Here is a 72,089-nt window from a genome sequence, read left to right as displayed (position 1 = left end):
AGATTACAGTGAAAGAGGGAATCTCGTATCTAATATTCCACAATACAGATTGACACCAGAGATAATTGAAGGAATAACACCTATAATTGACAAAATGATTCAGCAAGGTGTCTTGAGAGAGTTACTGAGTAGCCCATGTAATTCACCAATAATGGGACTGAAGAAACCTAATGGGAAGTTCAGAATAGTACAGGATTTGAGAAAGGTTAACAAAATTGTGGTATCATGCTGTCCCATTGTGCCAAATCCATCAGTGATTTTGTATCAGATTCCTCATGATGCTGAATGGTACACAGTAATTGATTTGTGCCATGCTTTCTTTTCAATCCCATTGCATCATGACAGCCAGCCGATTTTTGCATTTCGGTTTGGACAGCGTATTTTGGCATGGTGCCGAATCCCACAGGGGTATACAGAGAGCCCTTCAATATTCAATCAGTTGCTGCAGAAATCATTGGAAAGTCTGATAATGCCTGAAAGCTCAGTACTAGTACAATATATTGATGACCTACTTGTGGCATCGAAGACACGTGAAGCATGTGAAGTAGATACCATAGCTTTACTGAATCATCTGGCTGATGGAGGATTAAATGTATCTCCAGCCAAATTGCAATTTTGCAAGAAAGAGGTACATTATCTTGGACACAATATTGAAAAAGGTCTAAGAAAAGTGACCATTGACAGGATCAAAATTATCAGAGGAATGAGAGCCCCAATGACCCAGGGAGAAGTGAGAATGTTTCTGGGAATGGTGGGTTATTGTCGTCAGTGGATAAGTAACTTTTCCCTGATAGCAAAGCCACTGATTAAATTGACCAAAAGTGAAGTAAAAGACCCATTGGAATTGAATGCAGAACAAATGGCAGCATTCGAAGAATTAAAGAGCAAATTGTGTGAAGCTCCTGCTCTGGGAATGCCAGACTATGAGAAGGAGTTTGAGCTGTACTCTAGTGAGAGGAATGGATGTGCACTTTCAGTGTTAATCCAGAAACATGGACGTCTGAGGAGGCCAATTGCGTACTTCTCATCAACACTTGACCCAGTAGCTGTGGGTTTACCAGGTTGCCTGAAAGCAGTAGCTGCTACATGCAGAAGCTTGGAACAGAGTGAGGGTATAATAATGGGATATCCTGTACGGGTGTTCGTACCTCATGATGTGGCAATTCTTTTGACAAGAAGCAGAACTCAATACATGTCACATAGTCGGCTGACTAAATATGAGAAAATCATTCTGGGAGCATCAAATGTGACTCTTTAGAGATGTGTAAATGTGAATCCAGCAACACTGTTGCCAGATGCTGAAAACGTGAGTGTGAGAGATGATGTTGATCATGATTGTTTGGATGTGCTTGATTACTGTACAACACCGAGACCAGACATAAGAGATCTGCCACTGCCTGCGAGTGATCATGTGTTGTTTGTGGATGGATCATGTCTGAGAACAGAAGAAGGTGTGCTGAGTGCTGCATACGCGGTGTGTAAAGTTTCAGAAGTTATGGAAGCTTCACCTTTGAAAGGAGTTAAATCTGCTCAAGTAGCGGAATTGGTGGCACTGACAAAAGCTTGCAAGATTGGAAGAAATGTGAGAGTGACTGTAATGACTGATAGTCAGTATGGATTCGGAGTTGTTCATAACTTTGGCCAACTTTGGCTACAGAGAGGTTTCCTGACCTCGAGTGGAACTCCTATAAAGAATGCTGAAGTGATTGGGAAATTGCTTGAGGCGATACAGCTGCCTAAAGAGTTAGCAGTTGTAAAATGTGCTGCTTATGGACAGGGTGATGATTTTATTACTCTTGGAAATAGGTTTGCAAATGACATAGCACAGTATTGTGCAAAGAACAATCATTCCATTAACAGGGGAAAAGAGAAAGAAATGTCTTTTTGTTCTGTGATGTTTACTAATGTGATGGAAACATGGGAAGAGGTGAGGCAGTTGCAGGATGAAGCAGGGGATGAGGAAATGAGAGATTGGATCAAGGCAGGTTGTGCACCAAGAGAAAAGGATCATGTACGGATCTATAGGGATGGAAGACCAGTCATGCCAAATGCTATGTTGTCAACAATGGCAAGAATGTATCATGGCCAGGGACACCTGGGGAGGGATGCTATGATTAGATCCTTTAAACGGACCTGGTACAATGCAAAGTTCAGGCTGATAGCAGAGAGCATCTGTCAAAGATGTTTGATTTGTCAGCAATTCAATACTGGAAAGAAAACAGTGGTGAGCCTAGGAACAATAGGCAGAGAAGGAGGTCCTTTTACCAGAATGCAAATAGATTTCATTGAAATGCCCCAAGTCAATAGATTGAGGTATGTTCTAGTGGTAGTCTGTTTGTTCTCGAGGTGGGTGGAAGCATATCCGACTAGGAGAAATGATGGAATAACAGTGGCCAAGTTGCTGTTAAGAGAGTTGATTCCTAGGTACGGGTTCCCAGTGACAATTGAGTCAGACAGAGGAGGACACTTCTATAATGAACTCATGAGTTTGATTTGTGAAGCATTGAGTATACAGCAGAAGCTACATTGTGCATACAGGCCAGAGGCTTCTGGCGTTGTTGAGCAAATGAACGGCACAATCAAAAACAGAATTGGCAAGATGTGCTTAGCCACTGGAATGAAATGGCCTGATGTCTTGCCTCTAGTGCTGATGACTATTAGATCTACTCCAGACAGAACTACGGGGTTGAGTCCACATGAAATAATAATGGGACGAGCAATGAGACATGCATTTGTGCCTGTTAACAAGCTGATGACTATTACTGATGACATGATTTTGGATTACTGTAAAGGCCTGGCTGACGCAGTTCATTCTGTGTTTCACCAGGTTGGAGAAGACGCCACCACACTTGAAAAGAAGGCAGCCCATGATCTGAGCCCAGGGGACTGGGTGAGAATAAAAGTGCACAGAAGAAGAAATTGCTTGGTTCCAAGGTGGGGAAGGCCAAGACAAGTCATTCTGACTACGACGACTGCTGTGAAGTGTGCTGGAGTGAAGAACTGGATTCATGCAAGCCATACTCTGAGAGTTCCAAATCCAAAGGATGGGACTGGGAAAGAGTACTTTGAAGAGTCAGATTCCAGTGATGATGCAGACACTGAAACAGTGAGAAGAAAAAAGAATCCTGAAAGGGGGGAAATAGAGTCAGAAAGAGAGTCAGGTGATTCTTTTTTCTTACCAGAAGAAGTTTCAAGAGTTTCAAGAGGAACATTGCGGACCTCAGAAGAGAGTTCGGATTCTGGAAAAGTGCCTGAAGTTCTGACAAGCAGTGGAGAAAATAAAGAGAAAGAAAGAAAAGAGCGATTCCACAGAGACTACACCTGAGTCAAATGAAGAGATTGAGAGGAATCCATCTGAGATAACTTCTGAAGAAGTAGGGTCAGAAGAAGATAGAGAGGGACAGATTGCGGTGGTGATTGAGGAGGTGTAGGGAACATTCATAATAAGCTAGGTGAAGGGATAAGTAGACAGCAAGAAGATTGCATGTCGGAGACCCGAGGAGGGACAGTAGCAGGGAAATCTCAATTGGTGGAGAAGAAGACTGTGGAAAAAGAGAGAATTGTTGATGAACAAGAGGCAAATGAGACAGAATCGGATGAGAGTGAGAATGAGATACCAGAGGGTCGAATTCTGAGAAAGAGAACTTGGATTGGAGAAAGAAACAATAGAGAAGTGAAACAGAAGAGAAGTGTAAAAGGAGATATTTGGCCTAACAAGATAAAGAGGCTGAGATATCGATTGACACGAGTGAATTCATCGAAAGCTGAACAGGTGAACGAGGTGTCAAGCCAAAATCAAGCGAAAGAAGAAGAACCAAAAGAACCAAAGGAACCAGAGGCGATCAAAAGAATCAGAAAGCCCAACCAGAAGTATAGGTCACCAGAATGGACGTATGTGGCACTGTCTGAAGAAGAAGAAGAGGCAGAAAGTCAAGGAAATCCAGAGGGGACCTTACTGAAAGTGGTTGAGGAGCAAGAGACTGTTGGAATCCTGAAAGTTTTCTTGTCTGACATTGGAGAAGAGACAGATGTTCAGGATCTGATACAATTCGATGTTGATGAAGAAGGAGTGAAAAGTGATGAAAACCCAAATTGAGTGATCTAAAGGAGTCACTTGGAGAAGAGTGAAGAAAAAGAAATCTAAAAGAAAAATTAACAGATTGTAACGATCGATCTGTCCTAGAGATTCAGTAGTGGAGTAGTAGAGGCTAAGTCAAAAGACACAGTCAAAGTAATAAGATGGCTAACACAGAAAATAATCAAAGTAGATGTACCTTCTTGGAAAGATGGTGCAAAATGTGCTGCTGCTGTACGGGACTATTAATGCTACTATGGAGTGTGCTTGCTTTATTAGTTACTTTTAGAGTTACAGTAGATACTTTGGGAATACATACCGAGAATATGACTAACATAGAGAAGAGTTCACAGAAAGTAGTACCAACTAGAATTAGCAATATATACATACACAAGGATAGATCAATTAATGATTTTTCTAGCAATGTATTTTCAAAATTGTTGTATGAATACGTAAAGACAATGGAGGTAAGGGATTGCTACGTCTGTATGCAGTTACCTGCATCCGTTTCAGAGGGAGTTACTTATCATCATCTCCCAGCTACGTATGGAATTTCGTGTAGTGTATTGATTAGTATTTTTTATCTATTAGGGAAAATAGATTATGATATGTCTAATAAGGATAACATTTTTGGGCAATTACTTATGAATAAAAAACTGAATCCTGCTAAAGAAGCTAACATTTTTGGTGAGATTTTTATTGAAACAGAAGAATTAACATTAGATTACATTTTTAGTAACAATTTAACTTGTAGTTTGAAGGAAGAAGAAAAAGCTTTCCTAGACATGGTAGAGAAAAGGAGAATGAACATGCATGAAAAGGCAGGAGGATATAAAATGAGTGAGACAATGTGGGACATTGAGATGGGAAAGGAGTTGAAGAATGGGGCCAGTCCAACTTTGGCTTTAGATGCACCACAGAAGGGTAAACTATGCATTACCAGGAGGAAATCCCAATATGATAATTATTTTGTTGGGACTAGTGAGTGCCATGATACATACTTTATTGCAACGGGATGAGGATTCAAAGGAGGAGAAGATCCAGTTTTCCCGGGAGTGTATTATATTTGTGGGAATAAGGCTTATTACAGGTTGCCTGACCATTGGTATGGCACATGTTATGTTGGCCTGGTTTTTCCAAAGATTTTCCATATGGATAGAATAGAAGATGCAGAACAAATTAATTTACTAACACGCTTTAAAAGAGAAACTTGGACAGAAATTGTAGGAGATATTTTTGGAGCTTTATTACCAGCAGTGGGAATTTCATTAAATGCATATGGAATTCGGAAGCTGTTAACAGTGGTGGATCGCTTATCGACAAGCACCGCTGGAGGTTTCTTATTAGTAAATAGAGAGATGGTTGCTTTACGCGCCATGTCTATGCAAAATCGACTTGCCCTTGATATTCTATTGGCCAAAGAGGGTGGAGTTTGTGGAATGCTGAAAGTTCAACATTGTTGCACTTACATTCCTGATGAAAGCAAAGATCTAAAAGTCTATATCAAAAATATTACTGATTTGCATGAAGAATTAGTACCACTGGAAGCTGAAAGTATCTGGACTAAAATGGCTAATAAGATGACTGCTGTTAAGAATTTTATTGCTAAGATAGGTAGTACCATTTTTGGTAAGATATTATTTCCATTGACATGTGTGATTGTTGCTTTATTGATTCTTAGATTAGGGTGTTTATGCTGTAGATATAGGAGGAATAAAAAGAAAATAATAAAAGAAAATGTTGAAAAGAGACAAAAGAGGTCAAAAAGAGACCCACAAGAAATAGAATTGGAAGAATTTAGGGAGAGCATGTACTTAGAAACAAAAAGAGATGATGAAAGAAAAACTGGAGTTTAATGTAAGAACAAAAAGACATTTGGATTTTTCCTAAAAAGGGGAACTACATTTTTTGGGTTGGATTTTTGTGGTGATGATATATCACCAAAGGGGGGATTGCTGGAGCAGGGTTTTCTATTTAAACCCAAACATCAGCTTATATTTTTGTATGTCATAATTAAAATTACTAATGATTAATTACTAAGTATTAAGTTTTGTCGAGTTTTTTATTAACCAACCTTACTAATGAAAGAACTATACGTGGGAATGCAATTGCATGGCTAAATTAATAAGTGAACTAAGTTGGTGAGCAAATTAAGTAAATAAGTGTGGCTTATGTGATATTTGTTATGTGATTGCGCTTTAAAATAATATGCTTTAATGCTTCTTTATGTCGCAAATGGCTAGATAAATACATACACATAAGGGTATTAGTGGGAATTAACACTGTTTAATCAATACAATGTAGTAACGTTGTTTTATGTTTCTTTTTAATTAAGTTGTCCATTTTGGCCTGCTAAGAAAATGGCCGACATCTACAGCCTGCATTTGAGTAGATGAAATATGAAGAGAGGCCTCGCTGATTGTGACCTCTGCCTGAACTAAAAGTTATGAAAAAAGACGACAACTCTGGGATGATCACCAGTTATCCTTGGTAGAGAACATTTGTCACAAATGAACATTTTTGATAAACTTGTGGTGGCTTCACTGCGAATGATACAATTCCGGAGAAGAGCATCCATGGATGTTGCAAACTAGTTTTGGACTTCCTATTTCCTAGTTTTGAATTTTGAGATATCCGAGAGCGGAGATTTTTCTAATGTTGCAAGCTAACATCCTTTCCTGCTCGCTCTGCTCAACGGACGTTTTAGAGCTTGTTTGTAACTTTTAGTATGTAAATTTGAGTATAAATATTGTTAGACTAGAGAGGGTCTAAGGCCACTTCTTCCTGAACTTATGCTCAGAAGACCGATGCTGACTGAGAGGACGGTGACTCGAGAGACTTTGATTTATTGAGAGACCTGTCCTGATTTAGGGTACGACATTTAGCCAGAATAGGTAAATATGAGAATAATAATTTTGCAATTGAATGGCTTTCTTATGAACTAATTTAGATAAAATAATTTCTGTTTGAATTACAGTGTCGGGTGGTTATTTCTTTGTCATGTTATTGAGATCTCAAATGTGTTAAATTGTTTGAAATCATGACTCAAGGCAAATCAATTTGGTTGCATTGACCTCTAATTAGGTGCAGATTGATTTAGGGATTCTTTCTTATATTCAGTGTGGATAGAGTAATAGAATGAATGTTGGTGTAATGGGCCCCACCAGCGTATGATGAATGTATGTGCGCATGACTGTGAAATTACTCTGTCCGTGGAAGTAGGGAGAATTTATATGCTCTGATCTGCAGCAAGAGCACTGCCTTTGGGTGTCAAGGAACACTTCAGTGGTACCGGCATCGCCATAGACAAAAGGGGTGTAGCTTCCATAAGTGAAAGAGGTGCAGTAGCACCGGGGCACAGAGGGGCCCACTGAACCCTGGTTATTGATGTGTTTTGCTGTTCAAACAGCAGCCATGGAGCCAGTTCCCTTCCTTGAACTAAAACCAATGACACACTGGCTAGCCGCAGGTCTTCTGAGTGTCTAGATTTTAACAGTTTTGTAAAAAAAAGCCCTTCCTGCTTTATGAATTGCACTCACTTGTACTTCCGGAGCAGTCACCCATATGTAAGAAATGACTTTCAAAGCAATTGCATTGTTGTCCAGAGGTCTCAGTGATGATTCATGATTTCTGCCTCAGTGTCAGAAGAGCATGCCGTGCATGCCATTGCAAGAATGTCCTCCACAATCTTGAGGATTTACAACCACTTATCTGAAAGTCAGTGGCTTTCATGGTGCTGGACTTATAAACAGTACAGTTTTTAGGTCTCGCCTGGCTATCGCGTAATCGATCGCTCACCGAGACTTCTGTAGGGGCTTTAGAAAATGCTCCCAAAGGCTTCCCAGGCGGATCGGGTGGCGGTTACGTGCACAACCACGCGCATTCCATTTGCCACCAGCTACTTCCTGCGCGTGCGCCGCCTCACGCATTCAGAGAGATTTAGTAAGGGGCACAAGACCTTAGGAATGCGGTTTATGGCCAGTGCATGTGAGGCATTCAAGCGAGAAGCTGGCATCTGGCATCGGACTTGAAAGCAGCAGACTGCTTTCGCCAGCGCGTGCTCGGCCTCACTTCCTGCATCCCCTCTTACAACAATTAACTTTCGTTATAACTCACACCCCATATGCTCGTTCCCTCCCACCCTTCCTTTGATGTCCGCTTTTCTTGTTGTTTACAAACCATGCCACACACTGCTGCACGCCACACACTGCTGCACGCCACACACTGCTGCACGCCGCACACTGCTGCACGCCGCACACTGCTGCACGCTGCACACGCCACACACTGCTGCGCACACTGCTGCATTACACACTGCTGCATTACACACTGCTGCATGCCGCACACTGCTGCACGCCTCACACTGCTACACGAAACACTGCTGCACGCCTCACACTGCTGCATGCCTCACACTGCTGCACGCCACACACTGCTGCACGCCTCACACTGCTGCACGCCTCACACTGCTGCATGCCGCACACTGCTGCACGCCTCACACTGCTGCACGCCTCACACTGCTGCACGCCGCACACTGCTGCACGCCGCACACTGCTGCATGCCACACACTGCTGTATGCCGCTGCACGCCACACACGGCTGCACGCCACACACTGCTGCACGCCGCACACTGCTGCACGCCGCACACTGCTACACGAAACACTGCTGTACGCCACACACTGCTGCACGCCACACACTGCTGCATGCCACACACTGCTGCAGTCCACACACTGCTGCACGCCGCACAATGCTACACGAAACACTGCTGCACGCCACACACTGCTGCACGCCACACACTGCTGCACGCCGCACACTGCTGCATGCCACACACTGCTGCACACTGCTGCATTACTCACTGCTGCATGCTGCTGCACGCCACACACTGCTGCACCCCACACACTGCTGCACGCCACACACTGCTGCACGCCGCACACTGCTGCACGCCGCACACTGCTGCACGCCGCACACTGCTACACGAAACACTGCTGCACGCCACACACTGCTACACGCCACACACTGCTGCATGCCGCACACTGCTGCATGCCGCACACTGCTACACGCCACACACTGCTGCACGCCACACACTGCTGCACACCACACACTGCTGCATGCCGCTGCACGCCACACACTGCTGCACGCCACACACTGCTGCACACCGCACACTGCTGCACGCCGCACACTGCTACACGAAACACTGCTGCACGCCACACACTGCTGCACGCCACACACTGCTGCACGCCACACACTGCTGCACGCCACACACTGCTGCACTCCACACACTGCTGCACGCCGCACAATGCTACACGAAACACTGCTGCACGCCACACACTGCTGCACGCCACACACTACTGCATGCCGCACACTGCTGCATGCCACACACTGCTGCACACTGCTGCATTACTCACTGCTGCATGCTGCATGACACTGCTGCATGCAGCACATTGCTGCACACCGCACACTGCTGCACGCTGCTGCACGCCACACAGTGCTGCATGCCTCACACTGCTACACGAAACACTGCTGCACGCCACACACTGCTGCACGCCGCACACTGCTGCACGCCACACACTGCTGCATGCCACACACTGCTGCAAGCTGCACACTGCTGCACGCCTCACACTGCTGCACGCCTCACACTGCTGCACACCACACACTGCTGCACGCCACACACTGCTGCACGCCGCACACTGCTGCACGCCGCTCACTGCTGCACTCCACACACTGCTTTTATGCGAGTTTATGCTACTGACATTGTAAATGACAATGCCTTTTATTTGTTTTAAAACCAAATCATAAATAAAAGGCATTGTAATTTTACAATGCCAATAGCTCAAACTCTTATAAATGCGAGACCTATTGCATTGCAAATGCTTGTTTGTGTAGGCTTTCAGTCGTATGACTGAAGCATAAACTGATTCCTGAACGCTGATGCATGGCGTCTAAACATGTACCTCTCATGATAGACCTTCTACTGTGGCTGGAAGCAAGCCATCATGCTATTTTTGAGAACCGCATAAGTGTCAGCGCCTGAAGAAGGCAGTTTGAATGCTTGTGAGGCAAGGCCAACACACTGCAGTAGAAGACCACTCCTGTTCATTGTTGCAGCGAGATGGGATTTGCATCGTGCTGATTCTTGGTGAAAACTCAAGCACAAGCTCCATTCAACATTTCAATGGCTGTGAAGCACTTTAAGCCCTAAAAGGATGACGGTAGTAGATTTGCAAACCATGAAGGTTTATTAGCAGATTAGTAAAGTTACAAACTCAAATGTTCAAATTAGTCATAAATCAATTAACATCATTTTAGTACATTGTTCAGTATAATTCAAAGCAATCCAAAACAGCAAATACAATTGGTTGATTGATTGAAAAGCTGTATTTCGATCTCTAGGATCCTAAAAGCAACATACATTTTTACCAAAACAGAATAAATACACTCACTTCCATATACATAGGCGGCACAATACATTTTTCTCCAAATACAACCCTATAGTGTATCCAGACATATCTTCGATCCTTGTGCCAGTTACTAGATTCTGAACAATTGTTAAAATTGCACAATGACATACTACCATGAAGTATGAATACATAGAATAAAACACATACAAAAGATACATATTACAGTCTTTTAAAAAGGGTACAAAGTTTCAACAGGTCATTGGTGCGAAGTGTAGGGTGCTGACCTTATCTTTGTCGTTTGTGGCATTGCAAACAACCACACACTTCTACATAAATATGACAAAACTTAGTATAGTAAAACTATTAAAAAGTATTTAAAGATTTTAAAACAAAATGTAAAAGTTATAATTTCATGGTAAAATCTCACCAGGCAACACAAGTTTGAATTATGACTTGGGGATAGAATGAGGAAGAATATCATACCTCTTAGATATAAAAGGAACACTTAGTGATTTACTTGAAGGCACTTGGTGCACCAAATCCATGCCACTTGATGCCTGAGGCTTGAGCCGGGCAGATGCTTTTACTTGATTCTTAAATATTCTTGTGTGATATTACTCCCTCTGTGTCCTACCCCCCCCTGCACAGCGCGCGGATTTATCGCAGCGCGTGTCTCCACCAATTGAGGGTGGAGGCATAGATTTGTTTAATATTTTAAAAATTACCTCCTGCACCCCCCCGAATTCCGCGCTGCACGGACAGCACCTCAGCCTCCCCCCAGAGCAACCGGCCAGTTCAGGGCGGTCTTGCCGGGACACGGAAGGAATACGGCGGCGGCCATTTTGGGTAGGGCTAGATAGTATATAAATAGACGGCTATGACTCCGCGCAGCGGACGCGCTCAGCGGGCACGCCGCATTCACGCCGGAGTCAAGCCAGAGTCCAGCCCGTCTGCGCCCGTCCGCGCACAGGCCGGGCACAGGGCCAGGGACCCTGTGAAAAATGTCATACCCAGGTGCTATGATAGACAAGATCTGCTTGCCTTACAAACAAAGCCCTGCTGTGGCTCAAATAAACTCGATCCCTCATACTGGGCAGGCCCAGTGAGCTGCCAGGCCTGTCGCCACACTTTTTTGTGGTCCCAAGTTTCGGCCTTCTCAACACCCCAGGATAGCTTTAAAGCAGCCCTAATAAATGCCAGATCTGTACCGAAGCATGCCCAGCATATCCAGGACTTATTGATAGATGACAATTTAGATTGTCTCTTCATTACGGAGACATGGCTTAAACCCTGGTGCACCCCTGATGTGGTTCACACCCTGCCTCCTGGATATGAAATACAAAGAGTAGATAGAGAGAATGAACAATGCGGGGGAGGAGTGGCCATTATATATAGGGACTCCCTCAGCTGCTCGACGATACCACTGCAAGAGCTAACAGATGCAGAAGGGATGGGTTTCATAATTAAAATTAATGATAACTTCTCCTTCTCGGGGGCTTTGATCTATCGCCCACCAGGACCCTGTGCTGGCTTCCTGGGTAACATCGGAGAGGTGCTCAGCCCATTGATACTTAGATATTCTAATTTCACTCTGATGGGTGACATAAACATCCACCTAGAGTCCACAACCGATGCACCTGCTGCCTCCTATCGGGAAACCATGGAGGTTTTGGGCCTCACTATTCGAGACACCCTAGCCACCCATGAGGCAGGGCATACAATAGACTGCATTGCCACTAACCTAGACACTTTGACAACTAACCCCCTTAGACCCCAAATTTGGACTGACCATATGCTGATTCCTTTTATGCTTCCCCTTATGTCCTACCGAGAAAACGATCATAAAAAGGAACACAGCAAGGTCACAAGGGATGAATGGAAAACGATACTGTCCCACCCAGAACTTATAACTATAGCCAGGAACTGTAGACCCCAGCTGGTAGTACCTGTAAATCCCATCAGTTTCAGAACATGGATGAATGATCTGAAAGGTACAGTTGGGCAGGGAAAAAACAGAACGAGGCAGGGTAGAAAGAAAACATCTGCACCCTGGTTCGATCGAGATCTCAAAGATAAACAAGGGGAGCTTAGAAGAGCTGAACGAAGCTGGCGGAAATACTACTCTAGCCTAGAACGTAGCAAATACAAAAGGATAAAAAATGCCTATCATGCGCTAATTAAACAGGCTAAAAAAAGGTACTTCTCGTTGGCAATAGAAACAGCCAGCAGCAAACAAAAGGAAATATTTAAAATTGTAAACGGCTTTAATAAGCCTAAATGTTTAGCGCAGGATATCCCGCCCTCGCAGGCACTCTGTGACAAGATCGCAGATTTCTTTGAGGGAAAAGTACAGGGGCTGACGAAGGACTTCGATGTCCCTATATTAGAGCCAAGAACAGAGGATGATATAGTGAGGCAAGGAGCCACGCAGTTGACAACTTTCCTTCCAGTTAGCCTGGAGAATACCAAAAGAGGAATTCTGGCAACAAAATCCGGATCCCCCTTCGATCCATGCCCAGTTAGACTTTTACACCTCATTGTGGACATTGCCAATCCAATAATAAATGCCATTGTCAACACCTCACTGTCCACAGCCAAAGTCCCCCCAGAGTGGAAACTGGCAGCGGTGAAACCACTGCAAAAAAAAACAACTCCCTGACCCCACCACATTGTCGAACCTACGACCCATCTCACTACTTCCGGCTCTGTGCAAAGTCACAGAGTCAATTGTAAATAAACAACTTACTCGTTTCTTGGAAGATAGTGATGTATGGCACCCCAACCAGGCAGGTTTCAGGGCCCAACATTCCACCGAATCGGCCCTCCTGTTCACTACAGAAACTATCCGCTCAGCCCTAGACCAAGGCAAGAAGGCCGTCCTGATTTTATTAGACCTATCGGCGGCCTTCGACACGGTCTCACATGCCATCCTATTAGACCGGTTAATAACATCTGGTGTCACAGGGACAGTGCTTGAGTGGATAAGAAACTTTTTAAGTGACAGGAGGCAAGTGGTGACCCTGGGGGAATTCTGCTCCAGTGAAAAAGCGCTGTTGACGGGAGTTCCGCAGGGTTCGAGCCTGAGCCCGACCCTGTTTAATGTTTATACTGCACCCCTGATAAAACTGATATCGTCATTTGGCATAGACGCTATAGCCTATGCCGATGACACACAACTTATCCTGGTAATGGATAAGGATAACCAAGCCTGGGAGGATAAGCTCAAAGGTTGCCTAACGGCCACCTTTGAATGGATGCGCCTAAATCACCTGAAATGCAACACAGGTAAAACAGAGATCATGCCTATAGGCCCAAAAAATGAGTTCACCCCACGATTATGGTGGCCAGAAAAAGCTGAAATACCACCTCATACAACCAACTCGGCCCGTAATCTGGGGGTGCATTTTGACTCTGACCTGTCTTTTAGACAACAAGCAGCTAGAGTGGCAGGCATGTGCTTTGGGGTAATAAAGGGACTGAGAAAGTTCTTTGATATTTTGCCCCTTGAAGCAAGGAAAACAGTTACGGTTGCACTTGTAACATCGCGCATCGATTACTGCAACAGCCTCTATGCTGGTACAAATAAAGTTGTCACACACAAACTTCAGATGGTGCAACATGCAGCAGCGAGGCTGGTTCTAAAATGGCCGAAAAGATCATCTGCAACCAAAGCCCTCAAGGCATTACATTGGCTGCCCATTACAAAAAGGGTTTTGTTTAAAGTACTGTTAATTACTTTTAGAGCTGTTCACAACCTAGGCCCGTCCTATCTGAGGAAAAAATTCAGCAGATACTGTCCAACCAGAGCACTGCGTTCTTCAACGGCCAACCTGCTTACCGTCCCGAGTTTCAGACTCAAAACTCGAGGGGGCAAATCCCTGGCGGTACTGGGAGCAAAAGCATGGAATACTCTTCCCCCCCAGTTGAGATTACTGGATAAAGAAATAGACTTCCGTAAACATCTAAAAACCTGGATCTTTAATCTCCAAGATATAACTGCCAGAAGCCTAGTGTAATTCGGGTTCTCGGTCAAGTAAGCATAGGGACTACCTAACATCTGGTGGTCCTTTCTGGGCGCCTAGATGCTCCTTGGAGCGATTGCCGCGCGATACAAATTGGCACTTACATTACATTACATTACAAATCCAAATAAAGGATACAAATTTGGCAATAGCAAACAGTATAACTTGCTAAGTATTCTGAGGGCCCCCAAGTACCTACTAGTTTCAAGGGACCTACAAATGGGCAATATCCATTTATTTCATTGGGTTGCATAAGCTGGACAACAGAATAATATGTGGGTTGACGTCTCCGGAGCTCCCATACATGCTTGACATAGATTATCTTTTACTGCTACATCTGTCCACTTGCTGGAAAAAGCCTTTGTTGGTAACAGCTTATATCTAAACTGCATAAACAGTTCACATGCCCTCATCGGCACTATTTTATCTAAAGTAAGTTCATAATATGGGAGAGAGAGGTTTATGATTCAAAAAGTCCCCCTTTAGGCTACCTGTGTTTCCTGTGACCATTTGAACTGCCATAAATTCCAGTAGATGCTCTTCTAGACTAGTTTTAGAGACTAATGACAAATTATCAGGGTTCATCCACAATCTCTCCAAACCCAGTCTACGCAAGAGGTTCTTCTCAAATTTGAACCATGGAATTTTCACATCCTTCGCTGACAGCAATAGCTCTATTAAACCCACCCAGTAGGATTCAAAGGCTGGGGAAGACCAAAACCTATGCCAATATGTCAAGATTTTGCACTCAACCTCTTCTCTTAATTTCTTTTCTGCCAGATCAAGATAAACAGGGACCAGTGGGGCACTCATTGGGAGGGCCAATAAAGATCGGCTGTTTCCAATAGTTTAATATTCTCACAGAAACAGTTCTGAACCATATAAACCAGCACATAGTACCTTCACAAGGCCAGGGCACTCTCTTCGTGAAGGTCTTTTTTTTGTAACTTCACAATAGTAGCAGCTTGATAGGATAACAATACGCATGCTTTTTGAATTTGTTAGTCCCAATTTAGATTTGGCGATAATCTTATACCTAGATAATCGAAACTAGACACTTGCTAAATTTGACTAGTTTCAACATGCATCTGTAGTCTTCCCTGTTACTTTTGGTGTGTTGGCCTAAAAACCAAAAACTTCATTTTTGTACTGTTTAGCTCAAGCCCTCACTACCCACAAAATGCAGTAAAGTCATTTAACAACTGCTGCTATCCCAACAGAGATTTCAATAGTAGAAGCGTATCGTCTGTGAAAAGTAGGGTGGGTACCCAATGGCCTCCCACTTTTGGCGAGCCACACTCATCTCTGGCCAAATGGTCAACTCCTCCATTTATAAACAAGGTTGGTACAAGGAATCAGCCTTGTCTGACACCTTGATTTATCCTAAAAGAATCAGTCAATTGGCCCTGTTCCCCCCCATCTTACTCTGGCACAATTATCCGAGTGAAGCCGAATAAGAATATCCAAAAGGCTCTCTGGTAAGCTCATACAGCAAATACAAAGACAGGCTATCATAAGCAAATCAAGTAAGTTTCAGTTTCCCTTGAAGGGAAATTCCTTACCATGCTTAGAAGCTAAAAGAATGATGGGAAATGGATCAGTAGGTATTCGCAAATAAAGCCTCTGTAAGGCAGGATCAGTGAGATAAAAAGACAAATTATTTGCTCAGGAGTCTAACTCTTTGAGAAGGAGCAAAGATGAGTACCTAGTCTCCAGAGAGTGGAAAGTGGCATCTAAATCTAACTAGCGCAGCAATGCACAATTAAAACATACAATTCTTGATAGTTTGCAACACTCCCCACGATTCTCAGGGAGAGGTAACCAATCAGGTTTGGGTATTTCCTGATAACATGACTTCACCCTTCTTCTGAGACATCTTACAATGGAGTTTTCTGCTGCGTGGCCTTCATGACATATCTCATAACAGGATGATACATCACAGTGAGCTTGTCCAAGGCACAGGTATGGAAATCCACTACTTAGTCTCTATGAAACACACACTGATAATTCATGCTCACAGAAACGAAAACATTTGCAACATTTATTTAGGCCCAACTACTGCAGCTTGGTCCCTGAAATAAGAAAAATGAGACATAGCACAACAGCCAAAAGTACATTTTCAATTTTGCATACATTGTTTATACTGAAGCCATACGACTATGGCTAACTTAACGTATACACTCTTTACTTTTGTAAGGAAACCTTTTTTTTTGCAGGTTTCCCTTCCACCTGCCCACCCCCCCCCCCTTTGGACTACTAGTTGCTGGTTTTTCAACTTTGAGAGTGTACTGAGGCCTGCTAACCAGTCCTCAGTACCAGTGTTCTCACCCATTACCAAGTATATATCGAATTGGCTATCCCCAAACAGCAAATACTTACTTACTTATAAGTCACTCGTATATAGTACCCAGGGTACCAAGGGCATCTAAGGCAGAGTGTCCACTGAAGGCTGCAGCCTTTTTGTGCCACCCTGTCAACACAGACATGGGTGGACTTTGTAGATACCTCTGTGAAGTCACTGGGAGGCTGGATCACCGGTAGCAAGGTAGATACCCATCAGTGGTTCTACAATTTTATGGTAAACGAGCACATACTCACAAATTGTACCTCAAAGAACTTACAGCACCATCTGGTAGATTCAAAGCTCACTAGCCCTAGAGAGTTGGGCAAGAGAACCAACGATTGGGTGAGTACAAGAGTACGCAAAAAGACCAAGGGGAATGGTCCCAAGAAGGGGGGTAAGGCCCACAGAAGGGAAAGAAGGGAGGTAGTAGACCTGCCAAAGAAGTTCACTAAGAACCCCAAATCCTTAAAGATGAGAACAAAACCCAACCTACCTCTAGTAAGCAGAGTAGTGGGGACCCAGGTCTAAAGAAACTCAGGTTGTGCTTTGACTGTCTGCAGCCACGGCACTACAGAGGGGGGGCAGCCTGTCCCAAGAGAAAGGCTACCATTGGGCTGCCAGTGTAGCCTTAGAAGAGGATACCTCAGATGAGGAAGTCTTCCTAATAGCTTTTAACTGGGAAAAGGGCCCATATGGTAAGCTGGTGATTCCTGAGGGAGGTAGCAAGCACTTCCACTCCCTCAAAGAGAATGGGATCCCAACCACTAGCCTGGGAGACACAGGTAAACACAAGGAGATGATGGACGAAGCGCTGAAACTTTTCAGGCGCTCACCCCCAGTCACAGATCTGAGTTAAATCCATCATCGTTCTTAAGCTCACTTATCCACCCCAGTTAAGACCCAGCCATATGCAAATCAGTCTTGACCCTGTTTCTCATGGGAACAGTCCAGCTGGAACTGCCAAGCCAGGTTTTCCCTGGACCGGAAACAAGCATCCTGGGACCAGTTTCGGGTTACTACCCCTCATTAGCCAGGCTCTCTTGAATCCAGTGGCAAAGTGAGCAAGGGACCCACATCTGGGCATACCCTGCCAACTTAGGGTAAACAAAGAAAACACAAGGAAATGATGGACAGAGTGCTGAAACTTTTCAGGCACTCACCCCCAGTCACAGATCTGAGTTGAATCCATCATCGTTCTTTAGCTCACTTTGCCACCCCAGTTCAGACCCAGCCATATGCAAATCAATCTTGACCCTGTTCCTCACGGGAACATTCCAGCCCGAACTGCCAAGCCAAGTCTTCCCTGGACCGGAAACAAGCATCCTGGGACTGATTTCAGGGTAATACCCCATATCAGTCAGCTTAGCTTGAATCCAGTGGCAAAGTGTTTGCTGAGAGACACAGATGCAAGTCAAATGATAGTGGTGGACAGGTTGGTGTCCCAGACCAGTACTTGCCAGGAGAGGTAAAGAGAGTAAGGGTAGCCCCAGGGAGGTTGCTAACAGAACTGTGGCATTTTTACACCCTAAAAGTAGGGGGTACCCTTAGCTAGTCTACGGTGGTAGTCAGTCTGTACATCTCCCTAGATTGCATCCTAGGCAATGACCTCCCAGAGGTTGGTCCGAACCCAGAAGGAGCAGCTGCCTAGGGCACTGCTCAGCCCAATGATCCTGGGGGTCCTGTCCCTAAGGTTAGGAGACTTAGGCTTCAGAAGAAAAGTAAAAGATAGGAAAGGAAGGCTACTCTTAGCAAGGCACCCCGTGAGTCAAGGGCATTCTACCCCAGTAAGGGAGAACCCCAAGGTTGGCACTGGCAAGGCCTCTCCTGATCCACAAGAAGTCCTGGCGAATCAGGCAACTGTTCAGAAACAGGGTGTCACCCCCTGAACTGGCAGAAGAAGTTTATTTTGTACTTATTTATAAAGTTTTATATAGCGCGAACTAGAACCTGTGAGGGTATCAGAGCGTTTCACAATTGTTACACCACAAGAAATAAAGTGGTGGAAGAAGGATGTTTGCTACATGAGGTGGTAGCTCCCCTCTCTAAAAAGTTAGAGAGGCCAAAACAATCCACAGTAGCACCTGAAATAGCACATTCACCTGTCAGTGGAAAGCTCAGGATGTGGTTAAGGACACTAACAGCTGTCAGTAGCCTCTGTTGGGCGCTTGCTTTTATGGCAGTACTGTCTTTGGCATGGGAGGCAGACCATGTGACAAGAAGTAAAGTAGGCCCCCTGACCCTGTTGGGCATGGTGGGGTTACTCAAGTGTTGGGTGACTTCTTTGGCTCAGCTAGGTTTTGCCCTAGCTAAGGTAGGGTTAGAGGAGGTAGGCAACCCCAAATCAAGGTAAAGGATAGGGATTGTAAAAACACAGTTTCAGCTGAGGTCCAGTTTAGGTTGGGTCCTGTCATAGCTGAGGTGGGTCAGCTTCACAGAGGGAATGGCCTTGACAGAAGGATGTGAGGCAGAGTAGACCCTGCAATAGGTCAGCCAGTTTCCCTACACCCTTCCTCGCTGGACAGTCAAGAAAACTCACCCACAGTGAGGGTGACTTCCCTGGATGTGTTAGCTGGGTGGGGAGTTGTGTAAGGAAACAGGCTTTTGCTGGGTTTCCCCCACCCCACTTTTGCCCCCATTTAGACTCCCCGTACCAGTGTTCTTACTCCGTTACAAGTATATGTTGAATTGGCTATCCACAATTGGCAAGTACTGACTTGCTTATAAGCCCCTAGTATGTGTTACCCAGGGTACCAAGGGCATGTAGGGCAGAGTGTGTACCCAAGGCTGCAGCACTGTTTGTGCCACACTGTGTGTGACAAAGTACAAATAGGCTCCCAGCCTGCCACTGCAGACTGGAAGGGCAGTTATCACACTGCCAGTTCTACATTGCCATTACCATGAATGACAAAGCCACCACTTCCCTTGATAATATTTTTTATCTTTTCCAAAGGAAAGCCTAAAGAGCCCTAAGGCAGGGAGCTGTGTATTATTAAGTAGGACGTAGTTTACATGTGTCTTAGCAGCAAACCCCCTAAAGTTGTTGTTTTGCTGGGGAAATGTTAGTAGCCCCATTGCCTAACACAGGGCTACAGGCTTTCACCCCAGCCTGGCTAACTTTTGAACGGGAATACCTAACTGGGTATCAAATGAATTGTGCCATTAAAGCAGACTTGATGCCCAGGTCGAGTTTAAAGTCATTATTAAAGTAAAGCAACTTTTGGAAAGTTGCCACTCCATGTCCCAGCTGGTCCATTGGCCTCATACGGGCACTGGCTCAAAGACAGCTTTCTGTCTGCCTGGTAAGTCGTGTGAACATGTCAGAGGCTTTAAAATAATAGAAGCTTGCTTTGAGAGAGGTGTCACCTCCCCCTTGCAGTAAGCCGCTCGGGGTGTTAGCCCAAAAGGTGAGCTTCAGAGGGGAAGCCGCCTTTGATTGGCAAATGGTGATGACACTCCTGAGGGGCTGCCTTTTGTTCTTTTAGACTACCTGGAGACAGGGCAGAGAGGGAAAACCAGTGCCCAATCTATTTTTATGTGGGCGTGTAGCCCTCAGACAGCCACACCTCTACGGTGGGCTACCAAGCTCCTCACAGTTGAGGAAAGGTTCAGACATCTTGAGAGTGTCTGAAATAGAGCACTCTGGGATCAGCAGATACCACACATTGCCGGATATTTGTCACCAAGTAGAAGGGGACCTGGTAGCCCCTTGGCTAGTGACCATGTTGTCCACTTGGGGTATTTTCCCTGGATAAATATGGCACCCCTGGCACCCTGAACCTTAGAACATGTCAGAATTGGAACAAAGAAGTAAGAAGGACTGCCCTGCAGCTGCTCCTTGGACTGCACAAAAAGAGGTTGCACCATCTGCTGGACTCCACGAGCTGCAGTTTTGGACTAGTGAAGTTAGAACTGTTCCTGTGGATCCTGGCTCAGGGAAAAGTAATTTCCCAGATCAAAGCAGTGCCTCCAAGAGTCCGTTGGCCTTCTGGAACAGAATCAGGGACATTAAACCTGAAGAAGTCCAAAGTGGCAAAATGCTAGCCACCAGAGAAGATTTGCTGCTGGCTGCCGGTGGGCTCCCCACAAGACCGATCCATGATGGCCAAAAGTTGCACAGAAATCAGCAGGACCCAGGAGTGCCATCAGAGTCCAGATTGGTTGCCCAAGAGGGACACCAGCCTCCACTAAAGGATTTTGCTCCAACCGCTGTACTCGGAGACCAGTAGCCCAGTCGCAGCTGGCTTTCTACTGTCCTGAAGAGTTCTTCATTGGACCCCAAACTCTGTGGCCAAAGTTGTCCCACATCACCTGTGGACTGAGGGATCACCACAGAGGCACCCACATCCACCGCACAGCAACCGGAGCATCATTGAGCATCAGGACCACTCTATTGGCGCCTATGACGGTTATCCTCTAAAAGCTGGAACTTGACTGCAAACCCCTCTAATGGCCAGGTAACTGTCCAAATCTACCCCACTGGCCCCCTAGACCTTATTCCTGTTGGATTTGGTCACCCAAGTAGTCGGAGTTGCCGAACTGGTTCAAACCTTTAAAACGTTTGCAAAGCTTTTGATGACCACTGCTTGTTTGCGGCTGGATTAAATAGTGATAAAACCTTATTAAATCTGTTTCTCCGAAACCCTCTGGTAGATGTTGCTCCTCAAAGTCTCTAAACATTCATAACATATACTTCATTTTTATAAATTGGTGTTGTGTTTCTTTCATGTTGATTGGCTTCCTTATTTTATTGTTTGGTACTATTAAATGCTTTCTGCTAAGTTTCTTTGTCTAAGCCTTGCTGCTCAAAGCCACAGCTACCCATGGTTGAACTTAAGGTTTTACAAATGAGCCTGACTGAACCCAATAAAGGTTTTGCGAGTGTATTTCACAATAAGGCTACCTAGCCATACCATATAATACACTCCGATTCTCACAACTATGGTCAACTTAAACGTGAAGCTCACACTTTGAGTATATGTATTTGATGTGAACATTAGTATACCTTAAACAGCGTGGAAACAGTTACATAGCATCACCCGTTCCCCCCTCTGATAACTCAGAGAGTCACCACACAATACATTCATATCTCCCTTTGTGGCTGCTTTTCAAATGCCAGATGTTGACTTCTGTTCTTTATATCTTGACTCCTCTAGATCCCTTAATTCAATGAAAAAATGTCACTGATTCTCCTCCTATACTCTTTAATCAACTCCTTCCAGTCAACCCTCTAATCCCCTTAATACACAGTAATGAGCAGATAGCTATGATAGCAATGATTAATATGGGGGTCAAAATAGTCCATAATAGTCCATTCTCAAAGCCAGTTACCAACTGCAGAAAACCCTTTCCCAGTTTCCTCCCAGGTACCTTTTGCTTCCAGCTCCTTCAAATATTTAGAAACATCTGAAATATTAGTAATAAACTTGTTCATTTCACTACTCTTGTTAGGCACATAAGTGCAGCACTTTGGATGCAGGGCCGGACTTGTAACGCAAACCGGCCCTGGCAATTTAGTCGGACTGGCCGCGGAGGGGAGGCGGATACACTGTTGCTGCTTTTGGTACAGGGGGCTGGTATTGCAGCACTGCTGCAAAACCAGTCCCCTGTACCAAAAATGTCCCCCACCAATCCAAAACCGGTCCCCACCCTTCCGGCCCACCGGGAAAATGCCCGGTGTCTGCTACAGCCAGTCCGGCCCTGTTTGGATGCGTAATATCGGACAGACTCCACCCTCTTTTGCGAGCAAGCTATCTAAAGCAAGCCTGTTCTGTAAAACTGTGGCTCTAGTAGTCACAAATTCTGTTAATAGCAGATGCGTGCCTGCAGTATTGCCTGCAAGACTGCCAACTAATGTAGACAGTGTTCTTCTGGTCATTCAAACGAAGAAATCATAAAACGAAAGATGACATCTACTACTTGCAAAGCATTATGCTGGTGTTCCATGAAGCACTACTCCCTTATCAGCTATAAAATCTACATGACACCCATTAGAAAACAGTAAAGCCAGGTGACAACTGCCTATCCAATGTGCAAGAAGGTGAAAGTAAGTATTCTTCCCACAGACATAATAAACTAACAGGAATAACAAGTTCCTTTCAACTGAACACTTGCTCTCACAAATCTTCAAATCTGGGCATTTACTCCAGCTCATCATCTGAAGGTTTCTAATCTTGTTCTTTCTCCTCATAAACAAATCTATCCTTGCTGTTGCCACTGTAACCTGAATTTTAGGTGCATCTCTGCACTCTTCAGTTGTTCTTCTTACTTTTCTCACTCACCCTTAGTTCCTTTCATTGCCATTTAACTCAATCTCTTACCTTCTGTCCTCCAAATCTTCAATAAACTCCTTCTCAGATTTTGTCAACTTACCTGTCATCTTTTCTTTCTAAGCTTGGGGTACACCATTCTTGGTTGTAGATCTGAAGAAATGCCATACCATATATCTAGTATTATAATTGGGAATCAAATTTGTGTAAATCAGCACATGCTTAAAGACTTAGGCCCTTATTTTGAGAGCGGGCAGTCAAACCAACACCCGCTATCACAGCGGTCAGAAAACCGCTCGACAAGCAGGCAGTGGTCCGACCGCCCAATTACGATAGGACCACCATGCTGGCGGTCGGAAAGTGCACTTTAACACTGCGGCTTGTTCTGCTGCACAGGAAAAGGGCCGCAGAACAAGCCGCAGTTTTAAAGTGCACTTTCTGCACATCCATGCACCATGTGCCAGGCACCATGTGTTGCCCACGGTGCATGGATGTGTGTGGGGGAACTACATGTGCCCCCAGGGCCACTTTGCAGTGACTCTCAGGCGCCTTGTTTGGGGTCCCCAAAGTCCATTTCCAACAGCCTTTTCATGGCAGTTGGACGCCATGAAAAGGCTGTCGGAAAGGGACATCATAATCCCGATGATGGTGCCTGCCTCGGCACCGCCTCCATTCGGGATCACGATTCCAACCGCTGCCCCATCGGGACCAGTAGGTTCTGTAGGAGGCAGCAGTCTTAACCGTGTCCGACAATGGTCCGACCGTCTGTATCGTAATACGGCGGTCGGACCGAAAGGCTGTATGTTGGTGGGACCGCCACCGACATCCTGTCAGTGGTGGTCCCACCAACATCGTAATCAGCCCCTAAGTCAAAGTTTGATAAATAATATTCAAACCAACTTTAATGATAATGAAGACTGAGGATTACACTACATGACAATGAGTAAGGGAGAGGTTTAGTGATGGTAGATCACTCCCTCTGCAGTGCATGCAGGTATGTACAGATATAGTACTTCTGAGTATTCTTAACCCGAGATTACTCATGCAACAGGCTAAAAAAGACATTATTTGAAATTTTCCGTCAGAACCATCCCTGTGTACAATCTTCATATTAAATCTCTGCTGCTTTTTCTAAGTGAGTAGAATTAGGTTTAGCTACAGTGGAAGCATGTTCAACAGGAGAATTCAAGCCCACGAATAGGCAGATCATGAAAAAGACTATGATAATTGCCAATACAGTTAATATCACTCTACATTTCTTTGGTGAATTGGACACAGTGGTTTCTTCCAAAACAAGTGTTGATGAGCAAAGTAGCATGAAAGAGGAGTTATAGGGTGGCAGAGGGAACATTTGAATTGGTGCACAGAGGGCACCTCAACACACACCTCACCCACAGGCTGACCTGTTGTCAGGAGAGACAGGAGAAAGCCCGCTGAGTGAGAAAGGATGGCTGCATTGGCTGATAGCAACAGCAAAACCAAAGCAACTCTGCAATTTGTTTAACCATTAGGTGATAACCATGCAATGGGAGCATAAACACTGAAGCATTGCACCAGTAGTGCTATTTGAAGTGCCCCAGAGCTCATTTAAGAACGAGGCACTTCCCCTCCATTTCATGGGAATGCAGCCTCAAAAGATGTGTACAATGGCCTGGGCAATGTTCTCCAAGTCTTTTTATCTAAAGGTCAGCCCCAAAAACCTACGCTGTAGAAGTCTATTAGGGAGATGAATGGAGGGCCAAAACCAGGACAAGGGAGTGCAGGATCTGAACCCAAAGCATGTTTAAGGTCATAGAAGTCCATATCTTCCTGTTGATCCTATGAAATCCGAACAGGTATTGATTTCTGCAGTAGGGCATTAGACTAATAATATTAAGGGCCAGATTTGTAGTTTGGTGGAGAGGGTACTCCATCATAACAGCAATGGCGTACCCTTTCCACCAAACTGAAAGTCTGCCCACCTCATCTAGAAATGGACAGACCTTCTCTATGTCGACGGAGGAAACTATGGATCTCCACCGCCAACTTACACCTCCAAAAGCCCAACACAGTTAGGGCTGCCGGAGTTTTGGCCATTTGTCCACCGACCCTATTTAGAGTGGTGGAGAAAAGGCCAGTTTTCACTGTCTGTCACCTTCAGGTAAAACCTGGTGGTAAGAGACAGTGAAAACTGTCCACTGACCCCCATCCCATGGGAGAAAACTTCAATGGTGAGGGGATCATTGTGTTTTTTATTTTCAAAAAGAAAATCCTGCTTTGGGATTTTATTTTTGAAAATAATTTTAAAAACATTGAAAGTTTGCTGCATGGCTCCATCATGTTGACAGAGCTATTCGTCAAACTTTCAAAACATTTATAGGAAGTGCCATGATGGTCGTTTCTGTAAATGCAAGAGATGTCCATTGGGCTGGCAGACATCCCTATATTTGGTGGGCGAGTACTCCCTGAGGGTGACTGAGTACTTTATTCCACTTAACAATCATTTCCAATAACAAAGGAAACTTGCACCGCTTTTCCCCTGGGTTAGCATTATTTTAAACCTTGCTTGATGTCTCAATCCCATTATGCCCAGCCGTTTTTGCCAGGCACATTTATACCTAAATCCATTGAAATCAAATACATACGCATAAAATATCCTTACATCTCTGTCTTGCACCCTTCATATGAGCTCTTTGTTATAGCAGGTGATAACATTTCTTTTTTACTGCACCCGCCCTTCTTCAAGTATTTAGTTATAATAGTAAAAGGGTTTACCCTCAATACCTATGTCATTCACTTTTTCAATTGTATCTCTAACAACTAACACAAAATTCTCCATGGATCTTCCCATACCCATCACCTCTTCCTTTTTCTTCTTCTCATGTACATAGCTAACAGCAACCCTCTTCCCTTCTCTACCCATCTCTCCACACGTTTTATGTCCCTCAATCACCATTTTTTAGCCATACACAGTGGTACTAGGAGCATACTTGAAACATGTAACCTTATAATTTTCTGCATTTTTCTCTTTCCCGCTTTTAATTTTTTCACATTTCTTAGGATCATTCTTGGTAGTCACAATGTTGACTAATCCAGCAGTCGTATTCAATTTTCTTGCCCCTTATTTTATTATTTCCGTGCTCTTTTCCACATGAATCGCTTTATCAAGTGGCAGATTCCCACACCATAGAAGCTGTTCTTACACTGTCTTTAAATTTCCTCTGGTAACCAACTGGTCTCTAAGCTATTGCCCTCTGAGCCCCTCCTATTCTCAGTCTGCTGCAAAAAGTTTGAATGCTGAAATAAAGTGTCAACAGATTTGTTAGATCCTTGTATTCTTGTAATGAGCTGGTGACTGACTGTACATATCTGCTCTTGTGTCCCTCAAATGAACTGTTTAGTTGTTTACAAGTTATTTGAAACTCATTTAAATCCCAGCCCTTTTCTAGTGCATGTTCTAGTAGATTTTTTTAACCATTTGGACCTTCAAATCCAAAGAAGAAAAACAGGAGTTTTTTGTTTCTTTCACGCCAAAATCCTAAAACTTCAGTTGGTCCCAGGTACTCTTTGGATGTTTAGCCAAGATCTCCACCTCATAAGTGGAATCCCTGGCAAATATAGAAGTGGTGCTGTAATATTCCGCACACTGGCCCATAGTTAAAGTGAAATATAATCTAATACAGGAATCTGTATAATGAAATGGTTGATCTATAGCTTGCTTGCTTGCTACTTTTGTTACTGGGGGACGATATTGCAGCACTGCAGCAAAACCAGCCCCAGTAACAAAACTGGCCGCCACCGCTGCAAAACTACCGCTCACCTTTCAAGTCTCCTGGGGAAACACCCGATGACCGGTACAGCCAGTTCAGACCTGTCTCCAACCGACTCCTCGGCCAGCGATCCAGAACCAAAATCAAGGACAAGCCAGCAGGCAAAGGTGCAGGAAGCACAACATTTGATGGAAAATATTCCATTGCCAACAATGGTGGTGCGATACAGCACACCCATATGTCACTGTTACCATGCACAATCCAGCGTGTATGTTTTTTACCCAGGTGAGCGCACCACTGATCTCTTAACATGAATGTTGTGTCTCCATTTTACTGCTTAGCTCACTGTGCCTCTGTCATCATACATTTATGGGTTCCGGAGTAGCGTGCGACTCACTGAAAATAATGCTTCAACACCCCATCAGGGGTAGCAAGCGCTATATAAATGCAAACCTTTTTCCCACTTCTATCCCTCCGCTATCCTTCTCAATCCAAATAACTGACTAACATATCCACCACTCAAATTACTTTCATATTTCACTATACTGATTCACCACTAATCCTTTATGGGTTCCGGAGTACCGTACTACTCGCCGCCAAAGTGCTTTGACGCCTCGTCTGGTGTAGTAAGTGCTATATAAATGCAGTTACAATACAATACAATACAGTGTTGCAGACTAAAGATGGCTGCCATGAATGTGATATAATGACCTTCATGCCAACACCAACCTAGCCGAATCGGTACCGCTGTATCACAGTGTTGCGTTCAACAATTGTTGGATCCTCATGTCACCAGCAACGGCTTCTTCAGTAAACTTATATGTGTGCCAGCTGGTCATCCTCTAGATGTCTAGAGTCTTTTTTTTATTTTTTATTTTTTTTATTTTATTCCATCAGGTACATCATAAGGAACAAAGAAAAGGTATTTACATTTCTGAATTCATACGTTATATTACAATATTTTCTTTAGGTTCGCGAAAGACTTTAAAGAAAAACATCAAATTAAGTTGTTTTTTTCACTTTTCTTACAGGTACAAACACCAATTAACCAATTCCTGTTCTGCTTTGCAGCTCCCCGTGACTTCTTTTAAGCCAGTGTTGTCATGGGTGCCCAGATCTTATCCCCTTTCACTCTGGCTCGGTGACCCTTGTTCTTATAGAGAGCCATTTCCAGAACATGTATATTTAATAAGTGATGAAGCCAGGCAGTATATACAGGTGGCTCCGAGTCTTTCCATGCTGCAGCGATCAGTAATCTTGCTACCGCTATTGTTACAAACATAAAGTCCCGATATGCTGATATCCAAATAGCATCAGTGACGAACTGATAACAATCGCACAATTGATTGATTCTTGCCAGAATTTCTCTATACCCTTTTTTTTTTTAACAGTTTTTATTAGAAACAAAAACAGCAATAAAGACATTACATAGACAGCTTAGGCAAAGATGTTCAAAAAATTACAGCGTTATCTTCCCCATCCTGTATGTGTCATCATCTCGTCAGCACCCTCCTCGAGCACCAAGAGTCTTTCCCTCCTCAGTTCCACTGTCAGAGAGACACATATCTCCCCCCTATACTTATTCCAGCACCCCCACTTGTGATCCCATTTATGTGGACATCCCCTTCCTTTATATACTGTTTTTTCGGCAATCATGGCATGGTCCATATCTTTTGCCCAATCTCTCAGCAATGGTATGGTATCTACGCCCCACTTCTGAGCAATGTTTTGTTTCGCTATACTCCACCCCATCGTGGCCCAAGACTGTTCGGCTTGCATGAGGTCCGTTGCCTCCCAGATATTGAGGAGACACAGTGTGGGAGTTGGGAGGATAGACTTATCACAAGTCCTAGTCAGTTGTCTGGTGACTTCCGTCCAGTACCGTTGTATGTGAGGGCAGCCCCATAGAATATGTAGGAATGTTCCCGTCTGGTTACAGTGTCGGAGGCAGAGTGCATCGGGTCGCCTACCCAATCGGTGCAGCAGTGTGACGTCAAAATATATTTGGTGAAGAATTTTAAGCTGCATCAGGTGAAGCGGCATCGGGATGGCTACTTCTCGGGGTGAGGACAATGCCGCTAGCCAGCCCTCATTGGCTAGTTCTCCCAATTCAACCTCCCAAGACGCCCTCAGCTTCAACATTGGATCAACTTGATTATTAATCAATTTCCTATATGTGAGAGAGATGGCCTTGCGGATCATAGGATCCAGCAAGAGCCTGTCCTCCAGGGGAGTGGAGTCCAGAAGGGGGGTATCCTTAGGGAGGGCGGAGTCAATGGCATGACTGATCTGAAGGTAAATGTAAATGTAGTGCATTTATATAGCGCTCCACACCCCCCCGAAAGGGTCTCTCAGGCGCTGTGCACATACCACTGTGGAACCCTTCCTGGCCTTTCCCTGTGAAGTGCCCACTCCTGGGCACTCCCAAGGTGAAGCCAGGCATCCTAGCGCTTTTGGGGCCGTTGTGGAGATTAAGCAAGCTATTGCCCAGAGTTGCAGAGTGGGACCCATGATTAGAATAGGCACCGAGGCGAGAATTATCGGGTCCGGGGAAATTGAGCTCAAGACCCGCCGAGGCGGGAATTGAACCCTGATCCGGGCCAGTCCTCTGCATCAGGGTCTGCCGCTCTAACCATTGAGCCACACTTCTCCACGTAGCAAAAGCTCTCTGATGGCACTAGCTGGTACTTCGTTTGGAGATCTGAGAACAATGACGTCTTGCCCTTGACCCACAGATCGCCCACCGTCAAGATCCCTATCATATCCCACTTCAGATGTCTAGAGTCTTGACATCCACTGGGCTCCCAACGGCCCCACTCCTGGACAATATCACCACCCTTCAAAAAGATTGATTCTATCAGCTTTAGATGACGGACAGGTCAAGCTATTGAAGCCTGGATTTGCATTGTAAATAGTCCGAATCTGCAAATATGCATCCCAGCTGGCGCAGCTCTTCTCATACAGTGGGGAAGGAGGGACCCATCACTTTTCTATAAAGTACAGGCACATAGAATAAAATGGAAGAGGTGAACTTCCAGAAGCTCATATTCAACTGTTAAGCACAAGAATGTTCATTTGAGCAAACAAATGTGGAATTAAATCACCCACCTTACAATTTACATTATTGGAAAGTGCCCCTTTTGTATGGTCACAACCACTTTTTCGTCCTAATGCTGATGGTTATGACTCTGATAGTGCACTGGAGTCTGCTGCCCAGACCCCAGTGCCTGTGCTCTATCCCACAACTGTTGTGTTCAACTTGGTACTCCCAAATTGGCAAAGACTTTACCCCTTTATAAGTTCCTAGTATATGGTGCCAGTAGTATCCAGGACATTAGTAGTAAAGGGGTTCCCAGGGCTGCAGCACAGTTTTGTGCCACCCTGGGAGACCCAAGCAAACTATTGACAGCAGGCCTACCATTACAGACTGCAGGAGCAGTGCTAACTGCTCAAACTCGACTGTGCCCTCACCATGAGAGATAAGAAAATATAAGTGCAAGCCTATATGTTGCCGTAGTGACGTTTCCCCATTGGAAACTACTTTAAGTGTTAGCGATCCATAGGAAAACAAGGGCTGACAACCGGCCACTCTCGAGATTGGCATCTCCATTATGTCACCACTAAAATATGTCATGTTTGTATCAAACAACATGCCTTCTAACTCCTGAAATGAATCTCAAACCCTGGGAGACATGGCATGCACCCAGTTGGAGACCATAGAAGTTGCCTACCTGGTTGCCCCAGCTTCACTGTGTTCTATATGTCCAGCCTGCACTTTCCCACACCTGGTGCCACCAAGACAAGATTCTGACCTCCTGCCAGGCAGAGTGATCACACCCAGGAGTCAGAAACATAGGCTTGGGCAGGAAGGAAGTCACACCTCCCTCCTCCCAAGCATGAGAGTGAAGTGGCACATCAAGGCAGTGAGCTTCAAAGGCTGCACTGCATCTGATATGCATGAGGGCTGACTCCCAGTGGAGGAAAGCAGCACTTCCCCTGACCCAGGCACAATTGCACCCGGACAGGCAGGAAATTACCTATGCAGGGAGGTGTATACCCCCAGATGGCTGGCCACACCTCTCGGGTGAGCAGCCTGGTGTGTACACCACAATTCGATTTCTGCCATCTTTAGGATGTCAGAATATAGGGTTCTGGGTAGAAAAGGTGACCTACACCCCCTGAATGTGTTCACCTCAAGTGCGGACTAGCTAAAGGGACTAGCTGTCCATTGGTTACTAGCTCCCACACCCCTAAATCTCCTAAATCTAGGATTTAAGGGACCCCCTGTCACCAGAATCTCAAATCTGAACAACTTGCACCACGTTAGCCAGAAGCACCCTCAGACTTCCCTAGACTAGTGGCACTAGTCCCCTGCAAAATACAGGAAACAAACCCTCACTGGATCCAAAGAATCGCTGGACATCAGACCCTGCGTGGTATCACCCAAATCCAGGTGGTCCAGTGCATTGTGGGAGTTGTAGTCCTACCTGTACAGAAGTTTCAGGCTGCTACCTCACTGCCCCGGACCCAGTGCAGTTCCAGTACCTTTTCGCTGTGCTTACTGCTGCCATGACTTGTTGGTCACCAATCCAGTAAATGACCCTCACACTCAACGCTGCATCTACAGGGAACACTGTGCAACCTTCAACCTACGTCAAACGCTGTGTATTTGTTGTGATTTTGCATTATGTTTCTTGCTGCACCATGTAAGCGGTAAAATCAGCACCAGCGCAGCTCCTGTTTAGCACCAAGGACAGCCAGGACAACTCTGCACCCAGACTCCACAGGCTAGGTAAAATTGAAATGACTATTGTGACCTGGTTGTGGGTCCCACATGACCTTAACCCTGTAAGGATTCCATGTAACTCAGCCTGCAACTATCCGATTGTCACTAGTGGTTTTTGCCATTCACTGCAATGTTTTAATATTGCATCAAAAATCTATCACTCTGGTTATATGCCTGCTATTCTGTTCATTTTTGTGTTCAAATTAAGATTAAAAATACACTCTATTTTTATAAATTAGTGTTGGATTTCTCTTGAGTCGTGTCAATTACTTATCGTCAATGTTGGTACTCTGAAATGCTTAGCACATGTTCCTCTAGTGAAGCCTGTCTGCTCTTTGCCACTCTACCTGGAGAGAGCTAAGGATTTATTAGTGTGAATACAAGGACCATCTTTAGGGTATTGTGATAATATTACATGGTAGGGCTACCCAGCCATACCACATAATATTCCACTTTCCTACAACATCACAAAGATAAGTAATGCAGAACACCACAATTGCATGCTCTTCAGCTTCTGTGTCCTATTATCTTGATATGTTCATCCATACCATAGTTGTAGCATCCAGATCCCAGCAGCTGAACAGAAAAAGAATCAACCTAAACTCCCTGTGACAAGACAAAGTTGTTTATTAACACACTATGAGTAAACTGGATAGCTGCAATAACCTGCTCAAGGGCCTTACGGTTTTATATCAAAGTATTGCATGCCGAAATATTGTCTCACATAAGTATTGTGACTTAAATATAATTTACAAAATGATTGCCCAATGGGTGCATATTTTATATTAACCCTAGTGGGGGGGGGGGTAAACTCTACTAACGAAACACTGCAGTTAAATGAGGAATTACCAGGTACATTAGACTCAGAATTAGGATTTCCTGGAATTCCTCATTTGCTAGAGGAATCCTGTTAAATCCGCCACCCTGTGATTTACTGGTAACCCGGTTTAGGGTCATGCCAGGCACTGTATTTGACATGGATAAAACTGGGGAAGCCTGAACTCCACCAAGTTGTCCAATTCTCAAGCCTGAGTAGCTTTCTGTCTGAGCTGACACAAGGTAGAGGTGGCCTCGCTTTGAGCCCAAATTGACCAGGGGTTACAAGTTCCCAAGCCTGGCGTTTATTGGATAACATTATGCATTCTGGGAGCTGCAATCTTGGTTCACTTCTCTTAAACACAGTCGCGGCCGCCACAATAAAGAGGTAGTGAGGCGGGTGGAGGGTGTGGGGTGGAGCACCGGTTAGGGGTTTATCATTAAAAAAAAATAATTTAAGTACGTGGATCTGCCTCCCGCGTTGCACTGGGCACCGTCCTTCCTGGTCCCAGCAAGCACTGGGACCACGTCACGGACTCCCTGTAATACCCACGCTGCTCTCACATGAGAGAAGCCCAGGATTGGTCTGAGCAGGCTGGAAAAATGCCCTGCTCAGACCAAGGAGTCTGTGGGGTTTCTTCAGCCCGGCTTCTTAATGTAGCTGGTCTGGAGAAAACCTAAGTGAGCATGTGTGTTTTGGTCGGCCAAAGATGGCCGGCCAACACACATATGCGCACCTAGGGAGCGGAGTGCACGTCGCACTCCTCCTCCCAATGCCCCATCGCTCACTTCGCAAGCTGGCTCAGAGCCGGCTCTGAACCAGGCAGTTGGGCGACGCTCCTCTGCCATTGCTGGGAAGCCGCCACTGCTTGAACAGATTGGGCTGAAGAGCCAGCCTACACAGGTGTGCAAGGGAAGGGAAAGCATAGAGCTGGCCACATTGTTTCATGGTATTATTTTACAGAACAAGGGAACCCAAAGGAATTAAGACAGGGACCTTGGGCAATTTCATGTTATAGAGAACAGTGGTCCCTATTCAGGAGGAATACAGTGTGATAGATAACCATACACTTAGAATAGAATGTATGTCTTTTGTCCAGCCGGACAAGAATTTATTTTCATAGTATTTTTCAAAAGTAGTATTAAATAAAACATTCAAATGACAAGTGGGCACAGCCGTGACCAACAGAACACAAGACAGAACAATGAACACAGAATTGGCCAAAGGGCAAGCCAAAATGGGTCTGTACAGTTGTTCTTAGTATAGACAGACACAAATTAATCATTTAACACCGTTGCACAATGTGTTATAGCTTGAGTCTAGTGCATAGGGTGTTTGGGTGTCAACGACGTTTCGATGCCACATTGAGTATAGGGCATCATCTTCAGGACAAACAAATAATGCACTGCTGTCTTGATAATATATCACACCTTTTTTACAATTCTTTACATACAAAAAAGGAGCAAGGGGAGAAAAAGGGGAATAAAAAATGGAAAGGAAGAATTTTAACCACATTTGACACAATACTAAGCATGTTTTCAGCATAACGTTTGTGACTTAGGTGCTTGGAGTTGCGTGAACAATGTGGATTGAATTTCATGCGGAGGTGGTGACATTTCTCTAGTTTATGCTGAGTGAGGATTGAAATTCGTGTCGCAGTGATGACGTTAAAAAGGAGTTGGTTGAATTGATGCTGATTTATGGTGCCTAGTACAGCTTCGTCATGAAATGGTGAATTATTGCAGTGATTCAACGGAGAAGAGACAAGTGAGTATGATATAAACCAGTCTGCATATTAAAGGAGGACATATCATACTCACTTGTCTCTTCTCCGTTGAATCACTGCAATAATTCACCATTTCATGACGAAGCTGTACTAGGCACCATAAATCAGCATCAATTCAACCAACTCCTTTTTAACGTCGTCACTGCGACACGAATTTCAATCCTCACTCAGCATAAACTAGAGTAATGTCACCACCTCTGCATGAAATTCAATCCACATTGTTCACGCAACTCCAAGCACCTAAGTCACAAACGTTATGCTGAAAACATGCTTAGTATTGTGTCAAATGTGGTTAAAATTCTTCCTTTCCATTTTTTATTCCCCTTTTTCTCCCCTTGCTCCTTTTTTGTATGTAAAGAATTGTAAAAAAGGTGTGATATATTATCAAGACAGCAGTGCATTATTTGTTTGTCCTGAAGATGATGCCCTATACTCAATGTGGCATCGAAACGTCGTTGACACCCAAACACCCTATGCACTAGACTCAAGCTATAACACATTGTGCAACGGTGTTAAATGATTAATTTGTGTCTGTCTATACTGAGAACAACTGTACAGACCCGTTTTGGCTTGCCCTTTGGCCAATTCTGTGTTCATTGTTCTGTCTTGTGTTCTGTTGGTCACGGCTGTGCCCACTTGTCATTTGAATGTTTTATTTGATACTACTTTTGAAAAATACTATGAAAATAAATTCTTGTCCGGCTGGACAAAAGACATACATTCTATTCTAAGTGTATGGTTATCTATCACATTGTTTCATGGGACACACATGAGTCTTCTGGTAACTGTATTTACTAAGTTGAGTCTTCCAGGCGCAAGAAACTATCACTTCTCAGACCAGGCCTGATATGCAGGGGCAAGATTATATAGTCTAAATCTGCTCAAGTGTTGCTTCAACCCAAAACTTGCATTGTTTGACCGCTGCAAATAAGAACCAACCACTTTTGCATCAATCAGAAAAACCAAGTAACGTTTTGTAGAGCTCTCAAGTTTGCCAGGTCTGTGCATCAGGAGCTATTCCAGTCCATGTTTTTGTTGCATTCCGACACATGTAATCCTCTTTACGCTGTAACAAACTCGGGATTAAAAGTACAAGAATGCAAAGGTAAACAAGCATTGGCATAGCCAATAGGTCTCGCCTTTGGGACCTTATAAGTGTTTAGCTATGCAACAGTTGCATAACTAAATACTTATAAGGTCCCAAAAGCGAGACCTATTGGCTATGCAAAGCGGCCGTGCGGCCGTGAAAGTAATCGCGATTGCGATCACGATCAAACATCAAAGCGGCCGTGCGGCCGCAAAAGTGAAAGTAATCACGGTAAAGCGCGGCGCGCGCACCCGCGCACATGCACTGTAGCTCTAGGCTGGCCTGGTAGCACTTTTTGGAGCCCTCTCAATAAGTCTCGCCAGACCAGAGCTTGCGCTGGGTCAGGCGAGACCTAAAAAAAACTGCAGGAGCTACTCATAAAAAGACCAAGGAAAATTGAGAGTTCTCCGTTTGTCCGTTGTGCACTAGTCAATCTGTGCAAATCTTGTTGCACCGGTTTTGAGACCCACATGCTAGATAAAGTACAGAGATTCAAGCATCCCTATTTCAAGAATAGGTTATTATTAATAACACAGTATGTCTCTGAAGGTTAACGCAAAGCTAACGCACACACGTAAAAATCTAAAAGCAAAATGATAAGTCCTAGAGTGCAAGATGCTGCTGTTGCCACACATGACAAGATGCCACTTACAACATAATTGTGTTGCAATTGCATTTATATAGGGTTTACTACCCCTGATGAGGAGTTGAAACGCTTTACGCCTGACAGCAATCTGCCCCGGAACCCAGCGTTGTGGTTAGTTCAGTGTTACTGGTTATTGTTGGATATTGGGCTTAGTCTTGTGTACTCAAGCAAACTATTCCATGTAATCACTCCAGTTCATTTGAGGTACAGAGAATAACCAGGAGCTATATGTGACCATCAGTGAGTGGTATGAGAGCTCATGCAGATGTTTGGTGGGATTAATAGATGAACTAGGCATGGTTAGGTATTTATAGGTTGGAGGGGTATAACTTTTAAGGAAGGTGAGGTTGTGATCCTTGACGTTAGATACCAGCAACTTGCAGAAAAACAATTAAAGAGATTAAGGCAAACATGATGGGAGAGAGGAGGCATGCTGAGAATAGAAGGACGAGGGACATTTGAAAGAAAAAATAAGAGGTGATCAGACGTTTTAAGTAAATGTTACTTTTTCATGTAGGTTTTTAAGAATATAGAACACCTGACACATTGTAGACCCCATTTGCTTTAAAAGCTTATGCGGGGTGATGATGACTCGAGAAACACTGAATCGTTATTTATAAGCCTGTTCTGTCTGCAGCTCTGCAGACAAAAAGTCTATAAAAACAAGGGCAAGCCATAACAACGGGGATGGATGTAAAGCTAATTACAGTAAAATGGCCCATAAGGTGAAATGATGAGAATAAGAGGGGGGAGGGGGGGGGGGAAGCAAGGAAGACTTCATGGATGGACATATAAAAAGAAGGAAAAAACTCTGCCAAGGAAGGATCAAAAAGGATGGACGCGAGGGTGCAAGGATTGATGGATGAAAAACAACATTTGCACGGGTGGGTGAAAGAAAGAATGGCTGGATGCATGAATGAAAGAGTGAATGGATGGACGATGGGTTGATAAAGGGAGTGAGAAAGGATGGCTAGATTAAAAAAATGAATTGGAGTATGTGTAACGGGAAGAATGAATAATTGAGAGTATAAGTGGAAGGATGGATGGGAGACGGTAATGATGAAATGGTGGGTGGATTCTATGATAAAGGACGGATGAATGGAATGGTGAAAATATGGACGAAAGAAATCATGAAAAGACGGATAGATGGATGTAAGGCTTTATGGATACTTCATCTAGGATGGGTAGGCCTCACTTGCATTGATCACCCAATTGCAATTCTAGCTACTCCCCTGTAGAGGACGTTTGAAACAGCACCCAAGCTGAAGATGCAAGTCGGTGGAAAGAAAACATTATTTGCATGTGAAGAATTTACTATACGAGGTATTTTTGATCAGCAGTGGAATCAAGCAGTCTGTCTGCTGCTAGGCTTCTGCTAGACCCTCACTCCAGCAAGGTCAGCTGATCAGCTCAGAGGTTGGAAGCGCAAAGTATGGCTGGAAAAAAAGGAGAAACGTCCTATGTGTTTTTTCAGGTGGGGTACAAGTAAAATAAAAAATAAATACCTTATATTTGCAGGTACATAAATAGCAAAATTCGAAATTGGGTTTATATTCTGGGCTGTCAGCAGAAAAACACACCCCTGTATTTACCATGGCAAAGAGAGCATTAGCACTACAAGTCCCAGAATGCAGGTGAGAGAACCATTCAGAGCTGCCTAAACGCCTTTCATTACAAGTAGGACAAGTTTAGGTCTCTGATTCGAGGTGGTTTCTTTCTGTGTCTTTGTTTAGGTAAAGCATCAGACGTTTTATTCTCTTAGACAGCACTGTTAGGGACGCGGTAGATATTTTGGGAATGCGGGCTGGCTCAGATCATGTTAGAAGCGGGCAGTGTCTTTTCTTTCCCACTTCAATGCACCACTGTCTTTTTAAATCGTGGGCCACGAAGCTTTCTAGAATCGGACCGAGGCCACTTTGGATCTGCGTCTGCTGCTCCGTGATTGGCTGATGATTCAGCAGGTGATTGGCGCGGGGCTGATGAGTCGCACCTGGCCCCTTTATAAGCTGCTAGCGAGGACATGACATTGATTTCTTTTTGGTGCAGATCTTTAACGGACTTCTCAGGTGAGTTGCAAGCTGGGGCCTTGTACGTACTTATGTGTTTGGCCCAAACCTTAGGCTGCGCGGCTGAGCTATGTTAACTTGCCGAACTGCTTTTATGTGCATTGAGACTTAAAGTGCGCAGCCCAGCTCCTAATCCTCGCTTTTCACGTTGTATGTCACGATTCGTGCATACCCGTGTGCGCCTTCCCAGTCTGATGTCGTAGCTTGATGTTGTATAGTAAGTAGTTAATGCGGTTCACCTGTCGGTCCAGTATGCTGGAGTTGGTCTTCTGAGTGTGTATCAGAGGCGCAACTAGAGCCAAATTTCGGGGGGCTGAATCTTTTAAGCTATAGGCAGAGTGGAGCTGCAGGGGCTCTTAGAAGGGGTGAAACACCAGCGAGGCCTCATTAATATGCAAATGGTCTTTTAAAGACTTGTGAAGTGCTCGGGTGCGGCTGTGTGTTCGCCGGGAAGCTGTCTCATCCCGGGCTGCCACACACGACGGGGGTGGGCTGAAGCACTGTGAGTCCAATGGGTCGAGTGACGCTAATGGAGCTTCGCCGAGCTTAGATTCTTTCACAAAAGTCAAAAATTTATAATGGTCTTCTAGCCAGCAGTTGGTCCGCCTTCGTGTTATAATATTTCAAATGAAGGTTGCGTTTTCCTGTAAGCGTAAATTTCGCGTTTGTAAGGAATGCTCGAGAAACCTATTTAACTGCGCTCAGGCTTCTGGGCCTTCGCGCTGCAATGGGGCTGGATCTGCTCCGGGCACGTGGGCCAACTTGAGGAACGTTCCTGCTAGCTGAAAGCACAGGGGTCTAGTAGCGCCTCAGCAGTTGGCTTCTTACAAACTGCGTAGTAACAGTCTCAATATTTGTAGGAGAGCCTTCTGTCCCGCACCCTAAAGGTTGGAAGTCTCTGTGCACTCTTAAATAAGCGAAGGTGGGAGTGGGCACTTGTGCTTCCTTGATTAGAAGCTTAAATTCTAACGAATGCAGTGTAACTATATCCGCAAACTTTTTTTTAATTTGTAGGAATCTTCAGACATGGCACTCAACGCAAGCAGGATGGACAAACCCGTGGCTCTGCTGTGGGGTGAGTCAATATTTTGTGGAGAAGTTTCTTTATTGGGCACATGTGCTGATCTCTTCCTTGATGACGGCATCACGGCGGGTAATTAACCTCAGGTGTTTACTGTCATATTACTCTTCTCAAATAACTTTTTTGTAGGGGGGGGCGGTTTCCCTAAAGTAAAATTGATCTACTGCTCTGAAGGGCAGCTCACCTGGCGGTGACAGGAGCCCGCCCATTAACATCTGTTCGAGCAAGGGGTGCTGAGGTGGGTGGTTTGTATACTTGCCTGGCTGCTCCTAAATAGCTCCTCCTTACTCGCAGGTTGCGAATTGACTGAGCAGAACAAAACCTCCTCGTTTAAAGTGGAGGTGGAGGAGTACGAGCAGCAACAGGCCCTGAAGGCGCGCCCAGGCTCCATCAGCACGGGCAAATACGACCATCGGCTGGTCCTTAACACGGTAAGCGCGTACTTAGAGCAGCGATTTTTCCCTACTCTAATATTGGCTGATTCCGTCTAGCCGTTCTGATCTTTCACACCAGATCTGATGTGCTTCTGTTTGACATTGCTTCCATTTCTAATCTTCACACTCCCTCTGACCATGTGTTCTTAGTTTAAGAATCGGATTTCAAAACTTGCTTTACCTATAGCAGTCACCCAGCTCGTTGATGCATCGCTAGATTTCAGAAGTATTCATTTTTTTCCCCCTACTTTATTTAAATAAACTGACCCTCTGCATTGGATTACTCGGCTGCTGAGGTCATCTTTGTAAACACAGAAACCTTACGCCTACCTCTTTATCTCCTTTAGCCATTTGTATGGGGTAAACAAATTGTAGGTGTTTCTGTCTTAAAAATCAAATATTTAGATCCATAAAGTGTGTAGAAAAGTTGATCTAGCGGAGGGTAGATCAACAGATTCGTGAGGAGAAACTCATTTTGGCCTCTAAGGTATTCCATAGTTTGGGCCCTAGAATGGTGGAATCTACAACTTGATGGCTCGACAGAGTGCTCTGAACACTTGAGCAGGCCCTAATCACCATTGTTTAGGGAGAAATGTTCTAATGCACTGTTGATCTTGCCCTGGGGTATTGTTGGTGTAGAATATGCTGTCTGACACAAGTAGCCCAGGGTCCTAATGTCTCTTGAAAGTATGCAAGATTTCCCGATTTACCATATTTCAAGCTATCAGTTAGAAGTGTTCTGGGCCTACAGTTGCTGATTTCCGTTAGAGTATTCCTAATTGGAGTGGACCTAATCTGGTTTAGTTACTTGTGGGTGATCATTTTTTGGACGCGGTATTTTGACGTAGACTGGTTGAGACAAGGGCTCGCATTCATCTGAACTAATAGATAAATCAGAGCTTGCTTTTTTTTGTCCCAGGTGATTTCCCGCATATATTTGATTCATGATGGCTTAAGGTAGAAACTACCCCTCAATGGGTCTGGAATCACTCAGATGCCCTGCGGGCAGGACTTTAAGTGGGCCGGGTCTGAGCAGTTTTTTAAGAGGGCCTCAAACGGGTCTCTATCGGGCTCTGTTTTGTTCCCTGGCACAGGCGTCTGTTTTTCCCCCAGACTGCAGTGACAGCAGGTATATTGATGTGCGCGTGGTGAGCGTTGCAGAGGAAGGTAAATTCTTAAGTCATGTTCTCTCTGGATTGCCCTTCGTTTTTTGAAACTCGGGAGCCACAATATTGTCGTGGTGTCACCCGGGCTTTAAGTTTTTATTATATACTAGCCATTATTACTACTCATTTATCGTATGCAACTAGCAACCATTGACGAAGCCAATAATCCTGACTTCTTGTAGATATATTGCGTGTTGTATCGTATTTCTGGGCACAATGACAGGAATAGCATAATACTAGTCGGGAGGCACACTGGGCTAAGCAGATTTTTAGCTTGTGTTAAGCCACGCCCTTAATTACATTGACCACTCCCTTTTGAGACCCCAGTTTTTTCATCCCACTTAAACCCTGCCTGAGGGTAGCCTGAGATCCCAGTCTAATCCTGATTGGGCGGTTCTACCTGTTTCTTCCATGTCCCCATGATACCACCTTTTCACAAAGTGGCCTCTGTTTTGAGAGGTCCAGAATGGCCAGTGCACGATTAGGGGTGGGGGAATCTAGCATGGCAGCTACAGAGGTTCCATGAAACTGGTGGTTAGCTGAAGAATGGGTGACCGGAGTTGTCCCCAGTTGCTTATTTATGGATTCTTGTAGGGTCAGGATGCTAATTTGTATTTTATGCATTGTGTAAAGTCCTACCTGCATTGCCTATTAAAACATGGCACTGCTTGGTTGATGTATGCACTATATGAAACATTGCCAATTTTTTTTTTTTTTTAGTTGGCACCCATTTAGGCACTTATCAAGTTTCAGCCATGTGGGCCACCTTCCATAAATACTTTTTTTAAATATCACATTCTTGCCTCAACTCAGATTTTTACCTTGGGATATGTAACTTGGGGCCTTTAGAAGATCTTCTTTTAGACTGTTAACGGTTGAAAATGCTAAATGTAATGGGGCACCTTGGAGTGATCCTATAGCTATAGAGCTCACTTAGCACCCAGACCACACTAAAGGAGCATTACAGGCAGGAGGACCAAACTAGCCCCAAATCTGTCCAAGAATGAAGGTGCTTAAACAGGAAAGATTTGGAAAGATGTTGTTTAATCCAACAAACTGCACAGCTTTTTGTTCTGGAGGCCTTAATCGCATGTGATCGAAGCGTCTGGGCCGCTTATTATGTTGTGATTAAATAACTGCTTTCAGCACTCCCTGTTAGTCCTTATATTTTGGATTATGAACTGATGTTGGAGTGAACAATTTCAGATTATGGAACCACCTGAGCACCTTATTTGGAGGCCAGGACTACCTATTTTGTGGCTGCAGCAGCCACAACGTCTCACTTTTACCTAAACACCTAACCATTCACTCCTGATTTATTTTCTTCTGCTATTCAGAAATGTTATTCTAGTTCCTTGCCTTATCCATTTCACGACTAAAACTACAGTGAACTAGTAACTTTCCAGCAGTCTGTTCTCTTCCCACTCTAACCTGAGTTCTTCCAATTTAACATGTATTAACTATCTTAACACTATGTAATACTTTAATTGACCTTCAGCACTGGCTCACTCTTCCCAGCACTTCTTTGACTAGTTCATTTTTTTTTTTTTTTTTTTAGGTCTTTGACTGCATTTATTCAGACCTTTTGTTACCTTACAGGAGCTTTGCGGCTGCCCATTGGTTGGCTTCGTTGTCCCTTATTTTCTTGCTTGTCTGCTTCTGTAGGCTTTTTCCTTTGTCCCTCCCAGCACATGGACTCATTACTTGTATCCTTCCACTGCTTGGTATTCAAGCACTATTTTTGGAGTAAACTTTTACGTAGGTGTTTTTCCTCTGGATACTTCAGTCCTGCAATTGTCCATGTACTTTCGCACGCCTCCTGTTCAGTTACTGCTCTCCATGTGCTTGCACTAGGCCTCCTCACCTGTCCTCTGCCCAGACTTCCCTCCCATGTTCCCCAACGAGCACAAGACTACAACTGACTTATCCAGCACTCTGTTCTAAAATGTATTTAGTGTTGGCTGTGCTGCAGCACAACATGACTACAAAACATTGCCAAAGCAAAACCTAACACTCAAAGGCAAGAACTATTTGCTGTGCATATGCTTGTTTTTCTTTCTTAATTGCCCCAAGGTCCCTGATATCCTACTTGTTTTCCCCACCAGGTGCTATGGCTTCAACCTGATCTTCTTTATTTACACTTCTAACCTTTTTTTGATTTTGTCCAGCAGAATGCATGACCTATGTAAACTGGCTGTACCCGTTACATGACCTAGTGCTACTCGTTCCTTGCAGAGCCACTTGTGGGTCTTTAGTTGTGCACACCTGCCATTCAAAGCCTGCCTGAGTCACAGGAGGGGTAGTCTATGAATATGGGTTTGGTGATTAAGCTGTGCGCTCCAGTATGCAGACCTGTTTCGGCTGCTGATGTATTCAGTCTTGGTTGAATTAGGTTTTTAACGGAGTGGCTTGTTGACTATTGTCTCTGCTTCAGGTGTGTATGGGAGAAAAGGCCAAGGATGAGTTCCACATCATTGAGATTCTGCCAAAAGAGGACGAACCAGGTGCAAAGCCTGTGCCTATTGCTTCTTTAAAGCCATCAATCCTCCCTATGGTAAGCTTTATATTTTTGTGCCTCTGCGTTACCTGGCTGGTGCTTGGGCTTTGTGATGAACCTTGCATTTCAAAGCAGCTTTCCCCAATAGGCCTGTCACATTTTGATTCATTACTTGTTTGGGCACTTGCAAAATACTTGCAGTAAAAGCTATATGGGTTCAGGAAGAAAATATAAATTGAAGGCCTGAGTGGTAGGTAGAAACATGGGCAACGTGGCCCTTCTTACTGGCTCAGGGCACTGCCTATGGTTGCTTTCAAAGGTCCACTAGCTTCTTTTCCTAGGCTGTATAGCAGTAGTTATTGACAAAGCTTACTCTGGGTATCCCTTTCTGGGACTTGTCAGGCATTTCTTAGACTAACGTGACATGAAAAAGTGCCCAGCACGTGAATCAGATTAATGAATTGATCTGCTGTTGGTGGACAAGCAAATTCCCTATTAATGCCCAGTTTGCAGGGAGATGTTTAGCATGGATCTGCTCATAATTCACCCATGTCTTTTGAGTAACTACCAACAGCTTTAATTGAGTGTGGGTTCTAGGATTTCTTCATTCAGTGTGGGTGTGCTGTGTTCTGGTTCCACATCTGTGGTGGAGTGAAGTTCAAAGAGCAGCTCGTCGTCCTACCTGACTGTATATAGTCTGTCACATCTATTCCTGGCAATAACATGGGGTGGTGTTGGAGCCTCTTGGTAGGTGGCCTTGGGATGAATTGGAAGGCTTTCTTGTGACTCGGTGTGTTAGGTTTTTTCAGCAGGCATGATGGCCAAGGCCGATTGCTAGCTGAACCAAGGTGGGCAAAGGGTGAGGACAGTCTGCGTGCAGATCTTTCTTCAGAAAGTACATACAATGTAAACAAGGGAGGGTGGGGGAGGCTGGTGGCAGTGTCTTCCAGGTACTGGAATGAGTCATGGATTGAGCTTTCTGGGATAGCTGGAAAGTGGTCCAGCTGCAAACCATGCAGAAACTTCCCCGTAGATCTGTTGTCACCCAAGATTGTGCTACTGATTATTGAAGCCTCTCTGGCATGCCATGAGGGTAACACTTTAGCTGTTTAATGAGGAATCCTTGCGTTGTAAACATTTGTGGCTATATCTTGATTCGCATATGTTGGACGTATAGGTTGGTGCTCTCGCTTCATGCATGTGACTGTTCAAGCTTGCAAGGCCTGAGTGTTAAACTGGAAAAGTTACCCTTAAAGCAAGTTGGGTTTCTTGATTACCAATGGTGTCTGACCTTTATTTCTCAACAGGCCACTTTGGTGGGCATGGAGCTGACTCCCCCTGTCACATTCCAGCTGAAGTCTGGGTCTGGCCCAGTGTACATTTCTGGCCAGCACATAGCATGTAAGTTACACTCTGGTTCTGTAGTCCATCCTCTCTGACAAAGGGCCCTTAAAACAACCCTTGCAGGATCCCAATCTTACTTTTATAAAATTTCTCATGTCTCCTACTTGGTACATGCAAGGTCTTCGATGTAGCTTTATGTACTGGACCCCTAGTCTCATTCCACTTACCCAACAGATTTCCTTCCTCTGAATTTTCACTGCAGGAGTCACTCCTCATCCAGTCAGATACAAATTATTTTTGCATTTTACCCCTCTTAAATTGTATTGATTTTAAAGGTTTTTGCCATATTGTGTGAACTTTATCAACTTCTTTCCAGATCTACAGTATTTGGCTTCTAGATTTACCTGCTAGAACAACCTTCACCATAGTACTTTATAGTAACTGCAATCCATTCAGAGGTTGCTGTTTGTACAGTTCCTCCCGGCTTCTTATGCAATTCGGTTTTATTTTGTTCTTTTGAGGGGAGGTAGTCTGCTGGAGGCAGGGTGGTGTCTTGGTGCCTGATATCCTTGAAATGGGTAAATATTTGAGTGATCTGCAAGATTTCACAAGCCGACTGGGTCAGGAGCCCTACATTTGATCTGTTCCTTTTACATTTCAACCTCTTCCTGATTGCCTTGTACATCTCCCTCACTTAGTGGAAGCCGAATGTTGGGCAGAGGAAGAGGAGGCTGAAGAAGAGGCTGAAGAGGAGGAAGAGGAAGAAGTTTCTCCTGTTAAGCCCAACAAGAGGCAAGCCACACAAAAGAAAACCGGCCCAGCCAAGGTAGGACAATTGGTGAGCAAAAGGTCAGAACTTGGATGCGTTGACTTTGGGTTTTTAATCCTTTTCATGTCAGATGCAAAGCTGCCGCCTCAATCTTATCAGTACTTGTGTATCGTACACTTTTGTATGGGCCACAGATGTGGCCTACAGATTTGTCACCACTGCAGCATTGGAGTACTCGACTTATCCACTCTGCTTCCATATGTTGGGACGATTGGTGGCTTTGCTTGTGTTTAGTCTCGCTGTAGTCTGCCTCTGTAGATTGCCTGCCAGGTTAAGGAACCATAGGGGCTATAAACGTTATTTTCTGTTGCAATGGGAGCGGAGCTAGTGACTTGGGGTTCCTTTTTATTTAACTTTTTCCAGAGCTGTTGGTAGGCATGCATAGTGCAGATGTGTTGCATTCTAAAGCTTAGTAACTTGCACCACAAGTTGATGCCTGCCTTTTTGCCCGAATTACTCAGCAAGCAGTTGCCTAGATACTGTTTGCATGTCATTTGAATTTTGAGCAATTTTACTTTAGTCTCTTGATTCTGCATGGGGGGTGAATTTTGGAGAGGCATGTATTTATGGTCTGGTGCAAATGGGACCAAGAAAACCGAACTGCACCTTCCCAAGGTCATGTCTGGCCAAGTGTGCTTGAGTCATTTCTGTTGGAGATTGAATCTAAAGGGAGATGCCCATGTCGGTGAGCAGTGTGTATGGCGTTTTGGCACATGAATGAGCTGTGCTTTGCTTTTATTGAATACAATTGGGTGCATTCTGGTGCACCAAGATCATGCTGCAGACAGCGCTTCAGATCGTTTAACAGAGGCCTCACTTGGGTATTCAGCGCTAACAAAACATTAGCAGCCAGTGGTGTTAACATACTTCACCCCAACTGAAACTGTTCACCAACCTGTTCTACTTTCTTTTCATAGAAAAAGAAAATGGATGAAGAGGACGAGGAAGAAGAGTGAGTATGACCAGATGCAGTGTCTGGCTACATTTACCTCCTGTTAGCCAGTAAAACATTGCAGATTGGCCATGAGTGGGGCTCACTCAGCCACTCTAGGATTGATGGGTGGAGCTGCTGCTCATTTGCAGCAGTCAGAGCAGTAAATGGTTATCATCCTACACGTGACCTTTACACTGGTTAAATTATCCTGTCTGCTTTAGGAAGCACTTTGTTGATGCAGGTGTTTGCTGTCTACTGCCCTGCTTCAGTACTCATTAAGCCTCACCCATGCATCTCAATATGTAACAATGTGGGTACCTGAAGGTAATGCTAATCTAAGTTGCCACGTTGCTCTTTAAAACCCATTTGACGAGGCCAATGGGGTACAATTGTGGCGTAGGCACATAGTTCATTCTAGCTAACCAATGTTCCTATATCCTTGAATGTGCTTGGGAAGTCTCTTACTTAAAATTGTTTGATCAATGGGTTTGCCTTTTAGAGAAACGTCTTGCCACTTTATCAGCCCTTGGGGGGGCTCTTCACATGTATTTGTCAGGGAGCGCTGTTTGAGATTAGTCCTGCCCCTGAAGGCCTGCGGAGCAGATTCTGCATTTGTTTGGTTCCTCGCACTGCATGGTAAAATGGCAACCGACTGTCACACTGATCTTTGTTTCCATTTCTCTTCTAGAATGGAGTCGGAGGAAGACACCAAAAAGGTACAGTGTCCAAGGATGGCCAATCAGGCCTGATGCTTCCCTTTGGCAGGAGCATGACTAGTGTCGAATCTTTTGTCCTCTGATCTCCTTTGGGAGGAGCGCCTCCTGTTTTTGCAGCCCATGTAGTGTCCTTGGTGGCTAAAACACTTCTACTCTTCCCCTTATCACCAGTTTCCCATTCACTTAGTGAGTCTGCTTCCCACCGCTTAGACTGATCTTAACCATGTGTATTGTACCTGGTGTGACCATAGCTCAGAGGTGCTGTAAGGGGCAGCGCTGTGACTTGGACTTTTTCCAGTAGCGAGGGAGATTCTAAACTGTTGAGTGCCTTGAATAGGGGACTTTAACTGACCAACGGTGTTTGGGTCCAGGACTGGTATGGGTAACTTGCTGGGCTGCAGACTACATGATCCACTATTGGTAACATCATTTTTTATTGTTTGCAAAAGCAGTATCAAAGTGGCTGCGTCCTTGTGGGAACAAAGGAGATGGGCTCGTAGGCCTTGCTCACATGTTCAGGCATGGTTTTGGAAAATACTGCATGCTCAGTAATGACTTTGTTTTCTTTTAGGGAAAACCAGCTGCCAAAGGAAGGAAGCCTGCGGCGAAGAAGTAGAAGCTATAGTGCATGATTTTGCTTTTTGTTTCTAAATGGATAAAAAAAAAATAAACACCCTTTTTGAAAAAATAAGCCTGCTGCCTTTTGACTAAATCTGTTATGGGGAGGACAGGCTTGAGACTAGCATACTTCTCCATGGTGCCGTGTGTGTGTGTGGGGGGGTTTACCGAGCTACCTATGGAAATGGGGTCGAGTCCTGTCATCTTTTGATTCTGAGCAAGCCATATAATGTCCCAGTGACTTTAACATGAATACCTAAGTGTAATTAACTTCAGCAGTTGCAAATTTTTCACTTAAACTGCTCATGTAAAGCACGCCGCTCAATACACTGGAGCATAGTTCTCACTAAACTGCAAAAAATAAACCAGGCAGCAGTGGACTGTTGACCTGCAGCTTGGCTACCACAGGCATTTGGATGGTGTAGTCCTAGCAACAATATCTGTCGCGTCAATTTTTGTATACCAGTTCAGAGCGATTAACACATGCTGGAGCTCTGAAGCAGTCTTTCCACTTGAACCTTTTTACCTGAGAGGTAAAGGAGTTAACAGCAACTTGAATTGGTGTAGCCCATTTGGCCACACATTGAGAACCAGGGATCAGTAAGTAAAGTATATTACAAATTAAAAGCCAAACGAATTTTGGAGGGACTCTCCAGTCATCCCAAAACGTAAAGTTAAATTAAGTCTTTGTAGCATCCAAGAATATCAGTTGTAGTGATTCAGAAGATAAGACATGGGATCTGATGCTTAGAGTTAAAGTTTCGATCTTCCGGTCTATGCATTGATGCATCTAAAGTCACCCAAAATAATACTACACAAGGAAAACTTAGTTAAATCACTGACAGTAGGAAGGAGTTGGCACAGCGAACTTCTGTAAAAGCGATCCAGATCGATGCTAATCATAGCCACAACATGGGCAGAGGTCTGGACCCCTCAAAGTCTACAAGAATCTGCCCTGAAGTGTGAATAATTAACCCACAGAATAGTCCATGCGTAACTCCAGTACTTCCACCTTTTCACATTAGAAATGGCAACTTTACTTTTCCTTCCTGCAGTTTGAACATCAGGATGACCTAAGATGTCTCCCTGCTACGACATGACTAGGAAGAGCCTTCTTACTGCATTAGGACCTCTCCTTGCTAAAAGGTCTACCATACCTCTATCTCTAGGACATGTCTTGGACTCAGATATATGCATGCACCTTCAGAGGGTAGATGCCTCAAAGCAAAATGCGTTTGACATTGATGGTTAAATATTTGAAGGCTGAAGGTTCAGACCGCAAATCCGTTTAACTTAATAAAACCATTTTACTATGATTTGACTATAGTTTTGTGTATTCACATTTACAAAATAAATGTGAAACACGAATGGAATTAATACATAAATATGGTTTTAGTAAAAGCAGTGAAACTTAAAACAATTTATAATTGTGAATCAGAACTACAGTTTTTCTTACTAGAGCGCACTCGTACAAATATGCTGATATACATTCACTGTAGAAAGTAGTCCTCCACCTAACATGGGTTAAGACAAACCGATGCATTGTACTAATGCATATCAATGTTTCTTTAATGTGAAATATAGGGATAAAGCCTAAATTAAACACTTAAAGTCCCGCCTCTGATTGTGAATTTAGCCATCACAATCGAGACAAATCCTATTCACGCCCTGTCTTGCTTTTGCACACGTGTATTCCTTAAATCCACTCCATCAGCTCTTATAGTGTGCGACTACTTGCCAGTAAGGGTCTCAAGGCACTAGGACAGTATTACACATGTGGGGGGTGGGGGGGGGGGGGGGGGGTTAAGATGGCACTTTAATTAATCTCCCTTGGTTTCTTCATCAATACTTGGTTTCCAGGGCGATGGTCATGCCACTGCTCCTGATGAGGTGGGCTGTGAATGCCTCAACCTGGTTAGACATGGAACTCACCATGCCTGCCAGTCCTTTGTAGCAATCCAGAATCATGTCCTCTAATATTCACTTGCAAGTAGAGCCGGCAGTCTCATTGCTCTGCCCATGATAAACTGGGGGGGGGGGGGGGGGTGTAAATCATCTAGTCCTGTCCAGAATGCTGCAAAGACTCATCACAATATGCAAAGCATCTGGCCATTTCAAATTCTTTGAAGTGCACACTTTTGCTAGTCTGGATTGCAGTGTGACTAACTTGCTCCACCATACTGTACGCCTTGGCTTGGTAGCTACAATGAGGTCTCCACTTTTAGAGCTGCTCACAACTTTAGGATCTCATTGTTTAAGTGTGTTCCTTGGTCTGTCTCGAAGATGGGACCCCAAAATGAGATTCACTCCCTCAGCAATAGTTTAGGTACTGACTCGCATCTTCTGGTTGTGTAAGCTTCAAACCGAGGTGAGATGATGCGCACTAACAAGGACACACAGCCTGTTCCACAGTCCTCTTGGTGAAGTCCGACTTATTCCTGTTGAATGAGCCAACTGATCTTCCTACATGGCTCAGTGTTACTGTAGTTCTCTTCCCTACATTCATCTGAGATGCATCTGTCACCTTCAGCCATCAATCTGAGTCTGGGGTTGAACAATGTCTACCTGAACAAGCGACCATTGCAACCCTCCCAACATGAATAGGTCCTTGAGCATGCATAGCCATTGGTGGCAAGAGACTTTTTGACAACTGAGCTCACATCTCCTGAAACCATAGGTCCTCTGACACAATCTGCTTTGATCCAACTTTACTGTTCTGCCACCCCTTCCTGAAGCTCTTAACTGCCTCCCATGTATCTGCATTTGTTAAAAGGTTGCAATTATCATCTGTTCTCTCATTTGTTTACTTGCTGTTTGGTTACTTGCCATTAATTGCACAATACTTTGCAACTTCATCATACCTGTTGCTGACTGTCACGATCTTCTCTACAATGTGCAGAGCATTGCACAACCACAACTTGGACAGGCATTTGCAATGCTTACTTCCATCTGGGACCATAACTGCCGTACAGATTGGCTTAGGTACCTTGCATGACTTCAATCATTGAAGAGTGTCACCTTCAGCTGGTCTAAACACAGCTCTATCTCGTAAGAGCAACCAATTTCTGTCAAGTGTGGAGAATCCTCCTTGAAGCCAGGAAGCTTAAACTACTACTGAAACTGTACAGACTGCAGAAGCAGCTCTCTATTCTCTCAAACATGAGCCAACCACAGTTTTATGTCCAGTAGTGGCTCATCCTGTGTACCTGGTTTTGGCTTGGTGCACAGTTCAGTGACATTGAGACAGTCCTGCTTGACTTCACCATTGTAATTTTCTGAAAGGGGCAACAAAGTAGCAGGATTTAAAACAGCAGATCCCTTCAGGGTAACCACCTTGCCTGCAACTATGATTTGGTAAGACAGCTGTTTGTGAGGTGCTGGCCACCAATTTCTTTGACAGAATGGAGTACAGACAGTCCAGGGATGATGCAACGCTTTCACACCTCTCTATGCTGACACCTGTGGCTGCTATGGATTTGGAAAAAGAAAGAAAAAGAAGACCCTAATGGAAAAACATACAAAATGTATTCAATAAAACAGCTCTGTGTTAAGCTGGTACATATAACATTAAGAACATATACATGACCAGACAAGGAGAAAAGTACATAACATGGGAGTTTACACTATTTTTCGTAAAACTCCTGTAGACAAAAGTGTGTCCGCCAATAGTGCGGCCACAATAGCGTCAACGGCGTTTCGACCTTTGGTGTTAATCCATGGTCATCTTCAGGACGATAAATATACTGAGCATCCTAAACAAGTAATTTCTGTATTAAACAGGCTGGATACCACTGTCATTTTTATTTCAGCGGTCAAAATATCAGAAGCCACTTGAAGAAATATCAAACCGTCAAGGAGACTACGACCACCTCAATTTGGGGAGCCGATCATTAACGGTAATGAATTCAGGGAATAGTGGAGCGAACAAATCGTCCTCAACTTCACCCTATTTGATCCATGCGGGACTTAACACCGCACGATATCACATACCAGTGGTAGCAGTTTCAGAAACTGCTACCACTGGTATGTGATATCGTGCGGTGTTTAAGTTACCGTTAATGATCGGCTCCCCAAATTGAGGTTGTCGTAGTCTCCTTGACGGTTTGATATTTCTTCAAGTGGCTTCTGATAGTTTGACAGCTGAAATAAAAAATAACAGTGGTATCCAACCTGTTTAATACAGAAATTTAATTGTTGAGGATGCTCAGTATATTTATCGTTCCGAAGATGACCATGGATTAACACCAAAGGTTGAAACGCCGTCGACGCTATTGTGGCCGCAACTATTGGAGGACACACTCTTTTGTCTACTGGAGTTTTACGAAAAATAGTGTAAACTCCCATGTTATGTACTTTTCTCCTTGTCTGCCACTTGTCTGGTCATGTATATGTTCTTAATGTTATATGTACCAGCTTAAAACACTGAGCTGTTTTATTGAATACATTTTGTATGTTTTTCTATTAGGCTCTTTTTTTTTTTCTTTTTGATTATAAATTTATGCTTTTATTGTGTTCTGATATTTCCTTTGATTTGTATACTCTGAACCTTTTGTTTGGAATAATTATTGAATGCCCCTGGTTCAGGTGGTTTGGGCTGCCCTTGTGGTGGTTAATGCTATGGATTTGGGACATCTGGGCAACACTGCAGGTACTAGGTCGTGTTGAAAAATAGCCGCTGGCCTCCGTGCGTCTATGCAAGCTGAGTGCAGCTCTCCCTCACGGTGAAAGAGCAGAAGCTTTATTATAATCGGACATTCCCAGTGTGGACATTCAGCTCTAGGAAGTCAACAAAACCATTGTTTTCCTAAGGTACTGCATCCAACATATCCTTGTTAGCCTTTGTAAAGGCTTAGCCGGTGGGGGGTGGGAGGGGGGGAAGTTTGGTGTCCACTGACTTGGTAGCCAATATTCCCAAAAACGTCCTGACTTCTGTGTTATGCAATTGCCTAATTGATTTTCTTTTGATGCCTTCCTTGTTCAGTGATGTCTGAGACTCTCAACATATTTGACACTTTATGTTAATTATCAGCCAAATGGTTCAGTATCCATTTATCAGTCTTACAAGCTGCTTGTGCATGCGATGCAAACTGGTCATCAATTTATTGCACCAGGACTACATTGCACGGCATGGCCAGGGACTCTAGATCTTTTAAACAATCTAGTTTAGAATGGATGGACACTCTTATACCCTTTGACTCTGCACCATGCCAAAACACTTGCCAAACCGAAATGCAAAGAGAACAAGATTCTCATGCAACCAGAGAAGAAAGCTTGACAAGGGGTCCATGACAGTAAACCACTCTGCCTCAAATAGAATCTGAAACAATATCACAGCTGGATTTGGTACTGTAGGAAACCACAGCTGTATTCCTCCTGAATGGGGCAGTACTTACTGCCAGGCTTCTGTAAGCCCATAATGGAGGAGTTGCATGAAATCCTCAATCGCTTTAAAACCCCTTGTTGGATCATTGACTCAATAGTCCAAGCAATAGTTTCAGATTGAGTTGCGGGGTTCTTGGATACTCTACATTGGGTTTTATTTGTACACGGACAGGCTTAACTCCTTCGATGAGCCCAATATCCTTTACTGAAAAATCCCAAATGTCTAACTTCACTGTGCTTTTGAGATCTGGAGGTAGCCCCTTACTTTGCAATTTAAAGGCAAAATCTTTGAGTCTGGCTCTCTACATCCTTTGGTGTGCACTAAATGGGAAGAGTGGGTAGCACCAGTATGTATCCAATGATGCGGGGTGGCCATTCAGATCTCGTATAAGAATGAACCACTCTGGTCTGCTTTCAAGATGGCAAAGATTGCAATTCCTGCCTGTTACACCTGCCAGCCCTTGGCTGTCCCTTCATTTTTTTCTTTTTTCTTTTTGCCTCTAATTTTTTTGTCCGTTAGTTTTTTAGTGTTGACGCAGAGGCTCTGGGTGCCCCATGCTCACTGAGGGTGAGGCGCAAGGTGCTTCACTAAAATGGAGGGAGGGAGAGTTCCTTCACAAAATGGTGGACTAAACTGTCACCTCAGAACCTGGGCCATAGACTGTCAGGGGTTCCAGAACCTTCTGGACCACTCTGGCCAGTCAGGGCCGAGGTTATAAATGGAGTGGAGGTGAGGTGCGTCGGCCATTTTAGAGGAAGGTGTGCTGTGAGGTAGTCAGGAGTAAGGCACCTGAGTGGGGAGGTGGATGCGCTAGAGAGGGAAAATGACAGTTCTTAGGGTCTGCTTTTTCTTTCCCGTCAGCTGATACCACCCTCGACCTCTTGACCTGACCCTGCCCCCCGGCCACTAACTCAGGGGTCACATTAACCCTATGCGTGCTTGTTCAGTCAGGACCCCTGAAGGGAGACAGGGTAAAGAGTCACCAACCTTGGCCACACCCCTGTCGTTGCCTGGAACGCTGGAGTAATCTAGGATTAGTAACTGATCACAGCTCTTGACTGAACAGGAAGGTGATCTTCGCCATAGACCCAGGAAATTGGAGGACTGATTCGTTTGCTGAGTGCAGTGCACCCCCCCTAATTTTGGCCACCCCTGTACTGAGACCCTGTCAGGAGTCACTCACTGCCGCAGCCCAGGGGTTAGAAGATTGTCCTACTGTCACCTGGGGGGCCGTGAAGAAGACTGGGGCCTCATAATGCCTGGAAACGATCGTGTGGCATAGCCAGAAGTGAGAGGAAGCCTGCATCACCCAGATCACATGCAGGGGGCGGACTGGAGCGCCGCCCCCCGCCGATTGTGTGAGGAGGCCGTGCCCCCGCAGGCCGCGCTGCTTCTGGCGGCTGCGGGCGCGCCTCCCGGCAGTCACTGGGAGTGTGAGCGCCTAGTCTTAAGGATCGTTGTGGGTCCCAGGAACGACTCCACGTTGGCGTTGCCACCCCCAGGACACCATCAGAGAGGGGAGCATGCCGATGAGTGGGGCTCTGAGGAGTGAGTCCTCAACCGCCTGGAGAATCCCACAAGAGGTCTGTAATTAGGGAAACCCTTGGGGGAGGAGGGCGGAAGGCCGGAGTGGCCCTGGATTCGCCCCTCCCCCCCCCCCCCCCCCCCCCCCGCCCCCTCGGGGAGATCCCTCCCGGAGCATGTTGAGCCCCCACTGCCCCAGCAAAAAACTCTGCTCCTGGTCTCTTCAAGCATCTACTGAGGAAGACGTGGTACTTTAATAGTAAGCCGGGCATTTTGGGGGTATTCTGGAGTGTGATAAACGAGTGCCAGTTTGCATCCTGACAGACCCGATCTCCTGCTTCACAGGAAATCCATGATTTATACTGTAAAGATCCGCTATGTGTCGTGAGCAGTTACAAGAATATATTATGCATCAAAGTATTAGAGCATTGTGAGTGTCAAGTATAGCGCTTAAGGTAACAACCCGATTTCTAGCGCTTTGTGAGTTTCAAGTATAGCGCTTAATATAATGACCTAATTAGAAACACATTGGGAACTCTTCATGCAGTGCTTAATGTGTTGATCTGATTTGAAGCGCAATGTGAATGTTAGGTACAGCGCTTTAAGTAATCACCTGATTTCCAGTGCAATGTGAATGTTATGTGGAGCGCTTCGTTTGGTGATTTTGTTCAACGCGCTATTGAGTTTACTGCGCTGGATCAGGTCACCAAGGGGTGCGCTTAAGTTCTTGCCGGTCTGAAGTAGAAAAGCACTGCTAATTTGGACAAAATGATATGTTTTGAATCTGAAATGTATTGGATATGAATTGATTAACTTCACCTGATAAGGAAAGCTAAAACTTATCTACCTTTTCTAAGTATTTGGTGTAGCGTAATTTTTAGTGGTGGGAACGCTGGAGTGCGAAGTGAGTGTGATGCAAGCACGACATGTAACTCTGGAGTAAGCCTTTCTACCTGAGCCAAGCTACCCTAGTACTCTAGGTCCAACACTGCCCCCCTCCTTCAGGCACCGTTTGGTGGACTGATCAGTCCTCACCTGTGTCGGAGGATATGGTTATGGGTTATTCTGGAAAATAATCTGATTCACATTTGGAACTTCGTTAGAATTTAATCTGGGGCTATTTGTGTTTTGTCGTCGCATCGGAGGTTGCAGGACCAGTATCGCAGGAGCTTGGAGCACCTTGAAAATTTGGACTGTTTTTGGACATTCTGTGACTGCACAGGGTTATTTTGGAGCTTTAACCCTGAGTTTTGAACCTGATTAGCAGGATTAAGATGCCTTTCCCTATTCCAATACCCCAACTTATTTCAATAGTGACAAGGGTTGGTTCTTTTAAAAAGTAGCAACATCAATCCCAGTACAGAGATCACAACCTCTATTTTGTGATTGAAATCAACATCATATTAACTCCTTGCTTGAGAACATTACCTACAGAAGGCAGATTCTGACTTCCACTCTGAACGTCTTTCAATTTTGCAACCATCAATTTTTCTTTTGCTTCATCTCTATTTCATACTTCTCATACGTCAATCTCCCCAACCGACGTCAAAAACAAATGGTGCTGAATCGTGCTCAACGAGTATCCGACCGTCAGACTTTGACACACAATGTCCCATATCTTTGGCCTCAATAGTTTATATTCCACTGTATTCCTTAAATGTCTCCCACTATCTTATAATGGGCATGAATTGACTTTTTGGGTTCGTGGGTCATCCTGTCACTCTTGCCCCAATCAATATCTTTAGGTGACCTTTTTATCATCTGCTTATACTTTTTTATTACCAAAGACGATGGACCTAGTCATCAATTTCCCATTGGCTCCTTCTCGGGCCATTTTGTAGCTATTTCACATTCTGTTCACAAATCACTTGAAACCCCAATATTGAACAAAGTATCCGGATCAACCCACAAGAACTTTTGAGATTTTCACTAACTGCTCAACCTGCTTCTCCCTTAATTTTGGAAATTTATTAGTGAATGACGCAAGATCACTTCTACTCCAAGGCACATGGACGTAACCTCCACTAGGCACTTCCCGCAAGGAGAAATTTGACGCCCCCCCCCGCTTGGTTCTCCTGTAGGTCTCGGGCTTGATTTTTCACTCCTTTACCTTCCCATTTATCTAGCTCACTCTGTTTTTGTTCAGAATGAGTTCTCTAATCTGTATTTTCATTCCTGGTACTCATACAGATGTTATCCTCACCGAAGCATACACGGTACTTCTGCAATCCCATGGCCCTGTTCAAAGCGACTACATATTTCTGATCAAATTGAGACTATTTGCCAAACCTGTCCTGCGTGTCTAACATCCTTACACATGTAAACACGGGCCTCTTGTTTGGATGCATCTAATTGAGCCAATCCAAGATTTCTACTAATTTTGTCTAATTCTAACTAATTTAGTCACATCCACTGAATCTTTCCTTGATTCGATTCTGAGCTTCCACCTGCACTCGAAGGAGCATTGCGCACCTTCACCCATTCAACTCTTTCCTGAGTAATAACCCTACGTTGCACTATAGGGTCATTAGACCATATTCCTTCCCTAGGTGTGCTATGGTTTGCATTTATAGGTGGTTCCCAAACAAGCATGCCGAGATTTGGGGGTTTTAGGAATTGCCCTATGCTGCCAAATCCTGCCTGGCTCATCATTGAATCTGCACTTTTAGCACAAGAGGAACTCTCATTGACTGGGGTCAGAGGAACAGAACCTCCTATATCCGGACTTGCAGGGGTATAAACTGGGGCACTTTCTCCAGTAGGGACAGTCAAATTATGTTTTGTGTTCCCTGTCGAACTAGTCTTATATATTGGAACTGCAGGACCAATGGTAACCAGAACAGTTAGAGCATCCATGGTATTAAGTTCCGTGCAGTTAACAGGGGCACAAATCCCTCTACTCTCCCATCGAGTTGGAACGCCCGCTCACTGGAGTTACTCATCAGGGTACCTGGTACAGTAGCCTCTCCAAGCTTCCCACTCATACCGGCGCTACATCCTCTCCACCTCAGGTCTCATACGGAGGGTGGGTGTTCTAACAACAATGCATCCAGGAGACTATCGCTATAGTCACTAGCACAGTCCTCCCTCATATGGTCTGGATCCTTTGGCTTTCCCTTTCTTTCTCTTTTCCTTCCCTTTCTCAAAATTCTTCACTTGTCAAGGCAGGGATTTAGTTTGACTCCCACTATCATATCCGTTCTCCATGTCTTCTGTTCTGCATTCCACCTAGCATCATAAGTATGCAAGGCCCTTTGGACTCATCCATGATATTTCTTTTTCCCTAGCATGAGCCACACGCTCTTAAGCCTTGGGTGCTTTAAACTGTGTGGGTCTAGCAGGCTGCTTCATTTCATAGTATCCTCAAATTTTCATTAATTCTCTAATAAAAGGTACTATAGCGTTGAAATGCCAGTGCACTTTCTTTCTCTGATACCATGTGCCATTGTTTAGGCCAAATACATGTGTGAAGCCCTACATTTATTGTTCTATAGTGACCTAGGGTATCTTCAGGTAGTGCCTCCAACGGTATTGTCATATCTCCCTGGAATAAATCTCATATGACTTCTGAACATTTCATTTTTTTTTAGCAATATATCAATGATCACAGAATTTGTTCTGGACTAGGAAATAACTGTTTAACCATGATTCTCTTTCAACTGCCACAATTGACAGCGCAGCACCCTATGATGTAATCAGCTGATAACAGTGTGGTTCCATACCAACCGACCAATCTCCATGAAGTACACTGTCAATCTCACTCCTTGCAGCAGTTCACCCTCCTTTACAATTTCATAAACTCTCTTCTTAATGCTTGGCATGCAAAATGCAAAGCAATTCCAAATAACTGTCTTGTCAAGTAAAGAATGGTTAGAATTTGTATTTTCTTTCATGATTGAATACTAATTCACACTCAAATGAAACTTCTACCTACCGCTTATCACCCCTATCGATAGTTTTTCCCTGTTCACTGGTATTCACTATAACACCTCCTATTAACACAAAGAATTTCCCTATCTCAATTTGTGCCGTCTAAGTATCAAGATGTGCACCACAAAACTTTAGCAGACCATTAAAATATAGAGTCTTCTACACTTTTTAATATCATCCTATGATCTTAGGCCACGTCGGACCCAATAACACCTTTAACTTCTCCACATCAAGCACTACACTTGCACAACATTCAAAACATCTCCGCAAGACACCACACAATCGCCACAACAGCACTGCAAACTTAGTGTAAACTACTGCAACGCATAACCCTATTAATACTCACTCCTCTGCTGTTACAACTCTCTCCTGAAACGCTGGAACTCTGCCGATTCTCCAAACCAAAACATGGGCTTTTGGGGCTTGGTATAGACTAGTCTAAAATAAAATATTCACACTCCGCCTTACTTCAGTAACTAACCACCCTCATTCTGCTTGCATCTGCTGGAGCTCTGAGGTGGTATTACTATTTGCCAAGCGATGAACCATTTCTTAGTTGCCTGAGAGGAAAAGGGGAGTTAACATCAAACAATCAGTTTAAACGACAGTGTAGTACATTAAGCCACACATTGAGGTCCGGTAATCAATAAGTAAGTGTTGCATTCAAGGATGTAGTCTTGTAGGTTACGAAAGGAGTAGGTTTATATCCGGTTACAGGTAAATCATGTAAAGCACCACCAGGAGCAGCATCCTCTTGATCAGCCCTTCTCACTCCAACTGTCCAATCATCCAAGCACAAACTCAGCATTCCAACCATACAATGACTTCACTCACTGGCTGAGCAGCAGGGAACATCAAGACTCTGGGGAGAATGCATTAGATAGCAAGAGGCCACAACAATAAAGTTAAATGAGCTTTATTGCAAATTAAGAGCCAAACTGATGTAAATGAATCTCAAACATATTGTGAACGTCTCACCAAAGGCATCCAAAAACGTTGCATGAAATAAAGGAGCAAAAAGCATACAAGCAATTCGGTTACAGCAATACAAAAGACAAGAAATAGGATCTGATGCTCAGTGTACAATTGTTGGTACTCATGTCTATGCATGGATAAATCTAAGTTACCTAAAGCAATACTACTCTAAAATTGGAAAACCAGGGAAGCCTAGTTAAATCAGAAAGGTGTCAGCATAGCGGAGACTTCAACAAAAATTCCCCAAATTGAGGTCGTGCATTGCATAAATTACACAAGAAGAAAATGGGCAGAGAGGTCTGAACCCCTCAAAGTCCAAAAGAATCTGCCCTAACGACTAACCCGTTGAACAATAATTAAACCCACAGAACATTCAAGAATTTCATGTCATCAACTCCCTACTTTTCCATCTTCTCACAGTAGAAATTGGCAACTTTACACAATTTTATCTTCTTAAATTTGAACAAAAGGACGACCCTGGATGTATCCCTGCTCCTGAAACGGCAAGAATAGGAATGAGTTTTCTCATACTTTATTAGCACCTCTCCTTCGTGCCAAAAGTTCTCCTGCTGTACCTCACTATCTCTAGTACTAAATATGTCTTTCACTAACTATGAGATCATATGCATGCACCTACGGAGGAGAGGTGAGTGCTTGCAATGTTCAACACTCTGTCCATCATCCCCTTTGGTTTTGCTTTGTTCGCCCTAAGTTGGCAGGGTATGCTCAGACGGGAGTCCCTTGCTCACTTTGCCACTGGATTCAAGCAAGCCTGGCTGAAGACGGCTGAAATGCCAGAAACCGGTCCTAGGAAGCTTGTTTCTGGTCCAGGGAAGGCATGGCTTGGCAGTTCGGGCTGGACTGTTCCCATGAGGCACAGGGTCAGACTGATTTGCATATGGCCATGTCTGAACTGGGGTGGCAGAGTGGGCTAAAGAACGGTGATGGATCAAACCCAGATCTGTTGACTGGGTGTGAGTGTTTGATTGGTTCTGATGCTCTGTCCATCAGCACCCCCTTTTGCACCGCTTTGTTCGCCATAAGTTGGCAGGGTATGCTCAGACGTGAGTCCCTTGCTCACTTTGCCACTGGATTCAAGCAAGCCTGGCTGAAGACGGCTGAAATGCCAGAAACGGGTCCTAGGAAGCTTGTTTCTGGTCCAGGGAAGGCATGGCTTGGCAGTTCGGGCTGGACTGTTCCCATGAGGCACAGGGTCAGACTGATTTGCATATGGCCATGTCTGAACTGGGGTGGCAGAGTGGGCTAAAGAACGGTGATGGATCAAACCCAGATCTGTTGACTGGGTGTGAGTGTTTGATTGGTTCTGATGCTCCGTCCATCACCACCCCCTTTTGTACCGCTTTGTTCGCCATAAGTTGGTAGGGTATGCTCAGACGTGAGTCCCTTGCTCACTTTGCCACTGGATTCAAGCAAGCCTGGCTGAAGACGGCTGAAATGCCAGAAACCGGTCCTAGGAAGCTTGTTACGGTCCAGGGAAGGCATGTCTTGGCAGTTCGGGCTGGACTGTTCCCATGAGGCACAGGGTCAGACTGATTTGCATATGGCCATGTCTGAACTGGGGTGGCAGAGTGGGCTAAAGAACGGTGATGGATCAAACCCAGATCTGTTGACTGGGTGTGAGTGTTTGATTGGTTCTGATGCTCCGTCCATCATCACCCCCTTTTCTACCGCTTTGTTTGTGTTTAGAACATGTCAATCACTGCCTGTTGCCTCCTACGCAAGGTATAAAGTTGGTAAAACTAGAATTACCCAGGGCTAAGTTTGAAGTTTTGTGAATCCTAGTCTCAAAGTGTTACAGTATTTATGCAAAACCCACTTTTGTATGCAGGTGCCAGTGTAGAGTATAACTTTGCGAATAATCATGATGTGCACAGGGTCACACTGAGGTGAGCACTAACGGAGATCTGTAGGCCCCAAGTATGGCACAATATGGTGTGGTGGCGTGCGTACTTATAAAGCGATTACTAGCCCTGAAGAGACGCAGGGACCATGTTCGGAGCGAACAGCTCATCCAGTCCCTTCTCCTATGGCAGTGGTGGACATGGGAGCTCAATTTACTATTCTGACTTCAGTCTTTGAGTATCTGGGTGTAGTGAAACTTCCCCCAAATTAGTACAGGAGGTCTATTTAATATTATAACTCAAGTCCTGTCATTGTTGAGTCTGCTTCTGTATACATTAGTGGTGGAATGTAATTGTAAATGGTCTTTATGTAACGCTTGGTACCCCTGAGGAGATTGAAGTGCTTTGTGGTGAGTAACATCCTACCCCTGAACGTAGGATTAGAGGTTAATAGTTGGTTAGTAATTTATTTACCTTGTGCATTAGTTGTGTTAGGTTTGTGCTCTTGATTTCTTGTGTTTCGTAGAGTTTAGTGTAGGGGGTAGGATGATAGGAATGGATTTGAAAGCGAAAGTAGTACTTTGTTTTTGTAAGTTGTGGTTGTGTGTGTCTGTTAGTTGGTAACATGGCTAAAAAGGAAAGGAAGTTTGAGAAGGATGTTCATAGGTTTGGGATGAGTTAGAGGTGGGATAAGTCAAAGATTGAAAGGATTTTTTTGGTTTAAATGATCTTACACATACATATATGCACATGAAGCTTTGTAAAGTTTCATTGTCTGGAGAAAACCCCTCTATATATATACCCATATGTACATAGAACCAGCAATATCTACATGATTGGATGTGTACCTTTATCTTGTGGTAAAGTATGCATATTTTTTCATGACATTTCTTAAAGTTTTGGTAGCAGACATCAACTCCCATGTGCAACTATATGTATGTAGAAGAAGTTGACTGGCTCATATACACATGTATCTTGTGGTGTAATTTACATTTTTCCCTTATATAAATGTATCTGCTTCTGACAGGAAGTAATGTTGAATGTACAGTGATGCGTATAATAACTTAAGCTCCCTGTCATGAGAAGCAAAGTTTGTCAGAGGATTCTGTTTTGATACCATTGTGAGTATAGTTGGCATGTGGGGAAGAGTCAGCTCTTGACTGATTTAAAGTTAAGATGGTTGTCAGTGTATCTTGAGTAGGGGTAGTGAATGCCATAGTTTGGCTGCTTGAACAGAGAAATATGTTTACCCATGGTATTTGTTCTTGTATGTTTGAATGCTGAGCCAGGGAGCCCTTCTCAAGTATAGGTTCACTTGTTTAAATTTGTTGATTTTCTTCCTGATGACGTGTGGTCTTTTGCCATGTATTGCGTAGTTTACAGCTTGAAGATGGATATATTGGCAACCGTTAATCAATGTAAGGCCCTCAAGGCAGGGGAGATGCAGTTGTGGCTTTACACGTAGGAGCCTAGCGGCAGTGTTCTGAATTATGTATCACAGTTCACCTTTGTCAACAATGAGAAGATTAGAGACCATTAGCATAATCCAGTTTAGATAGGATAAGAGATGGTAGCTTGAACCTTATGAGGGAATCCTAGGTGCGGGAAGATGCATTGCAGTGCGTTCAATGTGAAAGATCTTGATTTGGCAACTTATCCATTTATATATTCATTGACCGGGTGGCATCCGTGGTAATTCAGAGGTTTCTTATCTCCTTAGCTATTTCTGGTGGTTGTCCTAGATCATCAGGCCAGGGGCAGAGAATCATAGGTTTTCCAATTGCCACAGGTGAGTATTTCGGTTTTGGAGGCATTGAATTTGAGGTGGCTCCCTGTCATCCATTGGTCAATGGCCTGGAGGGAACTGAAGATATTTGTTGTTCCTTGAGGTGTTTAAATTTCATAAGTATGTGTCATCTGCATAGCTATAACAGGTGAAGTCAAAGCCATTGACCTGATCTGGTAATGGTTTCATATAGATGTTAAAAAGCATGGGTGAGGTGTTTGAGCCTTAAGGGACTCCTGCTTTAATGATGTATGGTTTAGAAGTGCAATGAAGAGTATGTATAATTGATCTGTTTTGTAGGGATGATGAGATCCAACCAAGAGCAATGCCCTCTATTATGCATTCCCCACCTCTTTGGGTTAGTGTCATTATCCACGTCCGTGGATTTTGAAAGCTCCAAGATAAGGGTAGCAACCCTGTCTGGTCTACTGTGTTAAGTTCATCCCAGATGGAGATTAGGGCCAATTTTGTGCCTCTTCCTAGATGGAATCCAGTTTGGAAGTGTGGCATTATATACAATAAATTGTGACATCTGGGCAAAAACTGCTCTTTCTAGAAGTTTTGCCAGGAATGGTCTGTAGTTGTCGGAGTCTTGATTGTCTGTTTTATTTTTTTAATAGGGGGGTGCATGCCTTTTGAGTCTTCTGGAAAAACCCCTTTCGTTAAGGAGTTGTTGACTGTGTTAACCACAGAAGTTGATAGAATGTTTTTAAAGATTTGAGGTGGACAACAATCAGAGGGGCAGACTTTTGGCTTGCTCTCTTTGACAAGATCCAGAAATTCAGTCAGTGATAGTTCTATAAAGGAGCGTAGAGGCTGTTTGCCTTTCCCTGGAGGGTTTTGTAGGGAATGGGTTGGGTTGTTGATATTTTTGTTGTTGTTTAAATAATAATCCAACATGTTTGCTTTAATTGTAATGATTTTCCATTTTGTTACATTTTTGAGAAATGGGGTTGGTAGCTTCCCTGCATTTTGGCTTATGAAATTCTGCAAGTATTTTATACATTTCCTTATTAGCACACTTTGTATTGTGGATTCAGTTGAATCGTTTTTTGCCTTTTTGATTGTTCTGCTGTGTCTTGAGGGTTGTTCGTTATGAGCGAAATGCATTGAAGCTTAGCAATTTTGTTTTCTGATCTTATTTAAAATTATTATGTGTTCATTCAAGGGGCATGTTTTCTTTAGCTCTGCTTAGATGTTTTCACAGAATTAGATCAAAAGCTTTCTGGAGCCATCCATTGTGTTTGTCCAGAATTTGTGACCCGATCTGTGTTGGGGGTAAGCCGGTTTTCATATTTCATACAAATTCAGCTTTCCCAAGGTCAATATTTAGTTGAGGGCAAGATCATTTATTTTGCATGGGTTTGGTGTCTTATGTTAGAAGGCAGTGAGGTAATGGTGTGATCATGTGACTGGAGTAACTCTTTGGAATGTGACTAGGTCTGGGTTGGTGAAGATATCTAATGTGTGTCTAGCAATGTGCGGGATTGTAAACAAGCTGTTGTGTGTGCTTAGACCAGTGAGCATGGGTCTGCAGTGTGGCACCAAGGATGCATGTGTTAGAATATATTGTAAAAAGGTCAGAGATTGTCTAACAAAGTGTCAAGGTATGTTAAATTGCTAGGTGGTCTATAGAGAATGAGAAAATAACATGAAAAGATTGGAGTTGGGTTGCATCTGACAACGAGGTCCTCGTAACCTTGTAAAGAAACATCCTAAGCTTTCGTAAGATTTGTTGTTTCTTCAAAAAAGGAGGTGGCTTAGCCATCATATTTGCCTATGCAAATTTGGTAGTAGTGAACAACTTTATGGAAGACCAGTGCCATATCTTCCCCTAGCCATGATTTAGTTATGACAAGTCAGGTTCTGTGTCCATCAATAGGTCAAATACGTGGTACGTATTTTTTTAAATAGTTTGAGCTTTTATCAGTAGGCAGTCTATATTTGTATTGGAGGTGGTGTTTGTGATGCAGGAGGTTGATTATTGTCCTTTGATGTTGTGGATGGTGCTCTCTTGTTGGTGGTATGTGTTGGAGGACATAGAAGTGTTTATCATTGTTCCTCCAAAAGCCTTAGAATTGGTTTGGGGCTGGTTGTGTGGGTGGTGTTAAGTCTGCTTAAAGTTAAGGGGTTGGGCTATTGAGTTGTGTGAAAGGTAGCTTCGTTTTGCAATAGACAAGGAGCAGTGCGGTTATTAAGACTGTTGTGAGTTCTATTCATTTGTACATGTTGAAGGTGTGTGGGTGAGGGGTGGTGGGCCATGACAGTCATGTTGTATGTTTTAAGCAATGGATGATAGACATGAGTTTTTGTGCATTTGTGGATTGAGTGATTGGTGTATTTGTTGCATGGAGAGGGATGCGAGATGGGTTTAAATGTTATATTTGCTGGTATTGAGAGAAAAGTGGATGTGTGTAGGTATGTTGGGATGGTGGAGTTTCTTAATGTTGGTGTGTTCAGATACATTTTTTGTCTCTGTTTAATTTTGTGGGTTAGGGTTAGCTGGTGTATTGGTATTAACTTGTGGTGTAGGATGTGAGTATGAGGTATGGGTGAGTTTAGTTTGAAGGTCAAGAGGGGTGGGTTTTGTGTTTGAGAGTAGAGTCTGTTGGTGAGCGTTGGAAAATATTTGTTTTGAAAGATGGCTATAGGATGGGGCAGGGGGATGAATGGTGGAGGAGAGTGGTGAAAGTGCCATTGGTTGTGTGAGAAGAGGATAGCTGTATGGTAATGCGGTACAATACATGGTTGCAGAAAGGGTTCAGAGGGGTGGCAGGGCCAATTCTAGGAGAAAGGAGAGGGCAGTGACAGGATTTTGTTTAGAAAGGGTGAGAGTTTGTTAAATTCATTGCAAGTTTAATTAGTATCTAAGCAAAATGTATACTTTGCGCTGCTGTAGTACAGAATTGGGGTTTGTGTAGTCTGTGGGTGTAGGGGTGTAAGGGTATGTAGGAGTGTTAAACATCTAGGTAGCGTTAGGTGAGTGAATGGAGGATTAAACTTGTTTGTTGATAGAGAGTTGTGTGTGTGAGCTAGTGTGAATGATTATTTGTGGTTGTGTCTTGGAGAGTGGTCGTAGATTGTGAAATGGGCAGTATCTCTGAACCTAGGCCTTTTTCAGGTCCTAACAGGCCCAATCAGGCAACACCCTTAACCCGTCGCTTTTTACCTGGACACCCTAAGCCTTAAGGTTAAATAGCCCTGTTCAGGTGACATTGGCTCAATGAAAACCCTAGCACTAACCAATCTGAATCCTAGCCCTCAGCCCTAGAGCCAATGGGAGCCCTAGCTCTAGGAACCAATTTGAATCCTAGCCTTATCAACTAATCAGAACCCAAAGCACCTTTGTCCAATAGAAGCTCGAGCCCAGGTAGCCAATCATAACCCTAGCATTATTTGTTAGTTTCGAAACCAAATGCGGTTGGAATGACAAGTATGGTGTATAGCGTAGAGAGTAACTTTGATCTTAGTTAATGCAGATTAATTATAATTAATGTCAGTGTGTAGGATAGTATGAGATTGAGCCATACCTTAGTCATTGAAAATATTGCATAATTCCACTAGCTGGTAGGTCTAACAGGCGTTGCATCAGTGGGCTATAGATTTTTTGTTTGTCTGAATTGTTAACAGTCCTGTTTTCTTGCTCAAGAAAAATGTATTGGCATCACCCTGGACAGCTCAGGTTAATAAACGGTAATGCTAATGCTGAGAAGTAGAAAGGTAGACAAGGAATAGCTGGGTTTGAAACTAGCCCAGATCGAAGTATAACCAAAGGTAGTTGGAGTGTTGGCTGACCGGGGTGGAGTGCATGCACTTCTAAGGTGTTGCAGCAAAGTGATATGTGATTTCCGGCTTTCCCCTTATTACTGCTGGAGCTAGCTTCTAGAGGGACCCTTCTATCCAATGTGTACCTCATCAATTCAAGCTACTTAATGTACCCCACCAGAGTGGACCATAAGGGATCACTTAAGAGGACAGTGTTTTGCCATGAAGACAATTCTGCACAGTTTACATTTATGTCCTGCTGGTGTACACAGGTTCTTTGCAGGTGCCATACATGAAGCATATAGAAATTAGTACACTCTTGTTAGAATTCCCCTTTATATGTGGACTTCCCGTTTATTGTCCAATTTTATTGCTGGTTTTTAGATTCTGAACACTGGGGTGCTGCTGTTCGGTTACAAGTATATGTACTCTAACATCTAAAACAGGTCAAAATTAGCTAATACATTAATTTCATACTTACTTGCTCCCAAGGACAAGTTGATGCCTGTAGGAAATACAACTTTTCTGTGCGGCCACCCCAGATTTTTCTCCTTTTGCTGGACCTAAAAGTTTTCAGGCTTCAGAACTCTGTGCCCTTTACCCCAGCTACTCAGTAGTAAAGTGCCTGTGTGACCCCTTTTAACATGATTGAAGTGATCTACTTTAATTGGTATATTTAACTTGTCTATAAGTTTCTAGTTTATTGTGCAAAATGTAAAGTTAAATTCCACTAGTGGACTGCAGCACCTAATGTGCCATCCATTATAGTGGCAGTGTAAACATGTCTTCAGGCATACTATTGTAGCCTGTTACAGGGCTAAACATGCACTGCGACCTGTCAAAGTAAATACTTTCCTCTTAAACATTCATGTCACCCCTATGTAAGCCTTGTGGATCACAAGGCAGGGTGTGTGGTATTTAACAAGGGGGACATGTAGAAATGTAATGTTGATATGGCTGGTCAGTGATAATCCCTCCAAAGCTTTTTTTAACTATGGAAGTTTCTGGCTGTCCTAGGAGGCAAAATTGATTTCAGATTAGTATATCAAAGTTGCCATTTCTGGTTTGAGACAAGCTAGATAAATGATTCTACCATTGTTTCTAATGTTTATTAAAAATCCAATTCAGTGATGAAGCTAGATGTTAATAAATGCTTAGGAAAAGTAACTTTAAGAAATGTAACTTTTCTCTGCCTAAAAACCCCTGGAAGCTAATTTGCATTAGCCTGAAAGCAACCGCCCTGACAATGCTTGACCTCAATTCGTTGTGAAAACTGCTCCCATAGTAAATACAAAGGCTTAGGCCGGGTGACAAAAGTGGGGTGAGAGCGGGGCACACGATCCCTATCAGCTGAGGAGGTTCCAGGAGCTTCACTGCCTGGTTCTGTAAGTATGGTTCGATCAATCAAGCAGGACTTATGAAGCGCAGCTAATCACCTGTAAGGGTATCCAGGTGCTGAGAACCCTACTGCTTAGGCAGTGGTTGATTTGAACAGCCAGGTCTTGTGTCCCTTCCTGAATTCCAGAACAGAGGATGAGGACCTGCATTGAAGGGCGCGGTCGCTCCAGGACTTTGCTGTGAGATGGAAGAAGGAGCTTCTTCCACTGTTGCTTTAGCGTATGTAGGGGGTGTGAGCAAAGGAGGGGGAGGTAGAGTACATGTGTCTGGAGGGCTAGTGGAAGTTCAGGCGGTGGTTGATGTATGCTGGCACTTGGTTGTGCAGGGCTTTGTAGGTGTTGATCAACATCTTGAATTGGCATTTCTGCTGAATGGGGATCCAGTGGAGCTTCTTGGAGTGGGAGTGATATGCGTCTGCTTTGGGAGGTTGAAGATGAGTCTGGCCACTGATTTCTGTTTTTTCTGCAGTCTCTTCAGGAGTTATGAGGTGATTACTACATAGTGTGTTGCAGTAGTCCAGTCAGCTGCTGACAAGGGCTTGAGTGATGTCTTGGCTTGTGTTGACGGGGACCCATTTGAAGGTTTTGCCTGGCATGCATAGAGTGAAGAAACAGGTGTAGGAGGCTGCGTTAATCTGGCTTTTCATGGTGAGCTTGCTGTCCAGGATGATGCCAAGGCAGCAGGTATGGTCTTTCAGAGTGGGTGAGAGTCCTAGTTTGGAGGGCCACCAGGAGTCGTTCCACGGGGAGGTTGTGTTCTCGAAGATCAGCACTTCTGTTTCATCTGCGTTGAGTTTTAGGTAGTTGTCTTTCATCCAGTCGGCGATGCTCGTCATGCACCTATGGAAATTTGCCATTGTTGTGGAGGGGGTCTTCTGATAGCAAGAGGATGAGCTGGGTGTTGTCGATGTAGGATATGATGTTTAGTTCATGGGTTCTGACAATGTAGGCCAAGGGGGTCATGTAGGTTTTGGACAGTGTAGGTCTGAGGCATGAGCCTTGAGGGACACCGCAGGTGATGATCTTATGTTCTGAGGTCAAAGGTGATAGGAGTATTCTCTGGGTTATTCCAGTGAGGAAGGAGGCAATCCATTTGAGGGTGTTTCCTTGGATTCCTATGTAGTGAAGCCTCCTGATAATGGTGTGGTGAGATATGGTGTTAAAAGCTGCTGAGAGGTCGAGGAGTATCGGGTCTGCCATTTCTCCCTAGTCAAGGAGCATTCTGATGTCGTTGGTGGCAGCGATCAGAGCGGTTTTGGTGCTGTGGTTGGTGCGGAATCCGGATTGGGAGGAGTCGAGAAGATTGTTGCACTCCAGGTGTTCCATGAGTTGGTGGTTGATGGCCTTTTTGAGAACTGTGGTGGGAAATGGGAGCAGAGAAAAGGGACGTTCTAAAGTTCGCTGGGGTTGGCGGATGGTTTCTTGAGGAGGGGTGTGTTTCCATTCTTCGGGAAAGATGGCCGTGGTGATGGATGCGTTGAAAATGGCAGTGCATTTGTTGCTGATCATCTTACTACCGAAGTTGAAAAAGTTGTGGGGACAGGTGTCCGTAGGTGTCCCTGAGTGGGTGGAGTTCATGATGGCTATGGTGTTTTGTGTGGTGAGCTGGTTCTAAGTGGTGAGCAGGTGGTCGGGCATTGTAAGCATGGGGCGAGAAGACTGAGGAAGTCGGCAGCAGTGGGTTGGGGTTCAAAGTTTTTGTAGATAGTGGCGATCTTGTCATGGAAAAAGTCTGCCAGGGTGACGCAAAGTTCTTGGGAAGGGGTGATGATGTTTTTGTGGCTGAGGGATTGGAGAACTCTCTTTGCTGTGGTGAAAAACTGGCTTCGATGTGGTTGGCAAAAGCGCTCCTTTTTGTTTCTTTCAGAAGTTGGGTGTATTGGTTGAGGGGTGTCTTAAATGTTGGCAGCGTTGGTGTTAAGGTTGTTGAGGTGGAAATTGAGGTCTCGGAGGAAGATGTAGTGTTTGAAGTCAATGGCTAGCGGAGTGATGAATTCAGGGAACCTTTTTCAGAATCTGGGGTGTGGTCTTGGAGGTCTGTAGGTGAGGGTGCCTCTGATGGGGGTTTTACCGTTGGGTTGGAGTTGGAAGTTGAGGTGTTCCATGTCAGGGTGGTGTTGTTTGCAGTGGTGGTGCAGTGGATGGTTTCTTTATGGATGTTGGCAATTCCACCTCCGTGCTTGTTGATGCAGTCTTGGTGTGCTGTCTTGTAGTCGTCGGGCATTGCTGAGGTGATGTTAGCCGCGGATGCGGGTTGAGCCAGGTTTCGGTGAGGAAGATGATGTCGGGGTGAGGGCAGTGATGGTGTCCTAAATCTCAGTGGCGTGCTTGCAGAATGATCAAGCTTTGAGCAGGAAGCAGTGGAGTTGTTCTGAAGCAGTCGCGAGTGGTGGTCGTGTGTGCAGGTGTTCTGGTGTTGCATGAGAAGAGAGAGTGCTGGCAGGAAAAAGGTCCTACAGTTCCTCGTGAAGAACAGTGGCTGCAGCTGATTTTGCAGAGTCTGGGGTCCAGAACTCGGCATCTGTGTATCTGAGGGTAGCGGGAGAGCAAGGTTTCCTGGCGCTCGGCACAGTCCAGGTACGGATGGGGCAGATGGGCTTGCCTTTGGTGCATTGGCAGCGCACCCACTGGAAGGCTTCGCTGCAACCTCCATTAAGTAGATGCTGGGAGGAGGGAGGGCGCTGGGTGGCAATTGGCAGGACTGGCATGAGGCACGAAGCAGGAGGGAAAATCGGCAGCAAAAATGATGGTGAAAACGAGCGGGCGGCGGGACAGAGTTGGCGGCAACAACAGGCAAAGAAAACAAGGCAATACAATATGCAGTTATAAAAGTAAGTAAAGCTAAACAGTGACTAAAACAGCGGAGAGTATAAAATTGAAAAAATGCTAAATTAAACAGCAGACAGTGAATACTAATTGGACTTAAACAGTGGACACAGTAATGAGAAACAGTATGATTAGGCAAAAGTTAAACCAAAGGCAAATTAACAGTTAAGTGATGAGACAAAGTAAAAAGAAACAAGCAGCAAGTGGGAGCTTGTACAAAGGACAGGTTCTGTAGGGACAGAAGTTAAGACTGCCCATTCATAGTTTAGTGTAAGGGAGACCTGAAGAAGGGGACAGTGCCTTTCTTTTAGGCCCACGGGTACCAGTTGGGCACCAGCCTAGTTGTAGGGGAAGCTGTCCCCAGACAAGTTTGATGTAGCTGAGGAGGGGACTGCTTATACACCCTGACTGGCTATCCGGCTTCGTTCAGAAGCATAAAGCCTTTGCCATCTTAGACTTCCTTTAGAATAGTGCTGTGTGGGATAGTTTGTAGTAAAGCCAAAAGGATGTGGTTCACCCCAATAAAAATTCACGTCCTTAAAACTGCCCTATGTGAACTCCAAAGAAAAGCACCTAGTCTGACTTGCTTCACACGGGGCATGTATTTGTTATTTGGGGGTGGGGAAGCTGGAGAGGGGGGGGAGGTCGATCGCTACTGCAGCCATAGAGTTGCCTTTCACATTTTCATAGTCTTTTCACACGAGGGGTGAGGTTGAATGAAACGTGTAGCAGCACCACAACAGGAAAATTCCAGGCAAGGCCGGATTATTGCCAGGCTAGGAAGTGTCCTGGCAGAAGCCTGCAGTTATTCCACTCCAGAATGCACTATACATCGAAAATGTGTAGGCTTCAGCAGTTGTGCATAAACATGATACAGCAGGTTCCTTGGAGTACCCTATAGGCCTGGCACTTGTCTACTTCAGAGTTTATTTTGGAGGGCTGTTGAATAAATGCCCAATCACAAAATGGACTGCACTGAAACCTACT

General features: G+C 44.3%; 1 protein-coding gene across 2 annotated transcripts; it reads left to right on the top strand.

Moving 5' to 3' along the window:
* The first annotated feature begins 37,947 nt into the window (after positions 1 to 37,947).
* NPM2 (nucleophosmin/nucleoplasmin 2) lies at positions 37,948 to 47,727 on the top strand. Of its 2 annotated transcripts, none has more exons than XM_085636163.1 (9): positions 37,948 to 38,035; positions 39,050 to 39,110; positions 39,411 to 39,547; positions 43,151 to 43,270; positions 44,521 to 44,614; positions 45,256 to 45,383; positions 46,304 to 46,338; positions 47,009 to 47,036; positions 47,608 to 47,727. In XM_085636163.1, exons 2-9 carry the CDS (start codon positions 39,062 to 39,064, stop codon positions 47,650 to 47,652), a joined length of 636 nt encoding a protein of 211 aa, XP_085492289.1. In that variant the 5' UTR covers positions 37,948 to 38,035; positions 39,050 to 39,061; the 3' UTR covers positions 47,653 to 47,727. The 2 variants fall into 2 exon arrangements, with proteins under 2 accessions (XP_085492289.1, XP_085492288.1); XM_085636162.1 differs by having other exon boundaries at positions 45,256 to 45,395.
* Positions 47,728 to 72,089: the final 24,362 nt, after the last annotated feature.

Source organism: Triturus cristatus, chromosome 11, assembly GCF_964204655.1.
Source record: "Triturus cristatus chromosome 11, aTriCri1.1, whole genome shotgun sequence".
Taxonomy (NCBI): Eukaryota; Metazoa; Chordata; class Amphibia; order Caudata; family Salamandridae; genus Triturus; species Triturus cristatus.
The sequence above is the reverse complement of the archived record's forward strand: the minus strand, read 5'-3'. Positions and strand labels throughout refer to the sequence as shown.

What these genes read in the sequence shown, in the direction of transcription:
- NPM2 (XM_085636162.1), top strand. Translation starts at nt 39,062, where the DNA reads ATGGCACTCAACGCAAGCAGGATGGACAAACCCGTGGCTCTGCTGTGG. An exon ending in ACCCGTGGCTCTGCTGTGGG is followed by an intron (nt 39,111 to 39,410) that starts GTGAGTCAATAT and finishes CCTTACTCGCAG; the next exon opens with GTTGCGAATTGACTGAGCAG. An exon ending in GAAGAGGACGAGGAAGAAGA is followed by an intron (nt 46,339 to 47,008) that starts GTGAGTATGACC and finishes TTTCTCTTCTAG; the next exon opens with AATGGAGTCGGAGGAAGACA.